At 39.0% G+C, this 72,089-nt stretch overlaps 2 protein-coding genes across 4 annotated transcripts; one reads left to right on the forward strand and one right to left on the reverse strand.

Moving 5' to 3' along the window:
* The first annotated feature begins 6,327 nt into the window (after nucleotides 1-6,327).
* Nucleotides 6,328-7,710, forward strand: LOC104091500 (uncharacterized). The gene is made up of 2 exons (XM_009596854.3): nucleotides 6,328-7,239; nucleotides 7,316-7,710. The coding sequence occupies exons 1-2, from the start codon at nucleotides 6,892-6,894 to the stop codon at nucleotides 7,511-7,513; spliced, it is 546 nt and encodes a 181-aa protein (XP_009595149.1). The 5' UTR covers nucleotides 6,328-6,891; the 3' UTR covers nucleotides 7,514-7,710.
* Nucleotides 7,711-10,030: 2,320 nt separating this feature from the next.
* Nucleotides 10,031-16,703, reverse strand: LOC104091501 (NAC domain-containing protein 75-like). 3 transcript variants are annotated; one of them, XR_011410570.1, is made up of 7 exons: nucleotides 15,988-16,124; nucleotides 15,495-15,796; nucleotides 15,097-15,277; nucleotides 14,039-14,613; nucleotides 12,932-13,213; nucleotides 12,373-12,493; nucleotides 10,031-10,869 (listed from the first exon to the last, which is right to left on the reverse strand). XR_011410570.1 is itself a non-coding variant. In XM_009596856.4 (7 exons), exons 2-7 carry the CDS (start codon nucleotides 15,627-15,629, stop codon nucleotides 10,780-10,782), a joined length of 1,353 nt encoding a protein of 450 aa, XP_009595151.1. In that variant the 5' UTR covers nucleotides 15,630-15,796; nucleotides 16,518-16,703; the 3' UTR covers nucleotides 10,031-10,779. The 3 variants fall into 3 exon arrangements, 2 of the variants coding, with proteins under 2 accessions (XP_009595151.1, XP_009595150.1); XM_009596856.4 differs by lacking the exon at nucleotides 15,988-16,124 and adding an exon at nucleotides 16,518-16,703 and having other exon boundaries at nucleotides 12,373-12,462; XM_009596855.4 differs by having other exon boundaries at nucleotides 12,373-12,462.
* Between the last annotated feature and the right edge of the window lie 55,386 nt (nucleotides 16,704-72,089).

Genomic DNA, 72,089 nt, shown 5'->3' on the forward strand with positions numbered 1-72,089 from the left:
TGCTGTAGCAGTTGCTGGTATTGGTGAAGATGGAGTTGAAGAGTGAGAAGCAGTTACATCAAATGTAGTGCTGGTTGTTGGATGCTCGCCAACCAAAGACGACAAGGACCTGGTACTCAGCCCCGCAGTACTGGGCACAACAATTGGGGCCCAAAAGCGGAAGTTGACATTATCTACCAAATCAAACTCTCCCCAAAGTGCCAAGGCATCATCCTCGGTTGGTGTAACTATCTCAACATGTCAAGCATCCTGTTGAGATAATGAGGATAAGTGTCTTTTACGTAGAGAAGCTCCCTCATTATCATCAATCATCACGATGTCTATGACCAGCCCGGAAGGAGGACCAGTTACCATCTCCACCGGAGATGACTCGGGGGCATCAATATTTGTCCTCTTATTCTTTTTCCCAGTCGTGGAGGAATGTCTTCTCTTTGGTTGTTTATCTTCCGGCCGGAGCCTCTGTAAAGAAGTGTTTTCGCCTGAAACAGGCCTGGAGATACCTGTTCGAGTAAGTGCCTCCTGAAGCAGCCTCGCTGCATAAGTAGGATCAGCCAAGACGTCCTCTTCGAGAACAACAATAGAGCCCGCATGTAGACCTAATTTCGTGAACAAGTCAGAAGGGTTCAACCAAGTTCTCCATATATAAAAAAAACATGGAAGCAAGGTATGTTAAAATTACCATGATTTTTGGCCTTCCACCCGTATTTAAGGGCCAGTTCTTTCCACAAACGAGTTTCGGGCATCGTGACATCCAAGATATTTGAACCCGCAGGTCCAAGCCTTCCATCACCGGCGGGATCCATCGAGTTGCTGAAACAAATGAAGGATGGAAGATCAATACGGCTATAGAAAAATATTTAGTAAAAGGAAATACTAAATAAAGAGCTTACGAGTGCTGGTTGCAAGCGGCCGGAAAGAATGAAGCCGTTGCCGGAATGATGTCATTGGTGATGACTGCAGTGAATTGTTCCATCCACCCATGGTCATTGACATCATCCATGCTAGACAGCAAAGCATGGTGGCCATGCTTGCAGAGGTTTATCATTCCCCCACGGAAGATTTTAGGAGAATAGAGATTCATCATATGAGCTAAGGTTAGCTCCTCTCTAGTCTCCTGGCACAAGCGTCGAAGGCAGGCGACCGTCCTCCACACTGAAGGACTAACCTGTGCGAAACACACCTGGTAGCGAAGGCAAAACTCCGCAATCACGGAATCAAGCTCTCCGCTCAAAGAAAATACACCCAAAGTAAAGGGATACGTGTAAAAGTATGTAAAACCTTATTTGGGAAGGATCACTCATTCCGATAGATCAGGAGAAATAATATCTAACTCATGACAGCGGTAGTCTTCCTTTACAGTAGAAATACTGAAAGGACGAATGGAAGAAGGGTACCTACTAACAGTCCATGTACGAGGGTTAGCAGTAGGGAATTTCTCTTCTAAGTCCTTTGTGGTACTGAGTCTCCTTGGGATGATGGAACTCATCATTGGGGGAGCAGAGTCCTTGACTTTGTTCTTATTCTTTGAAGAACCGGCACGCTTGGAGGAAGAAGCCATTGAATAAGAAGAAGGAAAAAGTTTTTGTTTGAAGAGAATTAGAGAAAGGATGGAGAATAAAGATGCAAATCAGAAGTTCGAGAAATTATGAAGTGCAAAGGAAAAGAATGATGCGTATAAGTGAAATTTTGGCGGCTAAATTCATGGCCATGATTACCTCGATAATCAGCAAACGTTGTGCTGAATCGTGGGATGACGCGTGTTCGGGGCATTAAATGCGGAGAGATGTGCGTCTAATCAAACTGTCAGAAGCCTTCAGAGAGAGTTATAGTAATTCCCGCCAAAAGAGTATTTCTACCAACTTCCTGGTAACACAAAGTTATGTCACCGGAAAGCAGGAGGACTATCTGTATAGGGTAAAATATGATATGACACGTGGTCATCTAAAGGAAAGACGCGTGGAACCCTAGACGGGGATGGCCGAAGACCGAATGCAGCCATTCCGCTTGTCACCGGAAAGGATAACATTAATAAAGGTGTGTTAAATGCTTTGCGCCCGGTAGTATTTAATAAGGAATATTCTGCAGCATTAAGAGCGACGACCCATTACAAAGAATTTGGCATTTATATTCACCGTTACATCTTCATCAATGATCCTCATAATTGACATTAAAGGAGGGCACGATCCTAGGATCTCCTTCCCTAGACACAACTATAAATAGTGAGCCCAGTTATCATTGTAGAGGACACGATTTTTCTAGCTAAACTTACACTACATTCTATACAAAGTTTAATACAATCTTACTTTTCCACTTTTTGATCTCATCATTGTTGTACCTAGAAACCTTGTTTCCGGAACTGTCATCTCTGTTGTTTCATCTACATTTTAAGGCTAAGTTTTGTTCATTTCTTCAATTATCGCATTATTCCAGGATCAAATTAGTTCACTTGTCTAGAAATCACGTATATATTCAACCTTACAGTTTTACGGGTAAACAACTATAGCGATTGGTCGAAACAATATGAAGACTTATGGGGTCATTAAGATGTGACAACTTTTTATTAAATTCTTTTGGCAATTATAGGATGTGACATAAGGTAAATAAAAAGAGAGGGAGAAGAAAGAAAATAAAGCAAAAGATATGTGATTTGACAATGATTGAAAAAAAAGTAATTATAATTATAATAAGAAGCAACCTGCAAAAGAAATAGAAAGCATAACTTTTGTTTGCATTCAAATGCTATATATTTTGATTTATAATTAACCAATTTGCATAAGTCTCAACAAAATGATATTAATTAAATTTGTCACATTTTATATTGAGACGATTTTCACATGAAGTAGTCGCGCTAAGGAGTATTTGTTTTACGGTCATACTCCTAGTCCTAGATTATAATTTTACTGCAAATTTTGCTACCTGGATACCTGAAGATAAATAAGGATATATAACATAATAGAATCCAATGGGTGTAAGTTTTAAATTTTTCCTCCATGTGGGTTTTTTCCTTTTCTATTTTAAAATTTTAATTCTTTTTGCTGGAAGATCCGTTCATAGGAGAAAAAACGGTTCAACACCTGTATCTTTCTCTTTCTTTTCCATTTCTTTTTCTTTCTCTCGGTAGGGTGAGGGGGTAGGGATCTAGGACAACACAGACAGTTTTCTGGAAATTTATATGCTGTTAGACTTTAATTAAGTCCAGTTCCAAAATCAAGATTTCGTACTAGTAATAGGAAATGAGAGTAACCCATTTATTTTTGGAAGATCGGTGTAATACTCTATCAGTTTCATGTTTATGTGATTTTATTTGAGTAGATAATAAATTTAAGGAAGAAATAAAACTTTAAAAAGTTGTGATCTTAATTAAACACATTATAAGAATAATTTTTTTTAAAATATGTGGTCTTAACAGGTCATAATATTGGTTGTAGCTATAAAACATGTTTTTGTTAAAGGTAAAACAAGAAGTTTAAGTTAAATAATTTTTATATTTATAAAAGGGTCTTTTTTTAAACGAAAAGAAAAATAATGGCAGACTAGCCTCTTGGCCACTTGAACTTGTACCCGATTATCATGCCGGTAAATAAACTTTCATAATTCCCATATGAATACTTCAACTCGAGAATAAGTTAACTAATAAACACATCCAACAGTTGAATCATAGCGCGTGCATTACAATTTCAAAAACGTGGCAATCCAGTCAGCAATAAACGAATTAAAACCTGCCACGTGTAAGGCGTGAAAACATCCTAAGCACCGACTATTTTCCATTCTTTGTTTTTACCTAATGACCCTAAAACACTCAAAATTAATTTTATTTTCAGTCCTCTCTCTCTCTTTCTCTCTCTCTCTCTCTCTCTCTCTCTCATAGAACTCTACATTTTCAATCGTCCGCTCAAATGGAGTGAACGATTGTCATAGGATTTTCCGCCCATTAGATCATTTGCACAATGTGTTTTTATTTCTTTTAAAATCGGTCCTAAAACAAGAATCTGAGTGTTTCATTTACCGTCGATTTCTCCTTCACCAGAAACGTAGAAGTTATTCAAGGTTTGATTGTAGTCTTTCATGCAATTTCTAGTTCTTTTATTGTATTTTTATGTGTTATTGAAGTTGGTCATGATAGATATGTTTTGTATGCATGCAATGATTGTTTCATTATCATGGTTTAAAATTATGGCTTTTTGGAATAACACACTAAATTCTTAATTTTTTCTCTGAATTTTGTCGGTTCCATGGCTGATTTGGCATATAGGGTTAAAACAATTAGGGCTTTTTATCATATCGAAAAAATTTATCTCTTAAAGTGATAAAGATAAGGTTCTTTTTTCGCATTTACTTGTTGTTTTTCAAAGACATGTTCAAACAATATTGTCTTTTTCTTTTGAATATTTTACTGATTTGGACTTATCTTATCTTATTTTCATAGGCGTAGTGAGGCAGGATGGCTGTTCTTGTGAAATTACAATTTCACCATCAGGGACAAGTGGTAGTTGGCCCATTAATGAGGTATGAAAATGGTATAACATGGCCTACTATTATAATTGCTGACACTGATGAACTGCATGTTTCTATTCAACAAATGATCAAATGATATGGGGTACTTAGGTGTGGAGAAATTTGCATGTCAATCAATAAAAAAAATAGCATTTCGATTTATTAAATATAATGCTGATGTGTTAGAATTCTGCAAAGACCTTCACGATGAGATTTTATTGATGTTTATTTATGTCACACTGCTAATATATCATGTGTTGATATTTAATTGGATAAAATATTAAGTAGTAGTATGGACCCCAGTGATATTCCATATTACCAAACAACTAGCTTTAGTGAAATGTCACAAAGGCAAATAAGTATAGCTAATGGTAGGGCAACAAACTCACCTAGCAATGATATAAATAGTGGTTGTTTCACTGCTGATATAGAAGAGTCTAGTAAGGATGAAGGGGAGTTCTACAACTTTCATTTAGCCACAGATTCAGATTATGATGAATTTGAGAGTAATTCTGAGAGTGAAGATGTAGAATATGAGGGTGTTTCTGCTGATGAGGATACAAATGAGTCACTTTATGATACTGATGAGGATGCTGTTGGAGAGACAAGTGATATAGAAGCTGACCTTGTTGCTGCTAGACAGACCAAAGTAAATCAGAAGAACTGAAAAGCGATATCTAGTGTTATTAATGTAGATGAGCTACCTAGTGGCCCAGTAGGCATTGGCCCTGGATTTGAAGACATTTACAAGGATAAGATTGTTAAATATGCTGGCAAATTAGGAGGAGATGATCAGTACCTAGACAGTTCAGATCCAGGGAGTGAGGATAGTACTGATGATGATGTAGATGCACATAATGAGGTGCAGAACCTTCCTCTAAGAAGATACAGTAGAAAGGTCTACTTTGACCCTAACTGTAAGAAAATTATTTTTCAACTGGGAATGGTCTTTAAAAATGTTAGACAATTTAGATCTGTTTTACAAGATTATGATGTATAGAGGAGAGTTTAATTAAAGTTGAGACCAAATGAGAGGAATAGAGTCAGGGCAATATTTTTGTACTCTAGTAAATGTAGATAGCATATTTTAGGCAGTTTACAAGGCCACATACAGAACTTCATTGTTACACATATTGCCTTGTTCATTCATGCTTCCCAGTCACAAGGAACAAGCTTGATAACACGACTTGGATAGTTAAACATTACAAAGATTAGATCATTAATCAACCTGACATAAAGCTCAAGAAGTTGCAAGATTTGATAAGGATTAAGTATGGTGTGTATGTAGGAAAAACAATATGTGCCAGGGCTAGACTGAAGGTAATGGTTAAATATGTAGGTTATTACAAAATGGAGTTTACTAGGATTTATGATTATGTTGACATGATAAGAACTACAAACCCTCGTAGCACTATTGTGGTGAGGACTTCAAAAGAAATAGAACCTGGTAAAGAGGTCTTTGTGAAGATATACATTTGTCTATATGCTTTGAAAACAAGTTGGTTAGAAGGGTGTAGAAATGTAATTAGCTTTGATGGTGCATTTCTGAAGGGAGTGTGTAAAGGTGAGCTATTGTCATGCATTGCTAAGGATGGTAATAACTAGATGTACCCTGTTGCTTGGGCAATAGCTGAGAAAGAGACCAAGAACAGTTGATCATGGTTTTTTAGGTGTCTAATGGAGGACTTGAAACTGATAGAATTTGAAGGTGAAGGACTAACAATTATGTATGATATGCAGAAGGTATGTATATTATTTTAATCTCATTTTTTACTTTAATACTTAAGCTTGCATTATGTGAACTCTAATAGTGTAATTTTGTTGTTCAAGGGACTTGTTCAAGCTGTATTTGAATTGATGCCAAATGTTGAGCATAGAATGTGTGCAAGGCACATATGGATCAACTGGAAGAAAACCTGGAGTGGTGAGGAAAAAAGGAAGAAATTCTTGGGTTGTGCAAGAGCTTCATTTGAAGCATTTCTGAAGGTTAAACTAGATGAGTTAGCAGAATTGGGTGGCAATAAGATAATAGAAGACTTGCTTAGATATCCCAAACAGTCATGGTGCAGGGCCTTTTTAAAGACTGTAGTAAGTATGATGTTGTGGAGAACAACATATGTGAGACCTTCAAAAGTTGGATACTTACTTCAAGGCACAAGTCAATCATAACCATGTTGGAAGAGATCAGAGTGAAGGTAATAGAGAGGATGACTAATATGAGAGAATATACTACAAAGTGGAATTCTGAGATATCTCATATGGCAATGGGGTACATTGAAGAGCAATCTATAAGAGCCACTAAACACGAATATAAATAGAATGGGGAGACTGGATTTGAGATCCAAGATGGAATTTACAAACACGTAGTTTATTTTGTAAAGAAAGAGTGCACATGGAATGTGGCAGCTGAAAGGTATACCTCGCTCCCATACACTTTGTGCAATATTTTTTAAAAGGTATGATAATGCTGACTATGTTGAGTATTGGTATAAGAAGAAAACATACCTCAAGGCATTTAATTGTTACATTCAACCTATGACCAACATGAAGATGTGGCCTCCAACTCAAAACCCTAAAGTTGAGCCTTCTGTAATTACTAAGATGTCTGGTAGACCTAAGAAACATACAAAGAAGGCTAAAGATGAACCTACAAAGAAATTTGGTAAGAGATCAAGGAAGGGGACACCAATAACATGTTCTCATTGCAAGACAGTAGGGCATAACAAGAAAGGTTGTGCAATCCTGGTAAGAAACAAATACTCCTTATGCTTTAAGTATTTTTTAGTCTTTTGCTGAATGTTTTATATTCTGGGTATTTTAGAAAAGGAAAAGCTCAACTACTGGTGCTGGGAGTAGTACTGCAAATGCCCAAGCTACTACAGCTGCATCAGGAGGTCATTCTGGTACTACTGCTGGTGGTGGATCTGCAGCACAACAATCTGGTACTATTGCAATAGCTAGATCTGCAACACAAAGAAATTCTGGAACTACTGCTGATGGTCGACCGGGAACACAGTAATTTGGAACTACAGAAGAAAGATGAAGGACTCCTCAACAAATTCTTAGAACTTTAGGTAGAAGGACTAGGACTATTGGATTTGGAATACTATTTGGTGAATCAGGGACAATCATAAAGAGGGTAAGTACGTGAAATTTTGTCCAACTGTTGTGTCTAGTTACTATACTAAGTTCTGAAATTATATTTTTATTTGAATATAGTTTGGGTTAAGGTTCATAGTCACCCATGATCCTAGGCAAATAATTGATGCTAGCCAGACCAATATTGATCTTGGATACAAAGCACCTGGACTAAGGTGGAAAGAAAAAAATGCAGTAACACAAATACAGCTTCAACAACAGGCTAGAACGAGATAAACTCAGGCAACCCTAAGCAAATTTGAAGCTCCTTCTTCAACTCAACCAAACCTGAGCCAATCTCAGTCCAACTTCAACCTGTCTCAACATAATGATTGGAAGAAATATTTCTTTTTGTGAAAGTTTAAGTCGGTTAGTATCAGAACTTATTTGTAGGTTATTTTGTGGAAGATTTAGTCTGAAATATTCACAACTTAGTTAATAAATGTTATTTTGGTTTGGTTTAGGCACAATAGTGAACTGGTTTCTGCTAGTATGTAGATTTGATGGCTTACTTTTGACAATCAAGATGGTTGTTTTGAACTTGTCTAATATATGTTCAGATGTTAATGCCAAGCATCACTTTTCATTACAACAAAATACTTCATACACTTGACATTGTCGTTATTTGTTAATAATAAACATATAATACAAAGATCCTAAGCTAAGAATAATACTACAAAGAGCAGTGCAACAACAAAAAATGCAATTACATATTGTTTTCCCCCATTCCTTTCGCTGCTCATTGACGCGAATTCTTGATAGCAGTCCTGAAATCAATTGTTTGTAATGATATGGAAGAGGTGGGTCAACCCACCTGAAATAATTACAGCAACTACTTGTACCATACTTGGAGCATCATAAGAACCTTCTACCCGGATTGGTGGGCTTCCCAGGTTATGCACATAATAGCTTCAACTCCACAACGATAAAATACACGACTTTCCATTGAATTCTTGGCCTGAAGAATAAAATATCGACCTAGAAAAGAAAAAAGAATTGACTTGAATCTGTAAAAAATTTGAAGAGAAAAAGTGCTATAGAGCTTGTATACGTCAATAATGGAGGTTGTAGGCCAAAGGAGGAAGAAGAATCCCTCTAAATAGATGGGCCCTTGGGTTTATTACTGTTGGGCATTGGAAAAAGCTCATTCATGCTCTTGCCAGGCGTGACTTACACGCACAACAGCTGACTAGGAATAACTGATGCCACATAGATTGAGTCAACAGTCAGAGGTGTTTATTAGTTCACTTATGCTCAAGTTGAAGTGTTCATGTGAAAATTTTGAAAGTTTATTTACCGACATGACAATCAAGTACAAATTTATGGGCCCGGAGGCCATTTTGCCAAAAATAATAGAACCATAAAGTAGAACAAGGGACTATATGCGTTTTGATATACCTTTGTCCTCTAGATATATACGTGTATAGATAAAGGTGAAAAGCCAAATGTTGTCCTTTTCATCCTTGTTCGTACCTTTATTCCCTGCCCTGCATTCAGAAACTACGATGAAGTTGCCTCATACACATCCATGTTGGATTTCATCTTCTTCTTTTGTTGAAATTACTATTTTTAATTGTCACATTGCATTCATACATGTCCTAATTAAAGATAAAGATGCTCCATGCACGTTACTCTCTCTCTCTCTCTCTAAAATTTGTTATACAGCTAGTACTTACTAGTATAATAGATTCTGCAGAAGAAACCTCTCGAATGTGGAATAGAATAAAGCAATAAAGAGCATTCCATGACAAAGTTATGCGCTTAAACTTTAAAATTTGTTTCTAATTCAAAATATTCAAGTTGCATCAGATGAGATTTTAGCCAAATCTGATCTTCCTTTCCTCCTTTTCTTTTGCTTGCCTTCAGGAGCCCTCTTAATTAGTCAATCAGCTTCCGAAAACCTAATAATTTTAGTACTTACTGTAATAAATATGAGGTTCTTTACACTGAAATTCTTCAACTTTTCCGATACAAAAGTAAATAAACTACTATTGTCTATGTCCCAATTTATGTGACTCTTTTCTTTTCTATTTGTCCTAGAAAATAATACCTATTTATATTTAAAAATAAATTAGTTTTAAACCATTCATTTTATCCTTAATAAGAAATTTCATAATCATACAAATTTCTATAGCTTGTTTTATATCACAAGTTTCAATTTTTTTTTTCTTTCTTTCCTTTTTAATACCACGCCGAATCAAATAACATCACACAAATTGGGGTAGAGTAGTTCTTTGTTTATCAATTTTTAGGTCTCAAAGATCGGACCAAGATAGAATTCAAATGAAAAACCTAACATGAATGAGCGCCAATGGACATTTTAGAGAAAAAGGTTACGTAAACACTAAGTATTAGGTTTAGCAGATTGGCTACCAACCAAGCTCTAGCCAGAAGCAGCTTTACTTGTGAGACTCTTTTATTAGATTTATCTGGAAAACTCACGTACAAAGTTGTGTGAAATATAATAAAGGCATCAACGCATTTATAAATCAAGGTCACGTCTCATTTCTATAAGGGAAATATATTTGTGTCCCGACGTGAACAAGTATTCTACTCTAAAAATGACTGTTCAAAGACACAAGATCTGTATGAACTTTTGCACAAATATTCCTATGGCATTACATATAAAAAGAAAAAAGAAAGAAAGAAATATACAGGGAAAAAGAAGAATAAAAATAAAGAAATATTAAGAATTGGGCAATAAAGATGATATGGTAATCATAATGGTGATGATTTTGATGGCGGTTGGATTCGCTTTGGGTCTTTGGTTCCCCTCTTGTATTTTGTCAGAATCAGTGCAGCCTTTCTTGTCTTTTTTTTTTCCCTCTTTGTTTGTGTCTTCAATTCTTTTTCCTTTTCTATTCTTCCTCAATTCTTCTTTTCTTCTTTACCAACATGGGTTGTTGAACAGTTAGTTCAGTTAGTCCTTACCTTTGGCCAGTCATTCAGTAAGAAAAGATAAGAAAAGGTAAAAATTAAAATCCCAAACAGTTGTCCCGTTTGGCCACTTTTTGAAAAACAACTTCAGCAAGGCTTGAATTAGTACTAACGTGATAATAAAGATTTTTGTCCCCTTAGAATTTTCTGCTTCATCTTCTCTTAGCTTCTTCGGTTCATTTGCTTTCTTTCTCGCTATATATATTTCTCCTACTCATGATGATCCGTGTTTTCAGGATCAGGCCAGAATGAGGAGTACTTCAACCAATCTGCTTCTTGCGGATTTGTTAGGGATGACTCCTGCAAAAAAAAAAAAAAAAACTTACATAAACAATCGTCTGGATTTATAGTTTACTTTTATTAGCTGGTCAACATAGTTTACACGCTGATTTTATGTATTATACATACCTTATACATTAATTATAAATATATTACGCCTTTGTCGATTTTTATTTAAGTATCCGGTGGACAGCTATTTAGGCTAATTCTTAATGAAAGAAAAAGTGACATCCAGAAATAAGGGTTAAAGCTGTTGTAAAATTTGGAATTGCATTTGTACAGGAAACACCTCAAGAATCTTTTTCTGCCCTTTCTGCCAAAATGTGTCTCTCTATATATTCTGAGAAGGCACTGACTGACACAGACACTCATGCACACATGCATAACTACATATACATAAAAGTCTTTGTTGTCACTATCTTGCTTTTCCTCTACGCTTTGCTTTACCCAACTAGGAACAACTGCTAATGCAGGAAAATCATATTTTTCTTCTTTGTGTTTTTTTTCCCAAGAGAAAATCATTGTAAGAGAATTGGCCCCAGTAGTACTATCCTATTTCATCTTAAAGCATGCATCTTTGCGAAAAGATCATACACCATCTATTTTTCTCTTCTTTTCTTCCCCCAACTTCTTTGTTATTCAAAAGTTGTGGAAATTAAGGAAGGCTTTTGTCGTAAATTCCACAATTAACAGCTTGAGAATTTATATTTATATCTGGTCAGGAAGCAGGTTCATGCAATGTTAGAGAATATCAAAATCCAAAATTCAAGGTTAATTGAATTTTGACCAAGACAAACTAAATCATTGAAAAAGAAACGTCTCAACTCTCAAGTTTGAGAACCCAAAGAAAAGCAAAAGAGGAAGGAACTACGTTTATCCTAACATAAAATTCGTTTGATTGTCCAACATATAGAGCACCGAATGGGGAAAGAAAAAGACGAGTAAAAGAAGGAAGACCGAAAGATACAAAACATAAAGACAAGCTACTACTCTTATGAATTTATTGGAGAGAAGAAAAAGGTACTACTAAGAGGGAATATGTGAGGAGTTTAAAGAGGTGGAAGGGAAATGGGGATAGGAGAGAGGAACAAACACTCTTTTCTTTCCCCTAACTTTCTTGTTAAAAGAAAAGAAGAAAAAACGGTTTTGATCATAGTTACCTTTTGACTGCAGAATCCCATGCATGCAAGAGCCAATTGAATATTTGTTGTCTTATTCACATTTTATATTATTTATGATGGACGCAAATTGATTAATAGATCTTCAAAATTGAGAATAGGTTAAAATTTGCAAGGTCTAGAGTTTGATATGATGCTTGGATATAAAAAATTTAAAAAACAAGAAAATGGAAAAGAATAAAGAGATAGAGAAAGAGAAAAATAAAACTCACAGGATATATGTCTTTCTTATCCTTCCCAACCGTACTATCTTAATTTCTTCCTTTTCTCATGTATAGTTGTTACTTGTTAGCAATATGACACGAAAGAATGATACGGCAAAAGTTGGTGACTATATATTGTGTACCTCTTTGATATCAGTTGAAGTGCACCCCATTATTAGTTCTTCCAATCCAGACGCAGACCTTCCTCCTAGTTTATGATGTTGCTGTTGTTGCTGCCGAAATATACACTAATTAGAACAAAACCTGAACATAATCATATGTGTGGTCATGGATTGTCTGCAATAAACATGGATATGTAAAACCCCTATAGGGAATATATAATTTCTGTTTCCTACTTTTTTCTGACATGTAAACCATCAGCTCTTTTTTTTTTTACTCCCTTTACCCTATGAAACTTTTTATTTTCGAGATTCAAATTTTTTAATTTTGGTCGTACATTTGAACATAGAATTTTTAATTTTTTGAAATAAAATTTATATATTTGAAAATTATATAAAAAGTATTATAAGTCACAATAATTAATAATTTAAAATATTTAAAAATCATATAAAAATATTACGGAAAAAAATAATTCGTTTGAGTCTAGAAATTCGAACACTTTTACATAAATTGGGGCGGAGGGAGCAATATAATATAGTTCATTAGTAAAAGAAAAAAAAAATATTTGTGTTGCTGAGTTACCTGAAAATTATAATTCGTGGGAACATGGAAGGAATCGTGGTCAAGAATAACGGAAGTGTGATGTAGAGGAGGAGGTGGAGCTATAATCGCTGAAATTGGAGGTGATGGCCTGCTAATGTTGAATGCTGTAGTTGTTGCAATCTGATTCTGATGTTGGTGTTGGTGAGAAGATTCATGTGTCACGTGATGCGGATGTTGCCTCTGGGACTCAGGCTCTTCGCATGTGCCTACTGCCTGGTCATCTCTCCTTGCCATTGAAGTCTCTGCATCCATAATCCCTGCCTGTATGTTTTATGTATATATTCTCTTTTAAAAGATTCACAACAGTAGTCTCTTTTTTAATTTTTGGGTCTTCTAGTAAATTTCATACTTCAAATAAAAAAAAGACAGTTCGATCTACAAAGTATGACTTATTCACGCCAGAACCATAGTAAAAAGATGTGAAGTAAGCAGTTTACCGTAAAATTTAAGTATCATTTCATACTTTAATGTACTTCTTTTATAATAAAGTAATTTAACATAATAAAAATCATTTGATGATTGTTGCTATCAAGCAAGTCTGGCATAGTTTTCATCATGCTGAGTCTTTAAGCAATGTGCTTGTGAAAACTGATTAATGTCATGGATGAACTTGGATTTTGGTGAAGCTAATTAATCTTAGGACCAAACACTAGCAATGCCTTAGGTATCTCACGGCGAAAATGAAATGATAAATCAGAGATGGGAAAAAAAAAATTAGAAAGGTAGAAACGAGAAAAAGGAAATAAAAGTTACAATAATGCTATACATCCACAAGAATATCAATCTTTGGTTCAATATGCAAAAAAGCAGATAGATTTAAATTTTTCTCTTTTCATTTTATTACTTAGTCTTAAAGAATATTTATAGGTCACGGATTCGAGCCGTGAAAAAAGTCACTAATACTTGCATTAGTTTAGACCGTCTACATCACACCCCATGAGTTGGATGTGACCCCTTTCTGCAGAATACTTTGTGCACCAAACTGTCCTTTTTTTTTAGTTTCAAAGATTTTATATGATTATGAAGAAAACAAGCGCTAGATAAAGATTATAATAAATAAATAAATAAAAAGGAGCAGAATAATACCTCATCAAAATTTCTTCTAAATGGGAGAAAGCTAAAATGGTCAGCTTTCAATCGTTGAATGTTCACAGTATTGTAATTACTGGACATGGCAGCACCAACAGCAGCAGAAAGTTCATCCCTATGACTATGAGAAATTGGATTAACAGTATTAATCTCCTTAGAAGAAGAACAACTCCCACTGCCACTATGATCCCCAGTGTTAATACTCCTCTCATTATTAGACCAACTAGTAGTATTACATTGCCTTGGCTGAGTCTGATAAAATATCTTTGACACCACAAGTTCTCCTTCTCTTTCTTCTTCATTCTGTCCTAAATGATACTGATGCATTACCCAATTTGTCTTTTCAGGTTTTCTGTTCTTCCCAAAGTTTGTGTAAAGCACTAGGATTTTCTTGCACCCTTTTTGCTTGCCGTTTACCATCACTGGCCTAGTTTTGCCTGTCTTGTGCCACCGCGTTTCGCCGCCTTGTAAGTCGCATTCTGTTTGGATTTTCCTTCTTTTTCTTGTTCCAGTTGTGTAAGCTTTTGATGGTCTGTGGAAGAAATGTCTACTCAATCCATCCCTTGTAACACCTGCTCATGCAAATTCAAAGTTAGGTTTACTTAGGTGCAACAAATTATACTAAAAGAGTTTGATCTCTTCAACGTAAGTGAGAAAAACATGCAAGTAATTAAAGAGAATAATATAAACAAAGCCTAGCCAGCTAAAATCTATTCAATGTTTTCTTCTGCCTTAGAAGAAAAGAAAGCAACATAGTAAAACCTACTACTCCTTGTGTCCAATTTATGTGGCACAATCCAGATTTCGAGAATCAAATTTCTCAATTTTGACCGTGTCGTACGTAGAATCTTTAAACTTTTTGAAATAAAAATTGTATATTTGAAAACCACTTAAAAAGTATTATAATTCACAACAATCAAAAATTTAAAATATTTAAAAGACATAAACAAATTATAATAAAAATAACTTGTTTGACTCTCGAAATTAGGACACAGTCACATAAATTGGGAGAGAAGTTAATTTTGGTACAAGTAATTGCATGCCCATCTTTCTACCTGGAAGCCTCTCAGGATGAGTGTAGCAAATCCCATCTTCACCTTCAATTGTAGGGATGAACTCATCAATCAAAGGGTGGGATTTTGATTCTTTTTTAGACACTACTTTTGCTTCAAGATGTTCTATCAATTCTTGATCTGTTGGATCAAACTTCACTCCTGCTGGTAAACCTACCCAATCCTGCACAAATTAAGTTCCATTAAATACATCACACTAGCTCAACAAAAATTCTCTACCCAAAAAAAAAAAAAAAAAAACGGAAAATTTGCAAGAAAGAAAACTGAAATCACACATATGATTTTTTTTATTTTTTTTGTAAACAGAACATTTTTTCTAAAATCTATCAGATGTATAGAGCCAAGAATATAGAGTAATTATGAAATGTAAAATTCTGTACCGGCTTTCCTTCGAGCTTTTGTCCACAACCAGGACACTGTTTCGATCCACACAATTGATGTTCCTCAAGTTTTGCATCAATGAGATCACAACTGCTAATGGAGCCCAATTGATGACTGCTACTGCTCTTATTCATAGCTTCCACCTTCTTTATTCCCTTTGTAAAGTTGACAAATTCTTTTTACAACTATCAACTTAAATTAAAATTCCATATATATAATCCTCCCTCAGGATTTCTTTGATATTACTACACCTTTGATATCAACCAAAACCCTTTGTCAAGCTTTATTCTATCAGCTGCTCCTGTGGAATAAAATCCATAACAAAAAAAAACTAATAAGTGCCATTCTGAAACTCTAAAATGAAATCCATAGTCCATATCCCAAGAATCATAAAAACTCAAGAAAAAATGCATAATTTAAAGATGATAGGCAAATGAATATCTGAAACAAAGAATTAGAAATACGAAAAACAAGTCAAGCCAAGACACATACCCTAAAAAGAAGCCAACAGGAAGATTATAGGAGAAGGGCAAGAGGGAGAGAAAGATGATGAATAAGGAAAGAAAAGAGAGGAGAAAGACATGGAACAAAAAGGAAGAGAAGTGTTATGTTTTGGGTGTGTGTGTGTGTGGGGGGGGGGGGGGGGGGGGGAGCAAAACACCAAAATTCCGTCTAACTTTAACTGAAGACAGCAGCAGGGATAAAGGAAAAGGTGCGCGCCCTCATACCTATCTATCCCTATATATTTACTACCCTTTTCGTTCCGATATTATTTTCATATTACTATTCGTTTCAAAAAGAATACTTATTAAATTTATATATTTTGTAATAATTTAACTGGAATTTTGCTTTAATTAGAGAAAGTTTTTACAGTCACACAAAGGTTATGACATATTTATACTACAAATTTTAAAACATTTATAGTGATATAAATATTATGTATATTTAAGATTAAAAATTTAAAAGTTTTTATTTCTTTATTAAACTTTATTTCGACTCAAATTATGTCGGAAACTACTTACCTTTAACCTCCTTTGATGTATTAAGTAGAGCATGAAGACGTACGGTTTCTCTGTGTATAGCTCTGTGTGTGTGAGAGAGAGAGAGAGGAGAAAGGAAGAAGTAGTAGAAAGAAATATGGGCAGTTGGTTTTTTCCCTTTCTTTCTTTCTTTGTAAAGCTCTCTAAGGCTTCCACATCTTTGTTTTCAGACCTCTCTTGACTACTAAAGCAAAAGCTACGGAACTGCCTTCTCAAAAGCACGGCAACCCCACCCCCCCCCCCCCCAAAAAAAAAAACCGTACTCCTAGCATAATAGTAATAATATTAAACTCTACATAAAGCATATTTGCATTAACATATGTTTTTATAAAATATACTAACTGAAAAGTTTGTATGAATTTCGATAAAGAAAAATACGGTCCAAGAATTATCAAGATATTGTTCCCTTTTGGATTCTTTACTGAGGAATAAGTTTATTACTAATTTTCTCAACTTCCGCCTACAATTCGCTCACAAAATACTACTAGTACTAGTACTACGTGATGTATTTATATTCTTGAATTTTGACAGAGAGGATCCAAGAGAACGAGGGAAAACGAGCTGCTTTTTTCTTCTTTTGATAAATTGATAAAACAGAAAACTATTCGAGGAGAATAGGTGATAATTTAAAAATATAAATAAAATGATATATATAGTAATAATTCTTTTGGAATAGATGTCGATGAGACATAGAGAAAAAGATCGGGCATTGGGGGGTATATAAAAAGATCGCTTGACATGCAAGGCAACTTAGCAGTACACTAGGTGGACCACCTCCATATTAATTAAATCATATTTTATGTATAGATGTATATACAGTTATACATGTTTGTCGAAATACACACAAAATAATATAATATACATACCATTGTAAATAGACAAAAATTGAGAAACTAAAGAAACACCCAAATAAAATTAGCTCATTATTTAAAAAAATAACTGAGAAACCAAATAATTAGTACTAGTATAATTTATAGGAGAAGGCCATTCTGATTTCTCCATGGGTTGTTTCACCTATTCTGTTCCCTTCCTCTTCGAATTACATAATTAGTATAATTCCATATACTTTTGCACATGAGGATTTGAACCCTTCGATAAGCTTGAATATAGGGAGGAGAATCAAATGGTGAATAGTATAAGCTAATTATTTGAGCATAAAGCTCGAACCTTTAAAAAAAATGTACTATGATTCCTCCCCCCCCCCCCCCCTTTTATTATGAAGTAGTATGTACTCGAAAAAATGGGATCAAACTAATTTCATTGCAATGAACTCCATATGTAAGACCTTATGTATATATTACTAGAATTTTTTCCGTAAACTCTTCTTTATTCTTTGGACATAGTAAAAAGATGAATGATGAGAGGCTAACGAATATTATCTTTATAAAACAGATGCATCTGTATGATTTATTTTCTTTAAGTAATATTTTTCTGTTTGAGGCAAAAAAGAAAGTAAAGGAATTATCTAATGGTACTACTGAAAAGGAAAAGAACGAAAAATATCGAGGAGGGGAAAACAGTTGGTGAATTGAATTGAGAATTTTAGGTTATTTCTGTTCTTGGATCAAATCAAATTGCTAAAAATCCATTCAATTTGTGTACTACCGAATTTCCCATCATGATTGATTAAATTCCTCCTTTTTTTTCCTCAAAGGAATGAAGAGATTAAGAATAACTTAAATAAAAAATAAAATAAAAAAGATATCATTTTGCATGCATGCAGGATCCGATAAAGGGCCGCACCCCAAAAGATGTGATACAGACAGACTATCCTAATACAAGCATTATTGGCTACTTCTTGGTTCGAACCCGTAACCTATAGGTCATACGAAGATAACTTTACTGCCCTCAGGCCCCATTATTAAAAATAAAATAATTATAACACATATTCTTCTGTTCAGTTGGTCTTTGATTCAGCACATATTCCACAATCATCTTGGCATTCCGTGCTTGCCTGCATACTTTCTGGTCTACTATACAAGGAACATATATTATACATTGAGAGAATCCCTCCTTTTGCCTCATTTTTTAAGGCCAGATATAGACCCTCAAATTTATCACGACTTTGCATTTTGACACTAGTCTTTGCATGGTTCCTATTGAACCCCCCATGTTATTTAAATTGTACTCCTAAGTCCTACCTATTAAATTGAACATCTCATGATTTATAAATTTCAATATGAAAAAAAACACATAAATATATTTTCATGCTAGTATTGGTTTTAGGTATGGCGTGGGGTGTCTCGCTCGTTATTTAACGAGAAAAATTACGCTTGTACCTTTTTTGTTAAGAGGTATGAGTGTTTAGTTGATTACATTAACTAGCCGCAGTAGATATCTTTGATGGTTAAAAAATGAAATCAGCGTAGGGTCCGTGGATCATTTTGACAAAAAAGAAAGTTTAAGATGTGGATTCGGGGTAGAGTCGAATCCATTTGAATTTTAGAGGTTTAGATCGCAATTCGATCACATTTTATCTAATTTAATGTGTTTAAAATTTATTATTTGTATATATTTAATAATCGTTTAGATAAAATACAAGGTATGAGCGAAATCTATGAATATAGATGAACCCGTAGCCTCTATACTGAATACACCCCTAGAAGGGGAGGGAGGGGGCGAATAATAGAATGATTTCAAGGTAGAAGACAAACGAACAACTAGCTAGGCCAGAAAAGGAACAAATTTATTTCTCATGAAAGAGAGGAAAAGGAAATTAAAGTTTTTTCTTTCTTGAGTTTATTGAGAACTACGTTTTGGTTGTGGTGGTGGTGGGGGGATGTGCTATAGGTAGCACATGTTTTCTGCCATGGGAGATGTAAATGTGTCATTCTCTAATCCTTTGCCTATGAATAGGCATGCTAAAACCATCATCATCGAGCCAAAAGTTCATGTCTAAACTGGCCACTACACTCAACTTGTTTCTTCAATTACCTTCCAACTACTTCTCAACTTGTAAACTAGCATTTGAAGTTTAGTTTTGAGTTTATATCGAATGCATAACTCGTATTAGTTACTAGTTACTGAATCACAATTAAATATATATGATAAATGTTTACTACAAATATAAAGTCTAAAAAGAATTATTGAATTTGCCGAACCCATAGTACTTAATACTCTAGCTCTCGCTACACATGGAACACTCATGGTTTCTTCTATTTCTTTTATTTCTTGCTTTTTATTCCCTATATATGTTGTTTCTTCTTTCCCAAATCTTTTCTAACTCAATCTCGACCAAATATCAAATCACTGGTGTCTTTTATTGAAATCTCTTTAATTCTCTACTAGGCTTTAATGTTTCCATTTTGCAGCTTAGATGTTTACTATGCTTGTCTGCAGTGTGTCTTCATAAATATGAATAATAAAAGAAGATTTATGATTTAAAAAATTAGGAGCAATACCAACAGTTTCTTACAACAAGATGGATAAGTAGAGCAAAGCCTAGTTCGTCGATTTGGGAAATTATTCACTTCAACTTTTTTCGACTGATTTGTGAATATAATCAGTGGTGTAATCGGAGGGGGAAAAATTCACTTCAACTTTATCATTAATGGTAGACAGACCTTTTAATTTCTACGACTGTGGAGAAAGCAAAAGTTGAGGCTTAAAACAGGAGTGCGCTATTGAATATAGCTCAAAAATGCTTTAAAAAACCATGAAAGAATGATGAGAAAATAACAAAAATGGTCCCTTATGTATGAGGATAGGTTCAAAGTTGTCCTTTAAGTATGCTCGGAACAGTTTTTGGTCCTTTAAATATGTAAAAACTTAACACTTATGGTCTTCATAAAAACAAATTACAATGACGAGAACGGTAAGAAAAAAGAGATTTAGAGGAACTCATATGTAGGGGTATAATGTTTTTTTTGTAGTTTTTACTATTTTTGGTATATATCTAGAGTCAAGTGCAGCCTTTAATTTGAGGTATAATTTCTGCAATTTTTAGTATTTATTTTTTTGGTCTCTAATGCAGTTTTTTTATTGCACTTTTTTTGGATTTGATAGACATTTCCTAGTGTTTAAGGTTAAAAAATTTTAATCATAGTTTCCATCAGATCTACAGACGGAGCTCGTTAAGTTTTTTATGGAGACCAAAAGTATTAAGCAATACTATTCAAATCATACGTAAGGGACTATTTTGAACTTGCCCTCAAATATAAGGGACTATATTTGTCATATTCTCAAAGAATGATCATGGAATAAACAAACAGTTACTATATAGTTTAAGCAACAAAGTATAAAGAGTGCGAAAAACCAATAACATTAGAGAAACCAATACGTTAGAGAAAGGAAAAACAAGAGACAAAATATGGAAGATTGAGAAATGACCAACCTATGTCCTTCTTGTCCACGAAAAAAAAAGGACAAATAAAGGGTGAAACTGGGTAGCGTAGAAGTTAGGAATTATATATTTGCTACAAAAGGGAGAGTCATATGAGGTGGGTATGACTATCAAAAATCCTAACTGTAAATTTTTCGCTATAGAGGTTTAGAAAAGGTGGTACGTGTGTGTGGAGTTAGGTCCATCAAATAATGGCCTTCGCTTTTTGCTCACTCCACCTTTTAGTTTAGCTTTGACTTGATTTAACCAAACAACATTATTCACTTCATCTACTCTAATTGCATGATTATTTCTTCAGTTTTGACCAAAAAAATTAGATTGTTCGGTTTAATGATCAAGATAGATGGCCAGTTATTGTAGCTTTTTGAGGTTTTATATTGAAGATAAAGCACGCCAACGAGTCTTTTTTCAGTTCGGAACGGAAAGAAAAAAGAAGTATGCATGTAAACAAATAAACATAGAGTGGCACAACTTTAATCATCTTCTTGATATGTTATAATTACTATGAAAGATATGCTCTCAATGGCAAACAGCTTTTTTTCTTCTTTTTGTTCTTTTGTTATTGCGGTAATGTTTGGGTCACTCCAACTAATAAGGAGAAAAAGTTAAACAAAAATCTCCCCCTGTCCCATATTTTTTGAAACATTTGTTTTTTCACAATTTCAAGAAAAATAAAAGATTTTAATGTGTTCTTATAATTGTACAAGGTATTACACTTAGAGAAACACAAAGCGTTCATATGTTGTAAACAAACCCATACTTAAAGAGTGTTGTTAGGAACAAATTTAATCATTAAAAAAGATAGAAAAAATCTATTTGCACACTATTTACATCAAATTATACTAATTGAATAAGCTTAAATTAGTCTATTTTTTCCTTTGCTCATTTGTGTTAAGATCAACGTTAATGATGAGAACTGTCTTTTTCTAGAAGTGTTTTGGTTGACTTAAAAATTTAAACAGTTTCGACTTGGCGTTCAATTTCAGATAGTTCTACTTTTTTCTAAAATTGTTGATTTTAGAAAGAGCTAAATTGTTTCTTTATTTCTCTCCCTCCTTTTTTCGGTTTCAGTTTTAATTTTAGTATTGAATTATATGCTAATTTAATTAGTATTTGAATTAGTTGAGCACATAATTCAATTATGTATGCTAATTTATTTAGTATTTAAATTAGTTGAGCACACAATTCAATTATGTTAAAATTTCATATTTTGAAGGGAAAAAAAAAGAAGTTAAACTCCAAGCGTATGATTTTAAAATTTCATATATGAATTTTCATGTGTGTTTTGAAGTATTTTATTGTTGGAATTCAAGTGTGTTGTTCTATAATTTGTAGATTGTAGTGTTAATGATGATTTTTGGAGATTTTATTGTGATAAAAATCAAATCCGCCATTGAAGGACCTTGAAGCTTGAAACTCATAAATTGGGTTTGTAGTTATTTTGATATGATTCTGAATAGGGTATGAACTCTCAATTAGCACCTCTACATATCAACAACGAGTCCGGTCATCAAGGTGAGAATAACAACATGGCGCTCGGTAACATAGGGCCACCCGCTGATGTCGTTGGAATTCAGACCGCATATCCGATTGATGTAAATTTGCATGTGGCCATTGAATCAAACTTGTCTACCGACCCTGAAAATAGCATCTGCGGTGGAACCCGAGCGGCATCTCGAAACACACAAAACGTTGAAGAAGACGGGATTAGCCTACGCATGATCTTCAAAATGCTGCAAGCTCAACATATGGCGATAGCTCATTTGCAGAGCCAAACCCAAGCATCGAGCAGGGTTGAACCTGTTCCGCCCCCAGAAATTACTTGCAGAACGGAACCGGCCGTGATAAGATCGAATGAACGAGAGTCGGGGACTAATCCCGAAATTATAAAAATGCTCGAGGAGCTGACAAAGCGGGTAGAATCATGGGAAAAGAAGATCGAAGCAAACGCTAAAAAGGTCGAAACATATAATTCTAGGGTAGATCAAATCCTAGGAGCACCCCCGATATTGAAGGGACTGGATTCCACGAAGTTCGTGTAAAAACTTTTTCCTCCAAGCGCGGCCCCAAAATCGATCCCCAAGAAATTTTGTATGCCCAAAATACCTAAGTACAACGGAACGACCAATCCAAACGAGCATGTGACCTCTTATACATGTGCCATCAAAGGAAACGGCTTGGAAGACGAAGAAATCGAGTCTGTTTTGCTGAAAATATTTGGGGAGACCCAGTCGAAGGGAGCCATGATATGGTATCATAACTTACCTCCTAATTCTATTGACTCATTTGCTATACTTGCAGGCTCTTTCATATAGTTTCAGTATTATTTGATGTGATTTGAGGCCTCAACTAAATTTGTATCGTATTTTAGGACTTGTTGGTATATTTGGTTGGGGTCCCGGGGACCTTGATTTTGTTTCGGGTGTTATCGGATCATTTTGGGCTACTTTGAATGCTAGTTTTCTGATGTCTGGTATTGTTCTTCGCGTTCGCGAGGTGCCTCTCATGTTCACGAAGAAAGATTTGGCTTCTGGGAATTTGTTCTTCGCGTTCGCGAAGAGCCTCTCGCGTTCGCAAAGAAAGAATTCCTAATGTTTATCACCCGACTTCGGAAGCTTATATCTTACAATCTATAAAGAATTTGGAGATGATTCAAAAATAAAAGTTGTAGCTCTTTGTGTCTAATTTTCAGAGATTTAAACTTTTTGGCATTGGAGTTGTGTAAAAAAATATTATGGTGGATATATTATAGGCTGTCTAAGAAGAGTTTGGAATCGCGAAGAAGAAATTTCTGCTAAATAGATTTGAATTTGGAAGCTTATATCTCGAAATCTATAAGGAATTGGGGGATGAGCAAAACATGAAAGTTGTAGCCCTTGATGTCTAGTTTTCAAAATATTAAGCAATTTGTCATTTGGAGTTTTATACAATACGTTATGACCATTATACTAGAGGCTATCTGGGGAGAGTTTGAAAATGGTTGTTGAAGAATTTGTTCATCACGAACGTAAGGGGAGGGTCGCGAACGCGAAGAACAAACCCCTGGGCAGCAGAATAAAGTCAAAAAATGAGACTTCGTCTCATTCTTCCATTTTTGGACGAAGAAAGCTCGAGTGAGGTAATTTTTTGAGAGTTTTTCAAGGAAAATATTGGGGTAAGCATTCCTAATTCGATTTTGGCAAAATACATGAACCTATTGTTGTTTTTATCATGAAATTAGTAAAGTGGGTTGAAAATGGTGAAAATGTTCTATACCTTAAATTGAGGATTTGGAAGTCGATTCGTTATCAGAATTTGATAAAATTGATATGGTTGAAATCGTATCGGAATGTGTGTTCGAATTTCGTGAAAATTTTGTCGAGTTCCGAGAGGCGGGCCCCGTGTTGAATTTTTAGAATAAAATTTTAAGTTGACGTTTTATTGTCCGAAATTATTTCCGATGAATTTTAATGAAGTTATATATTTTATTTGGCAAGATTTGAACCTCTCGGAGGTCATTTCACGCAAGAAGGATATTTTGGAATATCGGCCTAATATCTTACCTAACCTTGAGTGGGGGAATTACCCCTTAGGTATTGAGTCTTATATGAAAATGAGTGATTGAAAGCCGTGTATGCAATGTGACGAGTATATACTTGGTTCATATGTGCAAATTATATCGGTTAAAATTCGTAGACACTCTTATGTATTAAATTGAAAAATTGTTGAAACTTAGTAAATCCTTGATTTGTCATGCCTCATTCCTTGTTTGTCGAGTTTGTATTTTATATGATAATCTGGGGGTGATTTTCACTTGAATTTTTATGTGAATTCTGTATGTTTGTTGATTTGATATTCTTGGAATTAATTTCATTATGGATTTTTCATCTGTAAATAATTATTAAATAAGTTAAAATTGAGGTGTTAATATATTTATCAAAATTTGGATTTAAGAAGGCGTTGTCCTATGTTGAGTTACTTTTCCATCTTTGTTGTTGTTTTTGAGGTGTTATATATGTTGTGTGGAGCCTTGGGCTATTTGTTATGAAATATTAATTTTGTTGTATCTTTGGAATTTGTTGTGACCATTGGGCAATTTTTGATATGAATTGATTGTGTTGTGTTGTCGTTATAATATTCTATGTGAATTGTTGTGTGATTTGAGTTATTATTATGAGGATATAATGGTGGCATTCCACTGTTAATATTGTATGGGTATAAGGGTGGCATTTCACTGTGGTTATGTGTATTGAGATATTGTCTGAGCGGAGCGATAAGGGTGGCTATTATACGGAGCGATAAGGGTGGCTATTATACGGAGAGATAAGGGTGGCTATAGGAGCGATAAAGGTGGCTATAGATATTGTTAGGGTGGAGGGATAAGGGAAGCTATTACAAGAGTGATAAGGGTGGCTATATGAGAGATAAAGGTGATTATTGTCAGGGATGATATGTGATGATGTGGGGTTATTGTGTTGGTAATTTTTATGTGATGATGTGGGGTTATTGCGTTGGTAATTTTCATGTGATGTTGTGATTTTCCTTGTGTTTATTCTTATATCTTGTGCAACTTGTCTAGTTATTTCGGTAAACTTGATAATAGTCTGATCTATATTGAAATCGTTAGCCTGTGACTTTTGCCGGGCATATTATGTTATATGGGATTGGGTTGCATGCCGCAACAAGTATAATTAATGTTATATAGGATAGGATTGCATGCCGCAACAGATATGAAAAATGGACACGAGGTGCCGGAAAAAATATGATGGTTTTTATTATTGGCACGTGAGTTGTCCGTACGGTTTTGATAAAAATATGGGCACGAGGTGCCGTGGAAACATGAAAGTGGGCTGGGACTCGTATTTTAAAAATATAAAAGTGGACTGAGACCCGTGGTTTATGATTATGAAATGAGGTGTCACAGAGTGGCTTTTATTTGAAAGAATTTATATTCGAAAGACATTTATTTGAAAGAAGTATATTCGAAAGATATGTATTTGAAAGAAGTATATTCGAAAGATATTTATTTGATAGAATTATATTTGAACGACATTTATTTGAAAGAAGTATATTCGAAAGATATTTATTTGAAACAATTTTATGTTCGAATGATATTTATTTGAAAGAAATATATTCGGAAGGTATTTATTCGAAAGAATTATATGTGAAAGATTTATATTTGAAGGACATGTTTAATTGGTTGTACTTGTGTTCCTTATTTGTTTAAGTAATAATTATGGTGTTCTTGTTGGCTTGTTGTTTATATCACTGATTGATTTTTGTTTCTATCACTGCTAGTTCTTTTCCAGTACTATTATATACTGCTATATTGCACATGTTATTTGACTAGTGAGTGTCTTCACTGTACCTCGTCACTACTCCACCGAGGTTAGTCTTGATACTTACTGGGTACCGACTGTGGTGTACTCATACTACACCTCTGTATATTTTTGTGCAGAGCCAAGTATTGGAGATATTGGACTCGAGTAGAGTTAGTGCGTTGATCGCAAGGATTCAAGGTAGAGCTGCTTGGTCGTCACAGTCCCTTGGAGTCTTTTTATTTTATTGTACTGTCAACACTTATTCAAACAGTATTATATATTCGATACTTAAGATCATTGCATGTATTCAGTTAGAGTTCGTGACCCAGTATTACCAGTCTTGGGAGGTTGTTATATTTGTTTCCGCTTTTGGTTTCGACACTTGTATTAAATTATACGTTTAAAAAAAAAATGGCTCGAAATGTAATTGTAATCAGCTTACCCAGCCTTAGAGACTAAGTGCCATTATGATGCCTGTGGTGGGATTTTGGGTCGTGACAAGTTGGTATCAGAGCTCTAGGTTCATAGGTTCTAAGAGTCACAAACGAGTCCATTAGAGTCTTGTGGATCGGTACAAAGACGTCTGTACTTATCTTTGAGAGGCTACAGAACTGTTAGAAAATTTCCACTTCTTTCATTCCCGTCATGCGGAATTTGTTGATTTTTGAATTTGAGCCTTTGTATCTCTATTCTCTCACAGATGGTGAGGACACGTGCTACCAGGTCAGCTGAGCAAACACCCGCACATTCTGCTAGGGCCGCAAGAGGCCGGGGCCGAATTAGAGGCCGAGGAAGGGCACGTGCCGTAGCTAGAATACCTGTTAGAGCAGCAGTTCAGGAGCCACCAGTAGCTCCAGTTGGGGGACATGTACCAGAAGTACCTATTCTTACCCCCGGACTTCAGGAGACTTTAGCACAGTTCCTAAACATGTTTGGTACATTAACCCAGGTGGGATTGATCTCTGTTTCACCAAATATTTCACAGATTGGGGGAGACGTTCAGACTCCTACCGCCCGTACTCCAGAACAGTAAGTTCACGTTGGTCAGGTTTCGGGTATAATACCGGTACATCATGTTATTTCGGTTCAGCCTGAGGTCAGGCCAGAGGCATCAAAAAAAGAACAAAAGAGACGAGAGAGATTTAAGAGGTATAGTCCACCTACCTTCAGTGGCACATCTACTGAGGTTGCCCAGGGATTTCTAGTAAAGTATCGCCGTATTCTCCATACTATGGGTATTGTGGAAGTGAGCGGAGTTGCCTTTACTACATTTCAGCTGTTAGGAGCAGCATATCGATGGTGGCAAGCTTATGAAGAGGGCAGACCAACCGATGCAACACCACCAACTTGGGCTCAATTTTCAGAAATATTTTTGAAAAAGTTTGTTCCCTAGACTCTCCGGGAAACATGGCGCACAAAGTTTGAACGGTTGCGTCAGGGCACCTTGACGGTGTCAAAATATGCTATCAGGTTTAATGAGTTAGCCTGTCACGCACCTATCTTGGTTCTTACAGTTAAAACGTGTTCGAAGTGAGGAAAATGAGTCTAAAGAGGCCAAAAGATCTCGGAACTCTGGAGGATTTAATGGATTCTACTATGCAGCTATGACTCATCATGGCGGAGGCTCGGGCTGTCGGTCAGCCCAGTCCGCAATTCAGAGTACTCGTAGTGCTCCAGTTAATACTTTTAGTAAACCACCAGCACGGGGCTCTTATAGTGGTTATTCCAGTTATCCGACACACACTCAGTACGAGCAGCCGCGACCTCAGAGGGGTTGTTATGAGTGTGATGATACCAGACACATCATGAGAGATTGTCCCAGACTTGGGAGAGGCGAATTACATCAAAACACTCAAGCTACAGGCTTTATTCCAGTTAATACTCCACGTGCACAGGCGGGTAGTGGGCTCCTAAGAGGGAGAGGACCGGCCCGTTGATATAATTGCTATGAATTGGCTGAGGCCAATATGCCAGATGGTGTCGTTACAGGTATGATTTAATTTATAATAGAGGAACACTATTCTTATTTTGGTTCGACCCCGATTATCGAGGTGAAAGCTCCTTTCATGCTCCTTATATGGTGAGTATGTGAATTTATACTCCACTCCCGTGTTTATCCCTGTTGGGAGAGTTAATGGTGTTAGCCCATGTCTATCATTTTTGTTTTGTACACTATTGTGGGCTATGAATCCAAAAGTGACTTTCGATTACTCACTACAGTAGGTTTTGATGTAATTTCGGGATAATTGAATACAATTTTATGAATTATATGCCCTACCGGTATGGGGGTTCATTATGTGACGTGAAGTATTTTCACGGAATTTATTAAAAAGAAGAAAGAAAAGAAATGAAAAATCTTAGTGGCACAATGTGCAAAGTACTTGTGATTCAAAGTTGAGGATCCGGTTTAATGTGATTTAATATGTTTATCCTGGGCTACGTGCCGCGGTGGAAGTTATATCTTTTTTTTAGCAATCCACTAGGCAAGTGCCTAGGGCTAGATTTTTTTTATATATATATATATATATATATATATATATATATAAAGAAAAACAAAAAACAGAGTAATGTAGTGTCTTACAATATGTCGAGACATAACCTATGTGAATTACATAGTCCCTAGTACCAAAGATGAGCACTGGATGCTCAACTATGGTAGTAAATTTTGAACTAGTTAAGAAATGAGAATGCAATCTTCTTATGTAGTAATAATCAGAATTATAAACTAGCCCTATGAATGCAGCGATAAAATCAATTGTCCTTAGTGCGCAGCTATGCGCGTGTGCAGTCTTCCTTGCCTAGTGTAAGCATATTGTTGCTCCTGTAGTATCCAGCCTTGTATTGATGAGCTCAAGATTCCCCGCTTAGCAAGTCCTCCCTGCTGCATAGAATTAATACAAAACCATAGTAGCAATTCTGGCAACTTGTAGACACACGTACATAAAGATTTTTGTCTGATCCTTCTTGTACGTGTAACAGTTGTCCTCCTAATTACATATCTGATCCCTGCTCTTAAACTTAATGTCCCTGCATAAACACAACAGTATGAAGTCCCCAAGTGCAGATTTAATTGGTATTTCTCCCCTGATACATCCATTGTGCCTGTATTCTTCATTGCTTTTATTGTACAACCACTGTGCACATTGTCGAGCATGCAGTGTTTTGTGTGGGGATCGTTGTGAAAACTCCAGTAGCAACTTGATGAGATCTTTGTGTGGCACCATTCTTTGGATGTATTATGAACAAAGTGCATTGGGCAATGATTTCCCAATACCTTCATTGTTCCCATTTTCAGATGCCAAAATAATGAACATGTCACGCACAAAAACGAAATGGGCAGTCTTCGCTTGTTGTTCCTTATTTGGACCTTCACATGAAAGGTACTGATGCTTAGTTTAGGAAATAAGACTATAGGGTAGTAATTATTGATGGCAACCCTTCGATGACTGAAGGTCCAAACAGAAACTGCACTCCCTAGAATACTGGAGACTATCCATGCTTCCATGCTTATGCTCACCAGTGACATCCCTTCCCGGGAATGAGCACATAGTGCTAATACCACCCATATAAGTTTACTCACATGATGAGGCATAATTACAATAACGTTTCCTGCAAAAAAAAAAAACAGAGTTAGTCAAAAACCCGTGTACTATGAACTCCTCCCTAAGGACTTGATCACATCACTCCCTATGATCTCCTTTCCTCCTACTGGTTTCCTTCTTCATCACCCTTAATTATTGGCAACCTTCACCCTCAAATATGGACATTGTGATTTATCAGAATTCACAATCTTTCGACCATGTAAATCAAGCTGTGCAAATCCATGAGCTTTAATATCCCCATTGTCTAGAGCATAGTTAGCTAGATGATCTGCTAAGCTATTGTCCTCCCTCAAGATATGGGAAATAGTAACATTACACCCTTCAATAAGATTTTCAATCCCTTTCACATATTCAGTAACATTCAAGGGGGCACCCAATTTCCTTCTAACACTTTTTTCATGAGCATGGAATCTGTTTGTAGCAAAACTTGTGTGAATCGATGGTCCACACAATATCTAAATGCCTCCATATTGCTAGAGCTTCTGCCTCATTGTTTGTTGCTGGTGGAACCTCCCTTCCTAGTGCATAAATTACATCCCCTTCCTCATCTCCCAATACAAAACCTATAGAACTTCTTCCAGGATTTCCCCTGCTCGCCCCATCTGTATTGACCTTGATCTATCCTTTACTAGGAAACTCCCAGATCACTCTTGTCACCTTCAAAGCTGGAGTATATTGCTCCAGTTTTTGTATTACGTCAGGCCATTTGTGAGGCACGTTTTGCATACTAGGCTTCCTTAATTTGACAAGATATTGTAAGGTAGTAGAGACTTGATATAAAACTCTGTTGATTGTCACTACCTCTCCATGCTTATAACCATTCCTTCTCTTCCAGAGCTCCCAAATGATGATCGCTAGTAGTGCTTGTATAATAGGTTGCAGTCGTGGTATTACTTTTGTAGTCCAGCATTTTACAATTGCTTGGTGTAAAGTCAGCCCCTCCATGGCAAAACCTGCATTTGTTAGAAAATATGTCCATACTCTTTTTGCTGCGAAGGATATAAAAAATACATGTAACAATGTTTCTTCATCCGGTTGGGCACAACACCAGTATCTAGATGGCACACAGTATCCCAATCTCCTTATGAAATCATCTAGAGTGAGCTTTGATTTCCAGACTTTCCAAAGGAAGAAAGAGATTTTAAATGGCAAACCTTTCACCCACATCTTGTTGTATGCTAACCCAGGTTCTTTTCTCCTTCTCAAATATTCCCATACAGTCTTGACACTAAAGTTACCTTTCGTTTTCAATATCCAGTATGATTTATCCAAGACCTTATGACTAAATTGGGCTTTAATATTCTCCAATATATGAGTTGCATAATCCTATGGCAATGACTCCAATAACCTATCGACATTCCATGATCCTGCCTCGACTATATCATACATATTATTAATGGATTCATCTATTGCAAAATTTGAAGGCATAAGGAAATACAAGGCTCCAAGACCAGTCCAGTTTTCATACCAAAAAAGAGATGTATCCCATTTTTGTGTGCCACCATATTTGATGCTCTATAAGATCCCTACACTCCAGCATTCTTCTCCAAATATGCGAACCTTCCCTCCAAGGAACAATGATAGGATTAAGCTTCTTACAATATTTTTTGCTCATGAACGAACTCCATAAACTAGGCTTTGTTCTGAAATTCCACCATAACTTACAAAAGAGAGATTTGGCAGTATCATTTAAAGACCTAAAACCCATTCCTCCTTCTTCACACGGCAAACATAATATGTCCCAAGAAGCCCAATGTCTGCTCCTACCACCAACTGCACTACTCCAGAAGAATTGAACAAACATTTTATGTAACTTAGTGATCACAAAAGATGGAGGATTCACTCCTGATAAGAGATGAATTGGCATGGTTTGTAACACATGTTATATCAATGTAGCTCTACCTCCAATGGATAATAGCTTACCTTTCCACGACTGCATTTTGTCGATGACTTTGTTTATGAGACCCTCATACTACTCCAACTTCCTTCTAGTGTAAAATATGGGGCAACCGAGATAGGTGAATGGAAAATCTTGCTTGTTTATACCTGTGATCCACTGCACCTTGTTCACCACTTCAACAAGAGTAGAATGATGCATGTAAATTGCAGATTTCGACTTGTTAATCAACTGACATGATGCTGCTTCATAGGCTGCCAACACCTCCTTTATCAGTTGTAGGGAAATTGCACATGAGGAAGAAATAATTCATGCATGTTAGGTATGTGTTATTTCAGGATGAGATCCTTGTGATTAAATTCATGTATTTTAAATTCTCCCTTTGTGAAATTTAATTTGTACTATAGTACTGATAGGGAGTCATGAATGTTAGAATTATTTGATAATTTTTTTATTTGGTTTTATGCATATTTAGCCATATTCGTGCTGTAATTATTGAGTTTTAGCCTATGAGGTGAGTGCCCATGTGATGTTAAATGTAACTCGTCAATTCGGGTAACTAATTATGAGGTCTTCATGCCTCGCGATTTGCTGTCAGTATTGTGAAAATTTAAAAGTAGAGTTTGATTAATATGAGGTTGATTGGGGATGCTGGAATTAATTATGAACAACTATTATGACAAGAGATGTGGTTATCGGCATACGTATGATGTGTGCGTAGGCACGAGTTACTACAGCCGGTTGAGACTAATCTCGTGTGTTGATATGAACAAAAAAATATCAGGCCTTTTTAAAATGTTGGAGTGTAAGAAATTTTGTTTTAAAGTTTATAAGTATGAATGAAAGAAATAATCTTAACTGATATAGCGTTGTCGGATCCATGTTAAATTTGCGGTGATATAGAATCACCCGCGAGTATGTGTGTAAGAATACACTCAGTAATTTAATTATTTCAAACTGATTCTTAGCACGTTCAAGGACGAACGTATGTTTAAGAGGGGGAGAATGTAATGACTCGACTTATCATTTTAAGAATTAATGTCCCGTTCAGTGACTTAAAGTCCCGAGCAACTTCGTAATATGTATTATGACTTGCGTGTGTGGTCGAGTTTGGTGTTTGGATGGTTCGGAATTTAATTGGAAGAACAATCCTTATTTTTGAAGCTTAAATGAAAAGATTTGACCGGAGTTTGACTTTTGAGCAAACGACTCCGGAATAGGATTTTGATGATGTCAATAGCTTTTTATGGTGATTTCGGACTTAATCCGGATTTGGATTTGGATGTCCGTAGGGCAATTTGACGTATTTTGGCGAAAGTTAGAAAATGGAAGATTTTTTTTGAAAGTTTGACCGGGAGTTGACTTTATTGATATCAGGGTCGAAATTCAATACCGAAAATCGGAACAACTCCATTATGTGATTTTTAACTTGTATGCAAAATTTGAAGTCATTCCGGATTGATTTGATATATTTCGGCACAAGTTATAGAATTTGAAAATTTCATAAACTCATAAGTTTGATTCAAGGTGCGATTCGTAGTTTCAGTGTTGTTTGATGTGATTTGAGGCGTCGGCTAAGTTCGTATCGTATTTTAGATCTTGTTGGTATATTTGGTTAGGGTCCCGGGGGGCCTCGATTGTGTTTCGAGTGTTATCAGATCATTTTGGGCTACTTTGGATGCTGGTTTGCTGATGTCTGGTGTTGTTCTTCACGTTCGCGAGGTGCCTCTTGCGTTCGCGAAGATGGATTTGTCTTCTGGGAATTTGTTCTTCGTGTTCGTGAAGAGCCTCTCGCGTTCGCGAAGAAGGAATTCTTGCTGTCCGTCACCCGACTTCGGAAACTTATATCTTACAATCTATAAGGAATTTGGAGATGATCCAAAAATAAAAATTGTAGCCCTTTGTGTTTACTTTTGAGAAATGCAACCCTTTTGAGATTTGGGGTTGTGTAAAAAACATTTTGGTGGATATACTACAGGATGTCTGAGAAGAGTTTGGAATCGCGAAGGAGAAATTTATGCTGCACAGAGCTGACTTTGGAAGCTTATATCTCGAAATCTATAAGGAATTGGGAGATAAGCAAAACATGAAAGTTGTATTCCTTAATGTCTAATTTTCAAAACGTTAAACCATTTGTCATTTGGAGTTTTGTACAAGAAGGTATGACCATTACACTTGAGGTTGTCTGGGAAGAGTTTGAAAATGGCTGTTGAAGAATTTGTTCATTGCGAACGCGAGAGGAGGGTCGCGAACGCGAAGAACAAACCCCTGGGCAGTAGAATAAAGTAAAAAAATGAGACTTCGTCTCATTCTTCCATTTTGGACGAAGAAAGCTCGGATGAGGCGATTGTTCGAGAGTTTTTCAAGGAAAACATTGGGGTAAGAATTCCTAACTTGATTTTGGTTAAAATAAACGAATCTATTGTTGTTTTTATCATGAAATTAGTGAATTGGGTTGAAAATGGTAGAAATTTTCTATACCTTAAATTGAGGATTTGGAGGTCAATTCGTTATTGGAATTAGATAAAATTGGTATGGTTGAACTCGTATCGGAATGTGTATTCGGATTTCGTAAAAATTCTGTCGGGTTCCGAGAGGCGGGCCCTGCGTTGAATTTTTAGAATAAAATTTTAAGTCGACATTTTATTGTCCGAAATTATTTTCGATGAATTTTAATGAAGTTATATAATTTATTTGGCTAGATTTGGACCGTCCGGAGGTCATTTCATGCAAGAAGGCTATTTTAGAATATCGGCCTAAATTTATAAAGGTAAATATATTGCCTAACCTTGAGTGGGGGAATTACCCCTTAGGCATTGAGTCTTATATGGTAATGCGTGATTGAAAGCCGTCTACGCAAGGTGACGAGTACGTACATGGTTTATATGAGCAAATTATATCGGTTAAAATTCATAGACACCCTTATGTAATAAATTGGAAAATTGTTGGAACTTAGTAAATCCTTGATTTGTCATACCTCATTCCATGTTTGTCGAGTTTGTATTTTATATGATAATTTTGGGTGATTGCCACTTGGATTTTTATGTGAATTCCATGTATTTGTTGATTTGATATTTCTTGGAATTAATTTTATTATGGATTTTTCATCTGCAAATAATTATTAAATAAATTTAAATTGAGGCGTTAATATATTTATTAAAATTTGTATTTAAGATGGTGTTGTCCTATGTTGAGTTACTTTTCCATCTCTGTTGTTGTTTTTGAGGTGTTATATACGTTGTGTGGAGCCTTGGGCTATTTGTTGTGAAATTTATTGATTTTGTTGTATCTTTGAAATTTGTTGTGATCATTGGGCAACTTGTGATATGAATTGATTGTGTTGTGTTGTCGTTATAATGTTCTGTGTAAATTATTGTGTGATTTGAGTTATTATTATAACGACATAAGGGTGGCATTCCACTGTTAATATTGTGTGGATATAAGGGTGGTATTTCATTGTACTTATGTGTGTTGGGATATTGTCTGAGCGGAGATATAAGGGTGGCTATTATATAGAGCGATACAGGTGGCTATTATACGGAGCGATAAGGGTGGCTATTGATATTGTCAGGGCGGAGGGATAAGGGAGGCTATTACAGGAGTGATAAGGATGGCTATAGGAGAGATAAAAGTGGCTATTGTCAGGGATGATATGTGATGATGTAGGGTTATTATGTTGGTAATTTTTATGTGATGATGTGGGGTTATTGTGTTGGTAATTTTCATGTGATGTTTTGATTTTCCTTGTATTTATTCTTATATCTTGTGCAACTTGTCTTGTTGTTTTGGTAAACTTGATAATAGTCTGATCTATGTTGAAATCGTGAGCCTGTGGCTATTGCCGAGCAGATTATGTTATATGGATATCGTGAGCCTGTGGCTATTGCCGGGCAGATTATGTTATATGGGATCGGGTTGTATGCCGCAACAGGTATGATTAATGTTATATGGGATCTGGTTTCACGCCGCAACAGATATGAAATATGGGCACGAGGTACCGGGGAAAATATAATGGTTTTTATTATTGGCACGTGAGTTGTCCGTACGGGTTTGATAGAAATATGGGCACGATGTGCCGTGGAAACATGAAAGTGGACTGGGACCCGTGTTACAAAAATATAAAAGTGGGCTGAGATCCGTGTTTTATGATTATGAAATGAGGTATCACAGAGTGACTTTTATTTGAAAGAATTTATATTCGAAAGACATTTATTTGAAAGAAGTATATTCGAAAGTTATTTATTTGAAAGAAGTATATTCTAAAGATATTTATTTGAAAGAATTATATTCGAAAGACATTTATTTAAAAGAAGTATATTCGAAATATATTTATTCGAAAGGATTTTATATTAGTAAGGTATTTATTTGAAAGAAATATATTCGGAAGGTATTTATTCGAAAGAATTATATGTGAAAGATTTATATTTGAAAGACATGTTTAATTGGTTGTACTTGTGTTCCTTATTTGTAACGACCCGACTGGTCGTTTTATCTTTTTAGAACCCTGTTCCCCTAAATGAGGCTCCCTGTATATGCTTTTACTGTTTTATGACTTGCGGGGATGGTTAGTTCGGGATTTGGAAGAGTTCGGTTTGAAATCGGAACACTTGGTTCCATCGTTTGGCTTTAAAAGGCTAAGTTTGACTTTGGTCAACATTTTGGGTAAACGACCTCGGAATCGAGAATTGGCTATTCCAATGGGTTCGTATGATGATTTCGGACTTGGGCTTATGTTCGGATCGGATTTTGGATAACCCGAAAGCGTTTCAGTGCCTAATAGTGAAAGTTGGCTCTTTGAAGGTTTTAAAGTTCTTTAAATTTGGTTTGGAGTAGGTTTTGGTATTATCGATGTCCAATTGGGATTCCGAGATCGGGAATAGTTCCGTAATGTCATTTAAGACTTGCACGCAGAATTTGACGTCATTCCAAGTAGTTTAAGTACGTATTAGCGCGTTAGGAATAAATTGAAGAACTTGAAGTTCATATTTTTGATTCAATTGGTTTGGGGTGTGATTCTTAGTTTAAATGTTGTTTTGTGCGTTCTGAGATTTCGAGCGAGTCCGTTTTATGATTTCAGACTTGTTGGTGCGTTCGAGCGGGACCCCGGGTGTTAATCGGATGAGGCTCGGACTAAGTTTAAACTTGGAGTAGCAGTTGAAGCTTCTAGCTTCTGGTGTAATCGCACCTGCGAGCTCGCAGAAGCAACCCAATGTGGGTTGCCCTATAATCGAAGAAGCTGGCCAGAGACTGCACCTGCGACGGCGCAGGTGCGAATGAGGCCATCGCAAGAGCGGACGAAGGTCGTAGGTGCAGCGCACGTGCCGCAGGAGAGGTCTCGCAGAAGCGAGGGGGGCAGCTGAGGAAAGGACCGCATCTATGAGGCCCTTTCGCAGAAGCGGCCAAACCTCCACAGATGCGAAAATCGCAGAAGGCAGAACCCCAATTTAATGCAGGACTTAGGCATTTTGAGCTCATTTATTTCATTGCTTGGGCGATTCTTGGAGCTCTTACAGAGGGGATTTCACCTAACACTTTGAGGTAAGTAATTTCTACACAATGAGAGTTAAATACATAGTTTATGAGTAGATTTAACATTTAAATTAGTGAAAATTATGGGTTTAGGTGAAAACCTAGGTTTTTTTTTTTTTTATAAAAATAGGATTTAACCACGAAAATGGTTATGGAATTTAGTGAAAATCATATATATGGGTTCATGAGGGTATGGGTAACAACTTTCTTTGAAATTTTTTGAAATCCGGGCACGTGGGCCCGGAGGTAAAATTTAGGAATTCTTCAATTCGAGATGGATAATCACTTTAATGGTTAGGGTACGAACTTTTGAATATGTATTGACTATTTTATATGACATTTGACTAGTTTAGAGTCGTTTGGCACTGAACTGAGGGTTTAAAGCACAATTGTGGACCAGAAAGTAAGCTTTGAGACGAGGTAAGTCTCTTTTCTAACCTTGCAAGAGGGAATTAACCCCATGGGTGAATTTAATTAAAATGTGCTTCTATTTGTGGGGGCTACGTACGCACGAGGTGATGAGAGTCCGTACGTAGCTACTAATTATGCTTATGTCCGGGTAGTTTTAGGTTTATACCATGATTTGTTGCCACCGTTATTTGATTATGCTTACTAATTGCCTCGAATAGAGCTGAGATTGAGGATTTCAAGATTTTAAAAATTTTTAGTTGAATTCCTTATTTTGGAAAGAATTGAGGGATATTGTGATAACTTGAGAAATCTATGTTCAATCACGTCGCAAGTATATTCCACGAGCGGGGTAAATTTTCACTACTCTCATAGGAGCGGGCCGTTCGCCTCAGCAGGTTAATAGATGCATCTATGGTTTGTGTCGTTCGACCCTCGGTAGTGCACTATAATGACCCGGCCGATCGTTTCGAGAGTTGTAGCCCCGTTCCTGTAATTACTGCTCCTTTTGTGCTTTACAGTTGTTATATGACTTACCGGGTTAGTTGGTTCGGATACGGAGAGGTTTTGGAGTGAATTGAGACACTTAGTTTCATAATGGAAAGCTTAAGTTGAAAAAGTTGGCCGGATATTGACTTATGTGTGAACAACCACGGATTTGAGTTTTGATAGTTCCGTTAGCTCCGTTGAGTGATTTTGGACTTAGGAGCATGTCCAGATTGTGATTTGGAGGTCTGTAGTTGAATTAGGCTTGAAATGGCGAAAGTTGAATTTTTGTGAAGTTTGTCCGGGAGTGGAAATTTTGATATCGCGGTCAGATTCCGATTCTAGAAGTTGGTGTAGGTCCGTGGTGTTATTTTTGACTTGTGTACAAAATTTGAGGCCAATCAAACATGATTTGATGGGTTTCGGTGTCGAGTGTTGAGTTTGGAAGTTTCAAAGTTCATTAGGCTTGGATATATGTGCGATTTGTGTTTTTGATAATATTTTGAGGTGGTTTTAAGGTTCGACTAGTTCGCATGATGTTTTAAGACTTGTTGGTATGCTTGGTTGAGGTCCTGGGGGTCTCGGGTTGATTTCGGGTGGTTAACGGACTTGGAATTTGATTTGAGAAGTTGCTGAGGTCTGTGTGCTGCTGGTGTAATCGCACCTGCTGAGTGGGAACTGCAGATGCAAGCCTGTAGGTGCGGGTGAAGGTCCGCAGATGCAGAGATGGAGGAGAGAAGGCAAAGGGACGCACGTGCGAAGGTTTTTCCGCAACTGCAAGACCGCATATGCGGGGTGAAGGCCGCAGAAGCGAAAGAAGGAAGGGGAGTTGGGCTCCGCAGAAGCGGAGGATATCACGCAGGGGCATGTCCGCAGGAGCAGATATGGGAGCTGTAGATGCGGAGGTCACCGCAGAAGCGAGTATGTTTTCGCTCTTGCGAGGCCGCAGAAGCGGCTTAGTTGCCGCAGGTACGGAAAGCCTGGGCAGAACCTATATAAACGAAGGTTTCGAGATTTTTGCCATTTCTAACATTTTGAGCTCGGATTTTGGAGGTTTTTGAGAGGGTTTTTGAAGAGATTCTTGAGGTAAGCTCATTGTGTTCATTTTTCTTGAATAATTATGTTTCCCCACAGATTTTCCACCTAGTTGGTATGTTTTAGAGGTGAAATTCTGGGGTTTGAGGCTAGGAATTTGGAGAGTTAATTTTGAGGGTTTGAGTGGCGATTTGATGTCGGATTTTGATAAATTTGGTATGGTTAGACTCGTGGTCAAATGGGCTTTCCGGTTTTGTAACTTTTTTTGGATTTCAAGACGTGGGCCCGGAGGCGGTTTTGAACCATTTTTGGATTTTGAGTTATAACTTTATAATTTATTGCAGAATTGATTCCTTTAGCCTGTATTGACTGTATTGTACTGTTTGTAGCTAGATTCGGGTAATTTGGAGGTCGATTTGCGAGGCAAAGGCGTGCTGGAGTAGAGTTTTGCCCGGATTGAGGTAAGTAACACTTCTAATCTTCGCTCTGAGGGTTCGAAACCCCGAAATATGTGTTATATGATTGGTGTTGAGGTGACGCACATGCCAAGTGACTGGCATGCGGGCGTGCACCGTGAGAATTGTGGCCTGGTCGATTCCATGGCACTGTATAGTGGACTTATCTTGTTGATGTCCGTGTTTTCATCATGTGATAAAGTAATTAAGCTGTTAAACATGCTAGAGATCATGTCTAGGCTATATGCCGGTACTGTTGGGACCCATAGTCGTCGTTTCTTGCTGTTATCTTAATGATTTTACTGATATTTCGTACTTAGTCATATTCGTTCATTTCACATCATATCTCAGTCTATGTTGTTATTTACTGATGCATCATATCATTGTTTTCGGTCTAGTTTCATTGACATGGTGAGTCTGTGAGAGAGACTGGAGAGATTGATGACTGAGTGAGGCCGAGGACCTGACTATGTGTGATATTTATGGGATCGGGCTACACGCCGCAATGGTTATACTGATTTATGGTAGTGCTTGGGCTGAAGGAGCCCCTCCGGAGTCTGCACACACCCCTAGTGAGCGCGGTTGATTATATTGTGGGTTGGATCTTTCCTAGACATGGATCTTGTCCGAAGCATTATATACCTAGAGATATATCTTCTCCACGGGCTGGATTGGCCCTACTCGGTACAGGGTGATTGATGGTCAGTGATGTATATATTCCGGGATGGATCTTTTCTGGGCCGGATGGGCGATATACAGTACCGAGTGATTGAGCAGTAGAGAGTGTGAGCACATGAGGTTGTCAGCATGGTGCATCACATACAACATGTGCATTGGCATGTAGAAGTAGAGGAGTTATGTTCTTCATACCATTCAGATTTACTCTATTTTTACTGTTTGAGCTATCTATTGAACTTAAAAACATGCCTATGGTTCTGCACTGTTATTTCTATATTGAACTGTGCCAGTTGTGTTCATCACTACCTTTCCATCCAGAGTTTGGATTTGTTACTTATTGAGTTGGTTGTACTCATGCTACACCCTGCACATCGTGTCCAGATCCAGGTGCTTCTGATCACGTCGGCTGCTGAGTGAGGAGTTGAAATCTCGGAGACTATCGAGGTAGTTGCATGGCATTCGTAGGACTTGACTCTTCTTCATTATCTTTATTTGTATTTCAGTTCTTATTCCCTAGACATTGTAGTAGACTGTATCCCAGTATAGATGCTCATGTACTTGGTGACACCCTGATTTTGGGATAGATTATATTGTGCTGCAGATTTATTTCTGTTTCAAAAAGAATTTTCTTTAATATAAATTGCTTCCGTATATATTTCCAAAGCTTTTACTGTGTTGAAATAATTGAGTAGTGGCTTGCCTAGTTCTACGATAGGCGCCATCACGACGGTTGGTTTTGGGTCGTGACAAATTGGTATCAGAGCCTAGGTTATATAGGTCTCACCATTCATGAGCAGGTTTAGTAGAGTCTTGCGGATCGGTACGGAGACGTCTGTACTTCTCTTTGAGAGGCTGCTGAACCCGAACCCTTAGGAAATTTCATATTCTTGTATTCTTGTCGTACATATTTGTTGATTCCGGTAACTAAACTTCTGCTATTCTATTCTCTCACATATGGTGAGGACACAGACTACTGGGAAGGATGGACAACCACCAGTACCACCGGCTAGGGCTGCGAGAGTCTGAGGTCACGGTATAGGTCGCGGTAGGGGCATGGGTGCAGCTCGTACAACAGCTAGGGCAGCACGTGCAGACCCACTAATTGCTCCAGCTCAGGAGCAGGTACCGGATACAGTTGAGCCAGTAGGGTCAGCACAGGCACCAGCTGTGCCCATTGTGATTCTAGGCCTTCAGGAGGCTTTGGCCTAGATATTGACAGTTTGCACTAGCCTTGCCCAGGTGGTTTCGGCTCAGGTCGCACCTGCCACTTGTCAGGCAGGGGAGGTAATCATACCACTATTGTCCATACTCCAGAGTAAGTAGTGCAGGGACTTCAGATACTGGGGGCACTACCAGCCCAGCCAGTTGCAGTTGCTCTGGCCCCCGTAGTTCCCATTATGGCTGATGATCAGCAGAGGAGACTTGAGAGATTTGGGAGGCTTCAACCTCTATCATTTAGTTGTGCTGAGTCAGAGGATGCTCAGGGCTTTTTGGATAAGTGCGAGTGGATTCTTCGGACAACGGGTGTTTTGGAGACCAGTGGGGTCTCGTTCACTACTTTTCAATTTTCTGGGGCCGCCTTCAGATGGTGGGAGGCTTATGAGAGGTGCAGGCCGGTCGGTGTTGCACCACTTACATGGCCGGAGTTCTCCGTTTCTCTTTTTGGAGAAGTTCGTGCCGCAGTCTCACAGAGAGGAGCTGTGTAGACAGTTTCAACAGCTTCATCAGGATGGCATGTCTGTGACACAGTACGAGATGAGGTTTTCTGAGTTGGCTCATCACGCAGTTTGGCTGGTTCCCACTGATAAGGAGAGGATTCAAAGGTTCATCAATGGCCTCACATATTAGTTGCGGTTGCTTGTGACTAGGGAGAGGGTATCTGGTGCTACTTTTGATGAGGTTGTCGATATTGCTTGGCAGATAGAGATGGTCTGCAGTCAGGAGCGGGGTGAGAGGGAGGCCAAGAGACCTCATGGATCAGGTGGTTTTAGTGGTGTTCCTTCTGGAGGTCAGCTCTACCACGACAGGGGTCGTCCTTATAGTCATGCTCAGACGGCTTATCCAGTTCACCGTGGTGCATTATCTGGCCATGGTTCACACAGTTCTCAGTAGGGTCACTCATCTCTCAGTGCCCTTCGAGCTCAGAGTTCATCTCATGCACCATCAACTCAAGGTTCATCTATGTCCGGTCCTTCTAGCAGTAATCCCAGTGCTCGGGGCTCCCTTTAGTTCCCACTGCCATTCACGGGGAGAGGTTGCTTTGAGTGTGGAGATTTGGGTCATATCAAGAGGCATTGTCCCCACCTTCCGGGAGGTTCAGCTCAGTAGAGGAGTCAACCTACGACTTCAGCACTCGTTACTTCACCACCCGCCTAGCCAGCTCAGGGCGGAGTTCAGTCAGATAGGGGTCGCTCTAGAGGGAGAGGCTGATCAGGTGGTGGCTAGGCCTGATTCTATGCTATTTCTGCCAGAACATATACTGTTGCTTCAGATGCAGTGATCACATGTATTGTCTCAGCTTGCCACATGGAGGCCTCTATATTATTTGACCGTGGTTCCACTTATTCATATGTATCATCTTATTTTGCTCATCATTTGGATATGCCCCATGAGTCCTTAGTTTCATCTATTCATGTCTCTATGCCCGTGGGCGATACTATTGTTGTGGACCGTGTATATCGATCGTGTGTGGTAACTATTGGGGGATTTGAGACTAGAGTTGATCTTCTGTTGCTTAGTATGGTGGACTTTGATGTTATTTTGGGTATCGATTAGTTGTCTCTATGTCATGCTATCCTAGATTGTCAGGCTAAGACCGTGACATTGGCGATGCCGGAACTGCCAAGGATTGAGTGGAGAGATTCTCTAGACTATATTCCCAGCAGAGTGATTTCATATCTGGAGGCCTAGCGGATGGTTAGGAAAGGTTGTTTATCTTATTTGGCCTTTGTGAGGGATGTTAGTGCTGATGCTCCTACTATTGATTCTATTTCGGTGGTGCGAGAGTCTCCGGATGTGTTTCGTGCCGACATGCCGAGCATGCCGCCCGATAAGGATATTGACTTGGTGCCAGGAACTCAGCCCATTTCTATCCCACCGTATCGTATGACACTAGTTGAGTTGAAGGAATTGAAGGAGCAGCTTCAGGAACTCCTTGATAAGGGGTTTATTCGGCCTAGTGTATCACCTTAGGGTGCATCAGTTCTGTTTGTGAAGAAGAAGGATGGTACTATGAGGATGTACATTGATTATAGGCAGTTGAACAAAGTTCCAATAAAGAACAAATATCCTTTTCCGCGTATTGATGATCTATTTGACCAGCTTCAGATAGCGAGGGTGTTCTCCAAGATTGATTGAGGTCTGGATATCACCAGTTGAAGATTCAAGACTCGGATATTCTTAAGACAGCCTTCAAGACCCGTTATGGTCATTATGAGTTCCTTGTGATGTCTTTTAGGCTGACCAACGCCCCAACAACGTTCATGCATCTGATAAACAATGTGTTTCAGCCTTATCTCGACTCGTTTGTTATAGTTTGTTAGAGTGTTCATCGATGATATCCTGTTGTACTCTTGTAGTCAGGAAGAGCATACCCAGCATTTGAGGATCGTGTTGCAGTGGTTAAGGGAGGAGAAGCTTTATGCCAAGTTCTCCAAGTGTTATTTTTGGCTCAACTCGGTGGTATTCTTGGGACACGTGGTATCCAATGGGGGTATTCAGGTGGATGCGAAGAAAATATAGGCGGTTTAGAGTTGGCCCAGACCATCCTCAACTATAGAGATTTGGAGCTTTCTCGGCTTGGCTGGTTATTATCGTCGTTTCGTGGAGGATTTCTCATCTATTGCATCGCCCTTGACCAAATTGTCCCAAAAGGGTGCTCCTTTCAGGTGGTCGGATGAGTGTGAGAAGAGATTTCATCAGCTTTGCCATCAGCTTCAGGCTCTAGTGAGAAGAGACTTCCTTGACCATGACTCTAGTTCTAGTTTTGCCATCAGCTTCAGGCTCTTATACAATGTATTGTGATGCCTCTCGGATCGGCATTAGGTGTGTGTTGTTGCAGAAGGGTAGAGTGATCACGTATGCTTTGCGCCAGTTGAAGCCTCACGAGAGGAACTACCTTGTTCATGATTTGGATTTAGATACCATCGTTCATGCATTGAAGATTTGGAGGCATTATCCCTACAATGTGTCTTGTGAGGTGTTTACAGATCATCAGAGTCTCCAGCACTTGTTCAAATAAAAGGATCTAAATTTGAGGCAGCGAAGATGGTTGGAGCTGCTTAAGGACTATGATATCACCATTCTGTATCATCTCGGGAAGGCCAATATGGTGGCCGATGCCTTGAGTAGGAAGGCGGTGAGTATGGGTAGTCTTGCATTAGTTCCCGTTGGAGAGAGACCTCTTGCAGTTGATGTTCAGGCTTTGGCCAACCATTTCGTGAGATTGGATATTTCAGAGCCCTGCAGGGTTCCAGATTGTGTGGTTTCTCGGTCTTCCTTATATGATCGCATCAGAGAGTGCCAGTATGATGATCCCCATTTGCTTGTCCTTAAGGACATGGTCCAGTACGGTGATGGCAGAGATGTGACTATTGGGGATGATGGGGTATTGCGGATGCAGGGTCAGATTTGTATGCCCAATGTGGATGGGCTACGTGAGTTGATTCTTGAGGAGGCCCACAGTTCGCAGTATTCCATTCATCCGGGTGCCGCGAAGATGTATTATGACTTGACTGTCAGCAGGTGAAGTATGAGCATCAGAGACCGGGTGGATTGCTTCAGAGGTTAGAGATTCCATAGTAGAAGCGGGAGCGGATCACCATGGATTTCGTAGTTGGGCTCCCACGGACATCGAGGAAGTTCGTTGCTATTTGGGTTATTGTGGATCGGTTGACCAAGTCTGCGCACTTCATTCTAGTTGGTACTACCTATTCTTCGGAGCATTTGGTTGAGATTTACATCCGAGAGATCGTCCGCCTTCACGGTGTGCCAATGTCCATCATTTTAGATCAAGGCACGCAGTTTACATCACAGTTCTGGAGAGCAGTACAGCGAGAGTTGGGCACCCAGGTTGAGTTGAGCACAACATTTCACCCTCAATCGGATGGACAGCCCAAGCGCACTATTGAAATATTGGAGGACATGCTACGCACTTGTGTCATTGATTTTGGGGGTTTTTGGGATCAGTTTCTGCCAGTCGCAGAGTTTTCCTACAATAACAGCTACCAGTCGAGCATTCAGATGGCTCCGTATGAGGCTTTGTATGGGAAGCGGTGTAGATCTCCTGTGAGTTGGTTCGAGCTGGGGGAGGCTAGGCTATTGGGTACTGACTTGGTTCAAGATGCATTGGACAAGGTTAAATTGATTCAGGAGTGGCTTCGCACGGTGCAGTTTAAACAGAAGAGTTATGCCGACAGGAAGGTCCGTCATATGTCTTACATGGTTAGGGAGAAGGTCCTGCTGAAGGTTTCACCCATGAAGGGTGTTATGAGGTTCGGGAAGAAAGGCAAGTTGAGCCCTCGATTCATTGGGCCTTTTGAGGTACTTCAGAGGATTGGGGAGGTGGCTTACAAGCTCGCCTTGCCACCTAGCTTGTCGAGTGTGCATCCAATATTTTATGTTTCTATACGCCGGAAGTATGTCGGCGATCCGTCTCATGTTTTGGATTTTAGCACGGTTCAGTTGGATGGTGATTTGACTTACGATGTGGAGCCGGTGGCCATTTTGGATCGGTAGGTTCAGAAGCTGAAGTCAAAGGATATAGCTTCAGTGAAGGTGCAGTGGAGAGGTCAGCACGTGGAGGAAGCTACTTGGGAGACCGAGCGGGAGATACAGAGTAGATATCCACACCTATTTGAGACTCCAAGTATGTTTCTAGACCCGTTTGAGGACGAACATTTGTTTAAGAGGGGGAGAATGTAACGACACGGCCAATCGTTTCGAGAGTTGTAGCCCTATTCCCCTAATTATTGTTCCTTTTGTGCTTTACAGTTATTATATGACTTACCGGGTTAGTTGTTTTGGGTCCGGAGAGGTTTCGGAGTGAATTGAGACACTTAGTCTCATAATGGAAAGCTTAAGTTGGAAAAGTTGATCAGATATTGAATTATGTGTGAACGATCCCAGATTTGAGTTTTGATGGTTCCGTTAGCTACGTTGAATGATTTTGGACTTAGAAGCATGTCCGAATTGTGGTTTGGAGGTCTGTAGTTGAATTAGCTTGAAATGGCGAAAGTTGAATTTTTGGGAAGTTTTACCGGGAGTGAAAATTTTCATATCACGGTCAGATTTCGATTTCGGAAGTTGGAGAAGGTCTGTGGTGTCATTTGTGACTTGTGTACAAGATTTAAGGTCATTTGGACATGATTTGATGGGTTTCCGTGTCGGGTGTTGAGTTTGAAAGTTTCAAAGTTCATTAGGCTTGAATATATGTGCGATTTGTGTTTTTGACGTTGTTTGAGGTGGTTTGAGGGTTCGTGTAACAACCGACCGGTCGTTTTGAGCTCTAGCACGTCATTCAGCGGTTTGAGACTCTGAGCAGCTTCACTGCAAGTATTATGACTTATGCGTATGGTCGGAATTGAATTTCAGGAAGTTCAGAGTTAGTTTGGGAAGACAATTCTAAATTAGGATGCTTTAAGTTGGAAGAATTGACTAAAGTGTGTTTTTTGAGTAAATGAACTCGGAATCGGAATTTGAAGGTTCCAACAGCGTATGATGATTTTGGACATGGGCGTATGTCCGGATCGAGTTTTGAATTGCCCGGGAGCGTTTCGGCGCCTATTGTGGAAGGTTGGCATTTTAAAAGAATTTCATAAATTTGGGTTGAAGTGCATTTCAATGTTATCGATGTCTGTTTGGGATTCCGAGTCTGGAAATAGCTCTGTATGGTGATTTTGGTATTGGGAGCGCGTCCGGAAATGGATTCAGAGGTCCGTAGGTCATTTCGGGGTCATTTGGCGAAAGTTAGAAATTTGAAGGTTTTTGAGAAGTTTGACAGGAAGTGGACTTTTTGATATCGCGAGCAGATTTCGATTTTCGGGAGTTGGAGTAGGTCCGTAATATTGAATGTAACTTGTGTGCAAAATTTGAGGTCAATCGGACATGATTTGGTAGGTTTCGGCATCAAATGTATAAGTTTGAAGTTCCAAAGTTCATTAAGCTCGAATTGGGGTGTGATTCATGATTTTGATATTGTTTGATGTGATTTGAGGCCTCGAGCAGGTCCGTGTTATGTTGTGGGACTGGTTTGTGTGATTGAACAGGGTCCCGAGGGCATCGGGTGTGTTTCAGGATGGTTTCAGATTATTTCGGGCTGTTTTGGTCTATTGTTGCTGGTATATGGTTTCCTTCATCGCGAGCGCGAAGGGTGTCCCACGTTCGCGAAGAGGAATTTGAGGCAGCTGGGTTTTAGCCTTCGCGAACACGAGGCGGAGGTCGCGAACGCAGAGGGTTGCCTAAGGAAGCTTACGCGAATGCGACACAGGGGTCACGAACGCGAAGAAGAAAAGCGGAGAGGGGGCCTGGAGTAGTTTGGCCTTTGCAAACGCGGAGCTCAAGTCGCGAACGTGAAGCATTGATGTCTACAGCCTTCGCGAACGCAAGGCTTTGAGCGCGAACGCGAAGAAGGACCTGGCCTGGACAGATTATTTTAAAGACGAGATTTGGTCATTGTTTCCTCCATTGTTTATTTGGTTGGGTGATTTTTGGAGCTCTTGGAATGGAGATTTTCGTCATCTATGTCAAGGTAAGTGATCTCCACCTAGAAATTTATATTTTGGATTTTGACCACGAATTTGGGCATGGATTTTGAAATAAATTATATATTTGAGTTTGTGAGGTTATGGGTAAAGTTTATCTTCGAATATTTTCGGAATCGGGGCACGTGGGTCCGAGGGTGATTTTATCATTTTCGATCGGAGTTGGGAATTTGTTTAAATAGAATTGTTATGAGTATTAGAGTGTATTTTTATGGATTTGCACATTTATTGACTAGTTTTGGAGCGTTGGACATCGTTTTGAGTTGTTGGAAAGGCTTGGGAGCCGGCTATGAAACTCCGGAGCGAGGTAAGTCTCCTTTCTAACCTTGTAAGAGGGAATTAACCACATAGGTAAATTAACTTAATATGTGCTTCTATTTGTGGGGGGCTACGTACGCACGAGGTGACAAGATTCCGTGCGTAGCTACTATTATGCTCATGTCCGGGTAGTTTAGGACCAAAATCATGCTATAATTGTGATATTTGCAACCTTATTATTAATTTAAATTGCTTAAAACATATTGAACTTGGTAAATGAATTTTTTTAAAATGGTTAAACTTCATTTTTTTTTCTTGACCCTCAAATGAGAATTGACATTTCTTGGACAATTGCTCCTTAAAAAATTCTTGATTGACTGTTGAATGTGTTTATCTTTTGTAGAGCGTGCCGAACGCCTCGACAGATTAAATAGATGCATCTATGGTTTGCGTCGTTCGACCCTCGGCAGTGCACAGTTAAAATATTTATGTTGGAGCGGGTCGTACGACCTCGGCATGATTTGCGCATGATTTAATTGATTGCTTTTCAATTTACAATAAATAATATTGCCTCCTTGGCCTGAGATAAATTGTTAAATAATGGAAATAAATTTGGAGATTTCTTAATTATAAAGGAACTGCTTACTTACTTCAAAATATTGAGCTTGCAACTGTATTATATAATCCATGCTTAATTATATCATTGATATTTTATTTATAACCCATAGTAAGTGTCGAAGTCGACCCCTCGTCACTACTTCTTCGAGAATAGGAGGGATACTTACTCGGTACGCGTTGATTTATGTACTCATACTACACTTGCTGCACATTTTTGTGCAGGTGCATATATGCCTAGTGGCCTTGTGGGCGCATAGGCGCGGTTATTGCGGGGAATTAGGTGAGCTGCATTCCACGTTACGAGTCTGCAGCCAGCAGAGTCTCCCTCAGAGCATTTATATTTTCCTGTCCAATTTGTATTCCGGACAGATGTTATATTTTATTTTACCTTCTTAGTTGAGGTTCATGCACTTGTGACACCGGGTTTTGGGACGATTGTGGGTTGCACTCTATTAGAATTTGTTAAAAATATCATTATTTATTTTGTAAATTTCATCTTTTACCATTTAATTGAAGGAAATATGATTTCAAAAATATTAAAGTGAGAACCAAGTTAAGTATTTATTTTTGGCTTGCATGACAGCGGTGTCCGGCACCATCACGACCTTTAATGGATTTTGGGTCGTGACAACATGGTATCAGAGCACTAGGTTCATTTAGGTCTCATGGGTCATGAGCAAGTCTAGTAGAGTATTATGGATCGGTACAGAGACGTCTGTACTTATCTTTGAGAGGCTACAAGACTGTTAGGAGCACTTCCCTTTCTTGATTCATCATCGTGCGATTTGATTCCTTTGAGGCTTATGCCTTCATTTCCTTCCTATTCGATGTTATGCTACGTGAGGCGTTTGTTATAAATTTGGAATCGAGGAATTTTAATGGCACTACTGATGTAGAGCAGGAATATTTCTCCCTGCGTATTTGATTGGGCTAATGTCGTCACCTTGCAGAAGGATGTTCTGTCATCTCAGCTCAGTAACTGTATTTTCTGATGGTTTTGGGGTTATGCACCAATTGCTATGAAGTTCATGAGTTATTATCGCACAGTATTGAAGTAATGGTAGGATACTAGTCTATGTGTAAGGGCAGTGAATGATTTGAAAGGATATTTTTTTTTCTCCATGCATGATTCAGAGGTTCAGTGTTTTATTTCCAGCGCAGGAAAATCAGTCGGACTAAGAATGTTCATGTTTGGGTTGATGGAGTAACAAGACTTGGTATTTTCGAGCGTGTTGGAATCTTCATCCGTGATGTGGTGTCGTTGTCCTTGCTGAATATGTTAAGTTTGCCATGTGTTATAGTTTCTTTGATTCTCCTTCGGGGCAAGGTATTGTGAAATGGTGCCGGAGAAACTGTTGTCAGAAATAACGGGGTATAGCGATTTCGGGATCGAATCGGTGTTTCTAGGGTTGATGGCTCGAGAAAGATGATCTTCAGGGAAGTTTAAAGTTGGTAGCGATCTATTGGTTCAAGTGCTACAGAGATAGATTTTTATTTAAGGCAACAACTGGGCAGAGTGTGAGAAATAGAAGTCGGGTAGTTGCTTAAAGGAGAGGGTTTGACCAAAGTAGGAGAGTGGTAGAGTAGCAGATGGGTTATGTGGAAGGATAGCTACACGCGTTGAGGAAAGTTTAGAGCGATTTGGAACTCATGGTGGACAGTGACTAAGTCTACGAACTTAATTTGGAATATTGGCTGCTATATGGAGAAGGGTTGGATACGACGGAAAAGAGTTGCATGATATGAGGAAGGATACAACATGATTTGGATTGGGATGTATTGTCGCACCTTTAATTGATTTCCATGAGAAGTGAACGGACTTGTACAGTTGGTGAACAAGCACGGGCTCAGGATGGGTTATTGATTTCCTGGTAATTGTACTCGGTGCCGCGTTGTTGGAAGATATCGGCATGGAATTTCCACAGGTGGTTTATTTCTGGTGAGCAGTTTAACTGTTGCGTGGTGTTGATGAAGCTCCTAAGAAGAATTTTACTGGCTATCCGGTAAGAGGCCGAATATGTAAATGTGGCTAGTGATTCAAAGCGCTCATGAAATGGTTAACAAGAAGATTTTGAGGAATTTGGCGGGTCGATTGCACAAGGTCATGTCAGTAAGGAAGAAAGAATCTTGGTAGGTTCCAGGGTGATGTAATGGTAGCTTCAAGCTTAAGTGGGAGAACCCCACCGCCTACGATTGGATTGCATGGTGGTCTACTTATGAGGTTTTTGGTTATCGGCATGTTGGTGGGTTATCACGACTAGGGAAAGGAAAACATCAGTGGTAAATTGAGAAAAGGGTTTGAGGAATGTGTACTATCTTTGGCCTTATCGGTTCATGTTCAGGTTTCGGGAAGACTTAGAGTCTATGCTTCGTGTGGATGTGATGTACAAGGAAAGTAATTCAGCTGGTTGCTTCTTTGAGAGGGTGTTCATGGGCCAGCAGGGTGTGGAGTTTGATAATAATTGGGAACAAGTCAGAGTGGGTGACTCTCAACAATGGTTCTAGTGGGTTCAAAGTGTGGTGCCTAAGGATTTCGAGCCAGTAGTATGGTTAAGTATTGAGCTTTTGCAGTGGATTATGAAAAGTGGCTTGGAATGTTCTATATTATCTTCGGTTTGCGGTGTGGCCTTTGCAGAATAGGAGAACGTAACTTTAGATTCATAGAGGGATTTTCAGAATGGGTGTACCGGTTGAAGATGCGAATATGCGCATAAGGAGGGTATGAGATGGTTCGTGGGTTTTGGAGACAACTTAGTCCCGTGAAATAAGGTCACTAAGGATGGGTGCGGATTTGGCTTCGTGACGTTTGAATGGAGCTATTATTGTTATTTCTAAGGCAAGTAGAGAATAAATTGGAAGGAAGCGGGGTCGGTTAGTAATGGTTGAATCAGCATGACTGTGGCAGTGATCCGTTTCTTTAGCGTGAAGTTTTACAGGTGGTTGCGGCGGTACATGCGAGGCTTGACGGCCACCATAATTTGAATTATTCGGAGGTATTCGGTTATTATGGCTTATTATGAGTAGATGGATCCCGGAAGGGACATGGTGGTTTAGACCACTATGTGGGGTTTTATTTTCTGCGGTTATGAGAATTCAATCACGTGTTGCAATGACTCTTCTGAAATGAGCTAAGTAAAAAGGTTTCTATTTGATGAAGTGTTTATTCCATTAGTGGATCAAGAGTTATTATGGAATTCTGGTACTCTCACGTATTGGCCTGTTAGGTGTAGTGAGCGGCATGGGAAATTGAAACTGAGGATCAAGGTTGCGGTTCGGTGTCAACAAGAATGTCAAGGGCTCGGATGAGTAGGGAAAAATTCAGATGTTTAGAGTAAGCTGGTATTGTCTTTAGCGTCACCTGAGATCGTTGTCCTGTTTAAGAGGCTCTGTGTACTAAGTTGCGGATTCTTGATTTGCTTTACATCATTAAAGTGGCCGGCAGTATGGAGGTGCAAACCTGTTACCTAGTGCGGAAGGTCATGGGAGTGCGTCCCATAGGAAGATTGTGTAAGTGTGACATGTAGTCACCTGATTGATTATGAAGATTGTGGTACTATCGCTAATGCGAGAATTTATGCCTAAAGGGCGCTTGGTTCATTTGATTGTGAGTTGTGGAAGTTTGTTCTAGATTCGATGGTTGTTCTTGCGTGTCATGGGAAAATGGTCATTGTGGATCCTTGAAAGGGTATTAGCCCAATGCGGTAAGATCTGAATCGGCTTGAGGTCCGTGGATGGATCTAAATGTGAATGTGGGCTCTATATCAGGCCGGATGTGTTTCTTTCAGCATAACGTTATTTTTGGAAGGGTCTTCGGGCCTTGGATGTTATTTCTGTCGTCAGCTATTCCGTGTAATCTATATTATACCAAGTGGGTTGTGAGGTGGTTTGATTATTCGCACTCGTATTGAGATCCCGTATGGTTTGTGGTATTATGTGAGCAGGATGGCTCTCGAGATGTAGGCCATATATCGCACCTTAGTGGTGCTTTATATTTGAAGAGCGTGACGCTACCCGTGTCCCCAGGATTTGTATTATTCACTTGGCGTGCTTATGGTTGATATTCGGGCATTTCGTGTGTATGAGCGTTGCGGCTCGATGTGTGATTTCTTTAGATTATGATGTGTGGATCGGGTGGCATGCTGCCATGGGTATATGGTTGGATCGGGTGGCACGCCACCACGGATATGTTGTTTAGATCGAGTGACACGCCACCACGGGTATCATGGTTGGATCGGGTTGCACGCCGCAACGGTAGCATGTGTGGATCGGGTTGCACGCCGCAACAGTGTGATGTTGAGCACAGTTCCCTATATCTATTCCTGTGTGTTTTGTCTCGCATTTTCTGAGAAAGATTCATGACACCTTTTCGGTTGTTTAATTAATTACGTAGGCTAAGAAGTTCTTTCCAGAGTTCGTTTTCCTTATGTACCACATTCGAGTTTGTGGATTATTGGCACATGGTGGCATCATATGAGATTTTTGGGTAGTGTCTGAGGTGGCTTATTGCCTGAGCAGCTTGTACTGGGTGAGACAAGATTATTGGACCTGGGATCAGTGCGATCAGATTTATATGTAGCATATTAAAGAGTAAATATTGTTAATCAATCCAGAATGAGGTAATGGTTCTTGTCGGGAGGAGAGACTCCATAAATTGTGATTCGGCAGGTGGCTATGAGTTCTACTCATCTTCTCTGTCGTGGCAGTTCGAGAATTGGAACAAGACTTATATGTGTCATGAGGTGTGTTGTGAGCATCAGATTCGTGGGATTTCGGCTATTGTCGTCAGAGGATGTTAATATGGGCATGTGAATAATGCAGTGCATGGTGTGAATTCAGTGAGAGTATACAATCATGTATTGGTACATCATGTAGTGATTGAAACAGTGTTCGTATGCTGGAAGCAGCCCTAGTAGAGAATCTCAGATGTTGGAATTTGGCTCTAAGGCTTATTTGCCTAAATAATGGGGAGAATCTTCAGATTGCTCAAGCTAGTGTGCTCAACTGAGTTGTGGTAGCATAGGTAGGTGCACGAGGTGTTAAACAATGATTTTGGACAACTTTAGAGCAGTTCTTAGCACGTTCGAGAAGGAACATATGTTTAAGTAGGAGAGAATGTAACGACCCGACTGGTCGTTTTGAGCTCTAGCCATCATTCAGCGGTTTGAGACTCTGAGCAGCTTCACTGCAGGTATTATGACTTGTGCGTATGGTTGGAATTGAATTTCGGGAAGTTCGGAGTTAGTTTGGGAAGCCAATTCTAAATTCGAAAGCTTTAAGTTGGAAGAATTGACTAAAGTGTTATTTTTGAGTAAACGACCTCGAAATCGGGATTTGAAGGTTCCAACAGGTTCGTATGTTGATTTTGGACTTGGGCGTATGTCCGTATCGAGTTCTGGATTGCTCGGGAGCATTTCGACACCTATTGTAGAAGGTTGGCATTTTGAAAGAATTTCATAAATTTGGGTTGAAGTGCATTTTAATGTTATCGATGTCTGTTTGGGATTCTGAGTCTGGGAATAACTCTGTAAGGTGAATTTGTTATTAGGAGCGCTTCCGGAAATGGATTTGGAGGTCCGTAGGTCATTTCAGGGTCATTTGGCGAAAGTTAAAAATTTGAAGGTTTTCGAAAAGTTTGACCGGAAGTGAACTTTTTGATATCCGGGTTAGATTCTAATTTTTGGGAGTTGGAGTAGGTCCGTAATGTCGAATGTGACTTGTGTGCAAAATTTGAGGTCAATCGGACGTGATTGGATAGGTTTCGGCATCGAATGTAAAAGTTTGAAGTTCTAAAGTTCATTAAGCTCGAATTGGGGTGCGATTCATGATTTTGATATTATTTGATGTGATTTGAGGCCTCGAGAAGGTCCGTGTTATTTTGTGGGACTGGTTTGTGTGATTGGACAGGATCCCAGGGGCCATGGGTATGTTTCGGGATGGTTTTGGATCATTTCGGGCTGTTTTGGACTGTTGTTGCTGGTATCTGGTTTCCTTCATCGCGAACACGAAGGGTGTCCCGCGTTCGCAAAGAGGAATTTGAGGCAGCTAGGTTTTGGCCTTCACGAACGTGGAGGGTTGCCTAAGGAAGCTTACGCGAACCCGACACAGGGGTCGCGAACGCAAAGAAGAAAAGCCGAAAGGGGGCCTGGAGTAGTTTGGCCTACGCGAACGCACGAACGCGGAGCTCCAGCTGCGAACACGAAGCAGTGGTGTCTGCAGCCTTCGCGAACGTGAGGCTTTGAGCGCCAATGCGAAGAAGGGCCTAGCCTGGGCAGATTGTTTTAAAGACGGGATTTGGCCATTTTTTCCTCCATTTTTCATGTGGTTGGGCAATTTTTGGAGCTCTTGGAAGGGAGATTTTCGTCATCTATGTCAAGGTAAGCGATCTCCACCTATTGCAAGTTAAATACTTGGATTATATATGGATTTAGACATGAAAATTTGTAGAAATTTAGGATTTTAAGAGGAAACCCTAGAAATTTATATTTTGGATTTTGACCACGAATTTAGGCATGGAATTTGAAATAAATTATATATTTGAGTTCGTGAGGTTATGGGTAAAGTTTATCTTCGAAAATATTTGGAATCCGGGCACGTGGGCCTGAGGCTGATTTTATCAACTTTTCGAGCGGAGTTGGGAATTTGTTTAAACCGAATTGTTGTGAGTGTTAGAGTGTATTTTTATGCGTTTGCACATTTATTGACTAGTTTTGGAGCGCTGGGCATCGGTTTGAGTTGTTGGAAAGGCTTGGGATCCGGCTATGGAACTCCGGAGCGAGGTAAGTCTCCTTTCTAACCTTGTAAGAGGGAATTAACCCCATAGGTGAATTAACTTAATATGTGCTTCTATTTGTGGGGGGCTACATACGCACGAGGTGACGAGAATCCGTGCGTAGCTACTATTATGCTCATGTCCGGGTAGTTTAGGACCCAAATCATGCTATACTTGTGATATTTGCAACCTTATTGTTAATTTAAATTGCTTAAAACATATTGAACTTGGTAAATGAATTTTTTTAAAATGGTTAAACTTATTTTTTTTCTTAACCCTCAAATGAGAATTGACATTTCTTGGACAATTGCTCCTTAAAGAATTCTTGATTGACTGTGGAATGTGTTTATCTTTTGTAGAGCGCGCCGAACGCCTCGCAGATTAAATAGATGCATCTATGGTTTGCGTTGTTCAACCCTCGGCAGTGCAAAGTTTAAATATTTATGTTGGAGCGGGCCATACGACCTCGGCCTGATTTGCTCATTATTTAATTGATTGCTTTTCAATTTACAATAAATGATATTGCCTCCTTGGCCTGAGATAAATTGTTAAATAATAGAAATAAATTTGGAGATTTCTTAATTATAAAGGAACTGCTTACTTACTTCAAAATATTGAGCTTGTAACTGTATTATATAATCCATGCTTAATTATATCATTGATATTTTATTTATAACTCATAGTAAGTGTCGAAGTCGACCCCTCGTCAATACTTCTTCGAGGATAGGCGGGATACTTACTGGGTACGCGTTGATATATGTACTCATACTACACTTGTTGTATATTTTTGTGTAGGTGCATATATGCCTAGTGGCCTTATGGGCGCAGAGGCGCAGTTATTGTGGGGAATTAGGTGAGCTGCATTCCACATTACGAGTCCGCAGCCAGCAGAGTCTCCCTCAGAGCATTTATATTTTCCTGTCCAATTTGTATTCCGGACAGATGTTGTATTTTATTTTACCTTCTTAGTTGAGGTTCATGCACTTGTGACACCGGGTTTTGGGGCGATTGTGGGTTGCACTGTATTGGAATTTGTTAAAAATATCATTATTTATTTTGTAAATTTCATCTTTTACCATTTAATTGAAGGAAATATGATTTCAAAAATATTAAAGTGATAACCAAGTTAAGTATTTATTTTTGGCTTGCCTGACAGCGGTGTCCGACACCATTACGACCTTTAATGGATTTTGGGTCATGACAACATAGTATCAGAGAGCTAGGTTCACTTAGGTCTCATGAGTCATGAGCAAGTCTAGTAGAGTCTTGCGGATCGGTACGGAGAAGTTTGTACTTATCTTTGAGAGGCTACAGGACTGTAAGGAGCACTTCCCTTTCTTGATTCCTCATCATGCGATTTGATTCCTTTGAGGCTTATGCCTTTATTTCCTTCCTATTCGATCTTATGCGACATGAAGCGTTTGTTATAAATTTGGAATAGAGGAATTTTAATGGCACTAATGATGTAGAGCAGGATGTTTCTCGCTGCGTATTCGACTGGGCTAACATCATTGCCTTGTGGAAGGATGTTCTGTCATCTCAGCTCAGTAGCTGTATTTTCTGATGGTTTTGGGGTTATGCACCAATTGCTATGAAGTTCATGAGTTATTATCGCACAGTATTGAAGTAGTGGTAGGATACTTGTCTATGTGTAGGGGCAGTGAATTATTAGAAAGGAGGTTTTTTTTCTCCATGCATGATTCAGAGGTTCAGTATTTTATTTCCAGCGGAGGAAAAGCAATCGGACTAAGAATGTTCAGGTTTGGGTTGATGGAGTAACAAGACTTGGTATTTTCGAGCATGTTGGAATCTTCATCCGTGATGTGGTGTCGTTGTCCTTGCTGAATATGTTAAGTTTGCCATATGTTATAGTTTCTTCGATTCTCCTTCGGAGCAAGGTATTGTGAAATGGTGCCGGAGAAACTGTTGTCTGAAATAACGGGGTATAGCGATTTCGGGATCGAATCGGTGTTTCTAGGGTTGATGGCTCGAGAAAGATGATCTTCAGGGAAGTTTAAAGTTGGTAGCGATCTATTGGTTCAAGTGCTACAGAGATAGATTTTTATTTAAGGCAACAACTGGGCAGCGAAGGATGAGGAAGGACATGTGGGAGGTGTCTTGCGGTGGTTAAATTTCTAGAAGGTTTTTGAGAAGTTTGACCGGAAGTGGACTTTTTGATATCGGGGTTAGATTCTAATTTTTTGGAGTTGGAGTAGGTCCGTAATGTCGAATGTGACTTGTGTGCAAAATTTGAGGTCTATCGGACGTGATTGGATATGTTTCGGTGTCGAATGTAAAAGTTTGAAGTTCTAAAGTTCATTAAACTCGAATTGTGGTGTGATTCATGATTTTGATATTGTTTGATCTGATTTGAGGCCTCGAGCAGGTTCGTGTTATGTTGAGGGACTGGTTTGTGTGATTGGACGGGGCCTCGGGTGTGTTTCAGGATGATTTCGGATCATTTCGGGCTGTTTTGGACTGCTGTTGCTGGTATCTGGCTTCCTTCATCGCGAACACGAAGGGTGTCCTATGTTCGCGAAGAGGAATTTGAGGCAGCTGGGTTTTGGCCTTCGCGAACGCGAGGCGGAGGTCGCGAACGTGAGGGTTGCTTAAGGAAGCTTACTCGAACACGACACAGGGGTCGCGAACGCAAAGAAGAAAAGCGGAAAGGGGGCCTGGAGTAGTTTGGCCTACGCGAACGTGGAGCTCCAGCCGCGAACGGGAAGCAGTGGTGTCTGCAGCCTTCGTGAATGCGAGGCTTTGAGCGCGAACGTGAAGAAGGGCCTGGCTTGGGCAGATTGTTTTAAAGACGGGATTTGGCCATTTTTTCCTCCATTTTTCATTTGGTTGGGAAATTTTTGGAGCTCTTGGAAGGGAGATTTTCGTCATCTATGTCAAGGTAAGTGATCTCCACCTATTTCAAGTTAAATACTTGGATTATATATGGATTTAGACATGAAAATTTGTAGAAATGTGGGATTTAAGAGGAAAACCTAGAAATTTATATTTTGGATTTTGACCACGAATTTGGGCATGAAATTTGAAATAAATGATATATTTGAGTTCGTGATGTTATGGGTAAAGTTTATCTTTGAAAATTTTTGGAATCCGGGCACGTGGCCCCGAGGGTGATTTTATCAACTTTTTGAGCAGAGTTGGAAATTTGTTTAAATCGAATTGTTGTGAGTATTAGAGTGTATTTTTATGGGTTTGCACATTTATTGACTACTGTTGGAGCGTTGGGCATCAGTTTGAGTTGTTGGAAAGGCTTGGGAGCCGGCTATGGAATTTCGGAGCGAGGTAAGTCTCCTTTCTAACCTTGTAAGAGGGAATTAACCCCATAGGTGAATTAACTTAATATGTGCTTCTATTTGTGGGGGGCTACGTACGCACGAGGTGACGAGAGCCCGTGCGTAGCTACTATTATGCTCATGTCCGGGTAGTTTGGACCTAAATCATGCTATACTTGCGATATTTGCAACCTTATTGTTAATTTAAATTGCTTAAAACATATTGAACTTGGTAAAAGGATTTTTTTAAAAAAGGTTAAACTTCATTTTTTTTTTCTTGACCGTCAAATGATAATTGACATTTCTTGGACAATTGCTCCTTAAAGAATTCTTGATTGACTATTGAATGTGTTTATCTTTTATGGAGCGGGCCGAACGCTTCGGCAGATTAAATAGATACATCTATGATTCGCGCCGTTCAACCCTAGGTAGTGCACAGTTTAAATATTTATATTGGAGCGGGCCGTACGACCTCGGCATGATTTGCGCATGATTTAATTGATTGCTTTGGAATTAACAATAAATGATATTGCCTCCTTGGCCTGAGATAAATTGTTAAATAATGGAAAATAAATTTGGAGATTTCTTAATTATAAAGGAACTGCTTACTTACTCCAAAATATTGAGCTTGCAACTGTATTATATAATCCATGTTTAATTATATCATTGACATTTTATTTATAACCCATAGAAAGTGTCGAAGTCGACCCCTCGTCACTACTTCTTCGAGGATAGGCTGGATACTTATTAGGTACGCGTTGATTTACGTACTCATACTACAGTTGCTGCACATTTTTGTGCAGGTGCATATATGCCTAGTGGCCTTGTGGGTGTAGAGGCGCGGTTATTGCGGGGACTTAGGTGAGTTGCATTCCACGTTACGAGTCCGAAGCCAGCAGAGTCTCCCTCAGAGCATTTATATTTTCCTGTCCGATTTGTATTTCAGACAGATGTTGTATTTTATTTTACATTCTTAGTTGAGGCTCATGCACTTGTGACACCGAGTTTTGGGGCGATTGTGGGTTGCACTGTATTGGAATTTATTAAGAATATCATTATTTATTTTGCAAATTTCATCTTTTGCCATTTAATTGAAGGAAATATGATTTCAAAAATATTAAAGTGGGAACCAAGTTAAGTATTTATTTTTGGCTTGACTGACAGCGGTGCCCGGTGCCATCACGACCTTTAATGAATTTTTGGTCGTGACAGTTCGACTAAGTTCGTATGATGTTTTAAGACTTGTGGGTGTGCTTGGTTGAGGTCCCGGGGGCCTCAGGTTGATTTCGGGTGGTTAACGGACTTGGAATTTGATTTGAGAAGTTGCTGAAGTCTGTGTGCCGCTGGTGTAATCGCACCTGCGGAATGGGAACTGGAGATGTGAGCCCGTAGGTGTGGGTGAAGGTCCGCAGATGCGGAGATGGAGGAGATAAGGCAGAGGGACGCGGGTGTGAAGGTTTTCCCGCACCTGCGAGACCACAGATGTGGGGTGAAGGCCGCAGAAGTGAAGGAAGGAGGGGGAGCTGGGCTCCGTAGAAGTGGAGGATATCACGCAGGGGTGTTTCCGCAGGAGTGGATGTGGGAGCCGCATATGCGGAGGTCACCGTAGAAGCGGGTATTTTGTCGCTCCTGCAAGGGCGCAGAAGCGGCTTAGTTGCCGCAGGTGCGGAAAGCCTGGGCAGAACCTATGTAAACGAAGGTTCCGAGATTTATCCCATTTCTAACATTTTGAAATCGGGTTTTGGAGGTTTTTGAGAGGGTTTTTGAAGAGATTATTGAAATAAGCTCCTTATGTTCATTTTTCTTCAATAATTATGTTTCCCCACTGATTTTCCACCTAGTTTGTGTGTTTTTGAGGTGAAATTTGGGGGTTTGAGGCTACGGATTTGGAGAGTTGATTTTGGGGGTTTGAGTGGCGATTTGATGTTAGATTTTGATAAATTTAGTATGGTTAGACTGGTCGAATGGGCTTTCGGGTTTTGTAACTTTTGTTGGATTTCGAGACGTGGGCCCGAGGGAGGCTTTGAACCAATTTCGGATTTTGAGTTATAACTTAGTAATTTTTTGTATTATTGATTCCTTTAGCCCGTATTGTTTGTATTATATTGTTTGTGGCCAGATTCGGGTCATTTGGAGACCGATTTCCGAGGCAAAGGCGTGTTGGAGTAGAGTTTTGCCCGGATTGAGGTAAGTAACACTTCTAAACTTGGCTCTGAGGGTTCGAAACCCTAAAATATATGTTATATCATTGGTGTTGAGGAGACGCACATGCCAAGTGACGGGCGTGCGAGCGTGCACTGTGAGAATTGTGGCCTGGTCAATTCCATGGCACTGTATAGTGGACTTATCTTATTGATGTCCGTGTTTTCATCATGTTATAAATGAATTAAGCTGTTAAACATGCTAGAGATCATGTCTAGGCTATATGCCGGTACTGTTGGGACCCATAGTGGTCGTTTCTTGCTGTTATCTTACGGATTTCATTGATATTTCGTACTTAGTAATATTCATTCATTTTACATTATATCTCAGTCTCTGTTGTTATTTATTGATGCATCATATCATTGTTTTCGAGGTAGTTTCATTGATATGGTGAGCCCGTGAGAGAGACTGGAGAGATTGATGACTGAGTGAGGCCGAGGGCCTGACTATGATTGACATTTATGGGATTGGGCTACACGCCGCAGTGGTTATACTGAATTATGATAGCGCTTGGGCTAAATGAGCCCCTCCGGAGTCTGCACACACCCCCAGTGAGCACGGTTGATTATATTGAGGGATGAATATTCCCTCGACATGGATCTTATCCGAAGCATTATATACCTAGAGATGGATCTTCTCCACGGGCTGGATTGGCCCTACTCGATACTGGGTGACTGATAGTCATTGATGTATATATTCCGGGATGGTTGGGCCGGATGGGCCATATACAATACTGAGTGATTGAGCAGTTGAGAGTGTGAGTACATGAGGTTGTTAGCATGGTGCATCACATACAGCATAAGCATTGGCATGTAGAATTAGAGGAGTTATATTCTTCATACCATTCAGATTTACTCTATTTTTACTATTTGAATTATCTATTGAACTTGAAAGCATGCCTATATTTTTGTACTGTTATTTCTATATTGAACTGTGTCAGTTGACTTCCTCACTACCTTTCAATCCAGAGTTTGGATTTGTAACTTATTGAGTTGGTTGTACTCACGCTACACCCTGCACCTCGTGTGCAGATCAGGTGCTTCCGGTCACGGCGGTTGCTGAGAGAGGAGTTGAGATCTCGGAGACTATCGAGGTAGTTGTATAGCGTTCGCAGGCCTTAACTCTCCTTCATTTTCTTTATTTGTATTTCAGTTCTTATTCCCTAGACATTGTAGTAGACTGTATCCCGGTATAGATGCTCATGTACTTGGTGACACCCCGATTTTGGGATAGATTGTATTGTGTTGCGGATTTATTTCTGTTTCAAAAAGGATTTTCTTTAATATAAATTGCTTCCATATATATTTCCAAAGCTTTTGCTGTGTTGAAATGATTGAGTTGTGGCCTGCCTAGTTCCACGATAGGCGCTACCATGACGGTTGGTTTTGGGTCGTGACATGCACATAGTATATGTACATGTATTTTGGATCGGGCCGCATGGCCTCGACATAATTTGTGTGTAATAATACTGGGCGCCCAATTATATTTGATATTGTTTCATTGGCTTGAGAGGTGAAATGTTTAAATGAGGAAAATTGATTTAGTACTAACTATCGGTGAAAAGATTGTTTATTTATTTCTTGCTTCCGAGTTCTAATATCATTTATATACCCCATGTTTAATTAGATTTTTTTTATATTTTATTGTTGGCCCATAGTAAGTATCGAAGTCGAGCCCTCGTCACTACTTCTTCGAGGTTAGACTAGATACTTACTGGGTACATGTTGTTTATGTACTCATGCCACACTTCTGCACTAAATGTGCAGGATCTAAGGCAGGTGCATCTGGATATCAGTCCGGCGCGCATCCTTGATTTTCACGAGACTTTGCGGTGAGCTGCCTTCTGAGCCCGTTCTGCAGCAGCCGAAGTCTTTCTTTTGCTTGTATTTTTTTTGTCTATTTCACTTCAGACAGTAATGTAGTATTCTTTTGTATATTCTACTAGTAGCTCATACATTTATGACACCAGGTGTTAGAAATTTTGCTAGTAGACACGTGATGCTTTTTGGGTTGTTTACTTATCTCACTTGATCTTAAAATTTGTTATCTCTCATCTTATTAAATTTTTACTTCCTATTTATGTACTAACTAAAAATCAGCTATTTTAAAAATATTAAAAGCAACAATCATGTGGTTAGTTCACTGTTGGCTTGCCTAGCGGTAGCGTTGGGCCCCATCACGACCTATAGGAGAATTTGGGTCGTGACATTATTCGTTTGAGTAATAATTATGGTGTTCTTGTTGACTTGCTATTTATATCATTGGTAGATTTTTGTTGCTATCACTGGTTGATTTTTGTTACTATTGTATACTGCTATATTGCACATGTTATTTGACTAGTGAGTGTCTTGACTATACCTCGTCACTACTCCACCAAGGTTAGTCTTGATACTTACTGGGTACCGACTGTGGTGTACTCATACTATACTTCTGCATATTTTTGTGCAGAGCCAGGTATTGGAGATATTGGACTTGGGCAGAGTTAGTGTGTTGATCGCAAGGATTCAAGGTAGAGCTGCTTGGTCGTCACAGTCCCTTGGAGTCTTTCTATTTTATTGTACTGTCAACTCTTATTCGAACAATATTGTATATTCGATCCTTGAGATCATTGCATATATTCAGTTAGAGTTCGTAACTCAGTATTACCAGTCTTGGGAGGTTGTTATATTTGTTTATGATTTTGGTTTCGACACTTGTATTAAATTATATGTTTCAAAAAAAATGGCTCTAAATGTAATTGTAATCGGCTTACCTAGTCTTAGAGATTAAGTGCCATCACGACGCCTGTGGTGGGATTTTGGGTCGTGACAGAAATTCATCACAATTATAAATAAATAAGGCAAGTCCATACCCTGGGAAGTCCATCCCAGATATAAATCATCTGCGCTCACTATAGGGGGAGGGGGGGGGTGCAGACTCCGTAGGGGATCCTTCAGCCCAAGCGCTATATAAAGCCGATATGGCCTACCGCGGCGTGCAGTCTGATCCCATAATAATAAATCCAATAAGGCCTGTTGCGGTGTGCAACCCTGATCCATATAATAATAATTATAATATATATAAAGCCAATACGGCCTTCTGCGGCGCACAGCTCGATCCCATAAATATCCTCACAATGGATGAACATGACTAAGTATGAAATGTATATTTTAAAACAATTATTTCAATAGCAACACGACCCTATGGGTCCCAAAATATCGGCATGTAGCCTCAACATGATCTTTAATATGAGCCTCAGCTCAATTCCTCTAATACGTGGAGGATACGCGGATAATAACATGATTCCTTAATTTTACAACTCCACAGAATTTATTTAAGTCACAATTTCTATGGTGTACGCCCACACACCCGTCACCTTGCATGTGCGTCACCTTCATACAATTCACATATATCACATCCCCAAATTCCCTCCGTAGGATATCATGATGTCACCCAGTCTCTAAGACTAGGTAAGCCTATCAATGCGGAATAACAATTGAAATATAAAATAATTAAATCTACAATTCACATAATTACAACTCCCAAAACCCGGTAGAAATAAGTCACAAGCTTCTAAGAATTTATCCTCAATGTATCTATATATCAGGGTTTAAGGAAAATAAGGAAGCAACATAATAATGATAGAAGGGGACTCTGGAGTCTGTAGACGCTGGTAGATATACCTCGAAGTGTCCATACACAGGTAGCTCACTGATATCTGGACTGGTAGGATGTACCTGGATCTGTATAAAAAGACGTGCAGAAGCGTAGTATGAGTCCACCACAGCGGTACCCAGTAAGTGCCAAGCCTAACCTCGGTAGAGTAGTGACGAGGTCAGGTCAGGCCCTACTGGAATAATAAAAGACAAGGTAAAATATTTAACAATATAATAAAAATGAAATGGCAATGGAAATGAATCAAGTAAGTAGTATGTCTGAAAAGGCCCAGTATACCGAGGGCTCAACTTGCTCTTTTTCCCGAACCTCAACACACCTTTCATGGGTGAAATCTTGAGCAGAACCGTCTCCCCAACCATGTGAACAACATCACGAACCTTCATGTCGGCATAACTCTTCTGTCTAGACTGTGTCGTGCGGAGCCGTGCCTGAATCACTTTGACCTTCTCTAAAGCATCCTGAACCAAGTCAGTACCCAATAGCCTAACCTCACCCGGCTCAAACCAACCCACCAGAGACCGACACCGTCTCCCATATAAAGCTTCATACGGAGCCATCTAAACGCTTGACTGGTAGCCATCTGAATCCCTACTCAAGATTGAAAATATAGTATTTAAATATAATAAAACACTCCCCAAAACCTGGTGTCACTGAGTATACGAGCATCTAATATGAATACAAGTGTGGAAAATATAGTCTATAATAGTCTGAGACCAAATACGGTAAACAAAGAGATAGGGAGGGAGAGAAAAGGTCTGCGGAACACGGCAGCTACATCAAAATCTCCTGAAAATCAATCGCACGAAAGGATTAACACCCGCTATGTCCGGGAACACCTAGATCTGTACACGAAGTGCAGGGTGTAGTATGAGTACAACTAACTTAGCAAGTAACAATAATAAATAAGGAACTGAAGATAGTAACGAGCTACATAGTTATGGTTCATTTCGAGTAATTCCAGCCAAGAATAGACATGCTATCAAATCTGCCAGATTAATGTCAAATCAATTTTTATACAGTTCCTGTTCATGTAAACCATATATCAACAATCTTTTAGAGATTTTCCAATAATGACAGATAGCAACTAAGTGCAACAACAAATGGAAATCAAGTACAACCTCTTAGGACAACAATCACTCACTGGGCTCCCAGCCCTCATCACTCCCTGGGCTCTCATCCCTCATCACTATCTCAATGGGTACCCGCGCTCATTGGGGGGTGTACAAACTGCGGAGGGGCTCCTACAGCCCAAGCACTATAATCTGCACGGATAACTCACGTGCTGTACGGACAACTCACGTGCCATAATATAAATATCTGGATCCGCACGGCCAACTCACGTGCTGCATGGCCAACTCACGTGCTATAGTATAATATAAGAATCCACACGGCCAACTCACGTGCTGCATGGCCAACTCACGTGCTCTAGTATAATATAAGGATCCGCACGGCCAACTCACGTGCTGCACAGACAACTCACGTGCCATAGTATCAATATCTCACAATCAGGCCCTCGGCCTCACTCAGTCATAAATATCTCCGGTCTCTCGGGCTCTCAATAATCATGAAATCAGCCCAAACCATAATGATATGATGTATCAATAATAATAACAGAGACTGAGATAAAATGTACAAGTAAAAACTGAGACTGAGCAAATATAGCATTTAGCAGGCAATTCAACAAGTACACGACCTCTGTGGACCCCAATAGTACTATCACATAGCATAAGCATGATTTCTAAGATGATTTACAGTCAAATTTTATCAACACATAGAGAGCATATAGCTAACAACAAATTATTCAACTTTACGGTTTTACGGGACGGACCAAGTCACAATCTCCTCGGTGCACGCCCACACGCCCGTCACCTAGCATGTGCGTCACCTCCAAAATAATCACATGATACCAAAATCCGGGGTTTAATACCCTCAGGACCAGATTTAAAACTGTTACTTACTTCAAGCCGTAAAATTCTTATTTTGCAATGTCCTTTCCTCGTGAATTGGTCTCCAAACGCCTCGAATCTGATCATAAATAATTTATTTCAGTCAATAAAATTCATTGGAATTAATTCCATAAGAAAATAATAATTTTCCATAAAAATCCAAAAATTAGATCAAAAATTGCCTGTGGGGCCCACGTCTCGGAACTCGACAAAAGTTACAAAAATCCGAAAGCTCATTCCACCATGAATCTAACCATACTAATTTTACCAAAATCCAACATCAACACAACCTCCAAATCCTCAAATCTTATTTCAAATCCCTAAGTTCAAAACCCCCGATTTACACCTCAGAAACATGTAATCTAGTCGGATTATTCGATGATAATTCAATATTATGGAGTAGAAATGATCACAAGGGACTTACCTCAAGTTTTCCCATGAAAACCTTGCTCAAAATCGCCCAACCCGAGTTTGAAATGCCCTAAAATGGCAAAAGCTCGGAACCCCTCTATTTTTGTACTGCCCAGAGGTTTTCGCACCTGCGGCAACTTGGCCGCTTCTGCGCCAACCGCATGTGCAGAAACAGTCCCGCATATGCGCCTTTGCCTGCATCTGCGCGCCTATTTGCGCTCTTGCGCAAGCCGCTTCTGCGCGCGTCCCTCCGCATCTGTGCTCACGCAGGTGCGGAATTTCCCTCGCACCTGCGACCACTACCCCACAGTCCATTTGCGCATCTGTGCTTGCGAGGCTCGCTTCTGCGAGCTCGCACCTGCGATGGAATTTTTGCAGGTGCGATTGCAGCAGAGGGCAGAAACTTCAGCTATTTCTTCTAAGTCCGAATTTGATCCGTTAACCATCCGAAACTCACCCGAGGCCCCCGGGACCTCAATCAAATGTACCAACAAGTCCTAAAACATCATACAAACTTAGTCGAGCCTTCAAATCACATCCAACAACACTAAAACACGAATCACACATAGATTCAAGCCTAATGAACTTTGAAATTTTCAATTTCTACAAATGACTTCGGAACCTATCAAATCACGTCCGATTGACCTCTAACTTTGCACACAAGTCATAAATGACATAACAGAGGTATTCCAATTTTCAGAATCGGATTTCGACCCCCATATCAAAAAGTCAACCCCCGGTCAAACTTTCCAAAAATTCAACTTTCGGCATTTCAAGCCTAATTCCACTATGGACCTCCAAATAATATTCCGGTTATGCTTCTAAGTCCAAAATCACCATACAGAGCTATTGGAATCATCAAAATTCAAATCCGAGGTCGTTTACATATAGGTCCATATCCGGTCTATTTTTCTAACTTAAATTTTCAATTATGAGACTAAGTGTCTTATTTCATTCCGAATTCCTTCCGGACCCGAACCAACTAACCCGATAGGTCATAAATCAATTGCAAGACATAATTTGAGCAGTAAATGGGGACACAGGGTTATAATATTCAAAACGACCGGCCGGGTCGTTATAATTATATTTTTAAATTGTGTAGATCTCTGTTGCATACTGATTAAATTATTAAATCTTGTTATATTCTCCATCATTGATCTGATTTATATACTTTAAATTTGCTAGACTTTCTCCTGCTAAATGTTTTTACCTGTTTAGCTGAAACTTGGTTTCTTTTATTCTGTGCATTATTTGAAGGTTGAATTTCTTTAATTTAAATATTATTAATATGAAGTATTTGATATTTTAAATTTGGAACTGAGGAAACGTATTAAAAAATTTTAAATATTATTTTTGTTGAGTTATTTATTCTCGAATATTTTGTGAGATTTCGTACTCATTGTGATTGAGCCGTGAACTCCCTATTGTGGAAAGTTTTGTTGGTGTTGTTTATTTTGGCAAATTGAATTAATTGGGCACTTGAGGTGCAAATTGTGATATATTATGATATTGATACGCATGCGGTGGTATAAGGTCTAGGTGTTGAAGTGCATGCGGTGAGATAAGGGTATCTTGATACGCGTGGCTAGTAGGGGAACTAATAGAAGTCATGCGGTGTGATAAGGGTGGCTAAAATGCGAGATGCTATTTCGGAAAAAAATATTTTTCTTTAAAATTCAATGTGAAGGCTCCCGCGGTGATATAAGGAAATGAGATATTGTGAATTTATTTGTGATTTGGGACTACGAGGCGGTACCTCGGGAGTGCCCTTGTTGATATTGATTTATGACCGCAGTTGCCTTTGATTATTGTTGTGATTTTCTTAAATTTGAAAAGAATTCTGTTTTATTTTCACGAGGTATTATTTGCCATTATTTTGCATAGTTAATTGGTGACATACTTAATAAAATTGGGGAGGTGGCTTATGAACTTGCTTTGCCACCTAGTCTATCAGGTGTTCATCCAGTGTTCCATGTATCCATGCTCTGAAAGTATGTCGGGGATCCGTCTCACATTCTGGATTTCAGTACAGTACAGCTAGACGGTAATTTGACTTATGATGTGGAGCCGGTGGCTAATTTAGACCGGCAGGTTCAAAAGCTAAGGTCAAAGAATATAGCATCAGTGAAGGTGCAGTGGAGAGGCCAGCCAGTCAAAGAAGCTACTTGGGAGACTGAGCAGGAGATGCGGAACAAATATCCACACTTATTTGAGACTCCAGGTATTATTCTAAACTCGTTCGAGGACGAACGTTTGTTTAAGAGAGGGAGAATGTAACGACCCGGCCAGTCGTTTTGAATATTATAACCCCATTCCCCCATTTACTTCTCAATTTATGTCTTGCAATTGATTTATGACTTATCGGGTTAGTTGGTTTGGGTCTGGAAGGAATTCAGAATGAAATAAGACACTTAGTCTCATAATTAAAAATTTAAGTTAGATAAATGGACTGGATATGGACCTATGTGTAAACAACCTCGGATTTGAATTTTGATAATTCCAATAGCTCCGTATGGTGATTTTGGGCTTAGGAGCGTGTCCGGAATATTATTTGGAGGTCCATAGTGGAATTAGGCTTGAAATGTCAAAAGTTGAATGTTTGGGAAGATTGACCGGGGGGTTGACTTTTTGATATCGGGGACAAAATCCAATTCTGAAAATTGGAATACCTCCGTTTTGTCATTTATGACTTGTGTGCAAAATTTGAGGTTAATCGGATGTGATTTGATATGTTCCGAAGTCGTTTGTAGAAATTGGAAATTTCAAAGATCATTAGCCTTGAATCTATGTGTGATTCGTGTTTTAGTGTTGTTGTATGTGATTTGAAGGCTCGACTAAGTTCGTATGATGTTTTAGGACTTGTTGGTACATTTGATTGAGGTCCCGGGGGCCTCGGGTGAGTTTCGGATGGTTAACAGATCAAATTCGGACTTAGAAGACATAGCTGAAGTTTCTGCCCTCCGCTGCAATCGCACCTGCGGAAATTCCATCGCAGGTGCGAGCTCGCAGAAGTGAGCCTGGCAAGCACAAATGCGCAAATGGACTATGGGGCAGTGGTCGCAGGTGCGAGGGAAATTCCGCACCTGCGTGAGCACAGATGCGGAGGGACGCACGTAGAAGCGGCTTGCGCAAGAGCGCAAATAGGCACGCAGATGTAGGCAAAGGCGCATATGCGTGACTTTTCCGCACATGCGGTTTGCGCAGAAGCAGCCAAGTTGCCGCAGGTTTGAAAACCTCTGGGCAGTACAAAAACAGAGCTGTTCCGAGCTTTTGCCATTTTTGGGCATTTCAAGCTCGGGTTGGGCGATTTTGAGCAAGGTTTTCACGGGAAAACTTGAGGTAAGTCCCTTGTGATCATTTCTACTCCATAATATTGAATTATCATCGAATAATCCGACTAGATTACATGTTTTTGAGGTGTAAATCGGGGGTTTTGAACTTATGGATTTGAAATAAGATTTGATGATTTGGAGGTCGAGTTGATGTCGGATGTTGGTAAAATTAGTATGGTTAGACTCGTGGTGGAATGAGCTTTCGGATTTTTTTAACTTTTGTCGGGTTCCGAGACGTGGGCCTCACGGGCGAGTTTTGAGCTAATTTTCAGATTTTTACGGAAAATTATTATTTTCTTATGGGATTAATTCCAATGAATTTTGTTGACTGAAACGAATTATTTATGACCAGATTCGAGGCATTTGGAGACCAATTCTTGAGGAAAGGATATTGCAGAATAAGAATTTCACGGCTTGAAGTAAGTAACAATTTTAAATCTGGTCCTGAGGGTATTAAACCCTGTATTTTGGTATCATGTGATTATTTTGGAGGTGACGCACATGCTAGGTGACCGGTGTATGGGCGTGCGCCGAGGGGATTGTGACTTGGTCCGTCCCGGGAAACCGTAAAGTTGAATAATTTGTTGTTAGTTATATGCTCTCTATGTGTTGATAAAATTTGACTGTAAATCATGTTAGAAATCATCCTTAGGCTATGTGATAGTACTGTTAGGGTCCACAGAGGTCGTGTACTTGTTGAATTTCCTGCTAAATGCTATATTTGCTCAGTCTCAGTTTTTACTTGTACATTTTATCTCAGTCTCTCTTATTATTATTGATACATCATATCATTATTGTTTGGACTGATTTTATGATTATTGAGAGCCCGAGAGACTGGAGAGATTTATAACTGAGTGAGGCCGAGGGCCTGATTGTGAGATATTGATACTATGGCACGTGAGTTGTCCGTGCAGCACATGAGTTGGTCGTGTGAATCCTTATATTATACTATAGCACGTGAGTTGGCCGTGCAGCACGTGAGTTGGCCGTGCGGATCCTTATATTATACTATAGCATGTGAGTTGGCCGTGCAGATCCAGATATTTATATTATGGCATGTGAGTTGTCCGTGCAGATTATAGCACTTGGGCTGTAGGAGCCCCTCCGGAGTCTGTACACCCCCAGTGAGCGCAGGTACCCATTGAGAGATTGATGAGGGTTGGGGGCCCAGGGAGTGATGAGGGCTGGGAGTCTAGTGAGTGATTGTTGTCCTAAGAGGTTGTACTTGATTTCCATTTATTGTTGCACTTAGTTGCTATCTGTCATTGTTGGAAAATCTCTGAAAGATTGTTGATATATGGATTACATGAACAGGAACGGTATAAAAATTGATTTGACATTAATCTGCTAGATTTGATAGCATGTCTATTCTTGGCTGGAATTACTCGAAATGAACCATAACTGTGTAGCTCGTTACTATCTTCAGTTCCTTATTTATTATTGTTACTTGCTAAGTTGGTTGTACTCATACTACACCCTGCACTTCGTGTGCTGATCCAGGTATTCCCGGACTTAGCGGGTGTTGATCCTTTCGCGCGGTTGATTTTCAGGAGATTTTGTGGTAGCTGCAGTGTTCCGC

The sequence above is a fragment of the Nicotiana tomentosiformis genome, chromosome 8 (assembly GCF_000390325.3).
Source record: "Nicotiana tomentosiformis chromosome 8, ASM39032v3, whole genome shotgun sequence".
NCBI classification, from domain to species: Eukaryota; Viridiplantae; Streptophyta; class Magnoliopsida; order Solanales; family Solanaceae; genus Nicotiana; species Nicotiana tomentosiformis.

What these genes read in the sequence shown, in the direction of transcription:
- LOC104091500 (XM_009596854.3), top strand. Translation starts at nt 6,892, where the DNA reads ATGTGGCAGCTGAAAGGTATACCTCGCTCCCATACACTTTGTGCAATA. An exon ending in AGAAAGGTTGTGCAATCCTG is followed by an intron (nt 7,240 to 7,315) that starts GTAAGAAACAAA and finishes TGGGTATTTTAG; the next exon opens with AAAAGGAAAAGCTCAACTAC.
- LOC104091501 (XM_009596856.4), bottom strand. Translation starts at nt 15,629, where the DNA reads ATGAATAAGAGCAGTAGCAGTCATCAATTGGGCTCCATTAGCAGTTGT. An exon ending in TTAGAAGAAATTTTGATGAG is followed by an intron (nt 13,214 to 14,038) that starts GTATTATTCTGC and finishes TAAAACATACAG; the next exon opens with GCAGGGATTATGGATGCAGA. An exon ending in CCACGAATTATAATTTTCAG is followed by an intron (nt 12,463 to 12,931) that starts GTAACTCAGCAA and finishes ATATTTCGGCAG; the next exon opens with CAACAACAGCAACATCATAA.